The sequence below is a fragment of the Schistosoma haematobium genome, chromosome ZW, assembly GCF_000699445.3.
Source record: "Schistosoma haematobium chromosome ZW, whole genome shotgun sequence".
Classification (NCBI taxonomy): Eukaryota; Metazoa; Platyhelminthes; class Trematoda; order Strigeidida; family Schistosomatidae; genus Schistosoma; species Schistosoma haematobium.
In genome coordinates, this window is record NC_067195.1 from 83517066 (window position 1) to 83578013 (window position 60948).

Here is a 60948-nt window from a genome sequence, read left to right on the forward strand (position 1 = left end):
AGGTTTTTTATGATTTATTGCAAGATGCTTTTGTCTACATTAGCTGGGAAGGTGGCTTCATAGTTTTTCCTTGTATAGTGGCACAATCCGCCAGCAAAATTAATGGTAACTCCCTCCTCGAGTTCCGTGCTTTGAGGGTGAACCATTCCTTTATCGTCCGATTGTTTCTTTCTGTTAATCCGTTCGTGTGTGATACGTTGTAGTTCGTATCCTCTTGATACCAAACTGCACTAGAGGTGCTCGAACTTCGAAAGACCCTGTTCAGTTAACATAATCTTACTACTTCAGCTACCGTTATTATCCTCTGGTCTGCAATGGGCATCCAGTCAACGTGTAATATATCCTGCCATTACTGGCAGGCTCTGATTATCACTCGCCGTTTGTGGAAACTGTCCCATTACATGCACCGACCATAGATCACCAGCTACGGTTAATGAGACTAACTGCAATGGCGGTTGTTTGTGTCGATCACTTTTCATTAGTTGGAACATATTGAGCTTCATTGTCTCTCATAGCTGGCCAGTACGCACCTTGTCGTAATAAATCCGCCGTTCTTGCTATACCTGTATGCGCCACAGTACTCGTAAGCTACTAGTATTTCATCGTAGATGTTTTAGAAATATCCCTCGCATCTGTTGGGATCGCCAGGTATATAAAAGTGAGGTTAGATGCAGGTTATTAGGGAATGATGACAAATCGGTTGATGAGATTGTAAATCTTCATCGACTTAGATAGTTGGGCCACGTATTACGTATTCCCAACCACCGATTACCACGACGCGCAATGCTGATTAGTGTTGGGTATGGTTGGAAGAAAGTTAGGGGCGTCCAAACAGAAACGTGGCATCAATCCTTGAAGTCACTAACTTCTGGTCTGCACCATGTTGGTAGATGCAGACTACTTGGTTGGAGTCTATATGGCTATCGTATGCAATGGTTGGAGACTCTGGGTGACGTAGCTCAGAATCGGTCACAATGGTGTCGGTGTATACACTCTTTGTCTTCCTTTGAACCGTGAGATTAAATTCCCTTTATACCCTTCTTTCTACAAGCTAATTCTGTCTTCCTGTATTGTATCCTTATACACAACCTTCTATACATTACTACCATTGAAGTGACTACTATGAATTTGGTGTCGGTCTTGTTGTGTTAATGAGGTGTGGCAACTTGGACCGATGCATATATGTGCTCGGTCCTACGTCGTAGCTGTCTGACTGACTGAGTAGACAATTGTTTATAAATACTTGTACGTTTTGATGATGGTAGAAGTGGCTCTTCAAGTTTGAGCTCCGTACAGTAGAACAGTGTTGACGTTCGTATTGAAGGTTCTGATTTTGATATTGGTTGCAGAAGCAACACTGTCATCCTCTTGTCTATCACCCGTTTGTCGACCTCTACTCCTCGTTTTATCATCCTGATTACCTCTCGAATGTTTGGGTCAATCTTTTGCAGCCGGATAAGTTCTAGTTGATGTCCTTCCAGGCTATTCACTGCGTATGCTGTCAGTGGAAGTTCAGCTTCGGAATCCGGCTTTGACAGGTAATCCACCGCTACATTTTCCTTTCACTGAACATCCCTGATAATGAAATCGTGCCCCTGCAGACATAATATCCATCGCGTCAACTTCCCACAGGTTCTTTTGCTACATTCAACCACTGTAGAGGTTTATGATCAGTCTCGATGTGAAATCGTCTACTTAGTAGGTACTTTCTCCACTTGTCTGCCCCCCCCACAATCACTAAACACTTTTTTCGACAGTAGAATATTTTTGTTCAGTGAGAGTAAGGTAACAACTCGCATATTCCGCCACTCTGTCTAACTGACTGAGGACGGCACCCATGCCATGATCATATGCATCTGTGGCCATTGTAGATGGTTTCTAGTGTTCTGGCAGTCTCAGAGTCATCTGGCGATCGTCTAACAGGTCTTTGATTCGGTTAAAAGTTCGTTGTGAGGCTTCTGTTCACGTAAACTTAGTGTTGCTTAGCAACTTACAAAGGGGCGCTGCTACGTCGTTGTAGTTTCTGACGAATCGACTGTAGAATGCCGCCTTTCTCAGGAATCGTCTCAATATCCTTTTCGAAATGAGTACAGCAATACTACTTATGGTTGCAATCTTCTCCGACAGTGGTTTTATTGCTTCACTTCCCACTTTACACCTCAACAACATGATACTGCTTTTTGCTATCTGCGACGTGTCCTTAACAATTCGTAATCCAAATTCTTCAATTCGCTTTAGAACCGCCTCAACATGCTTTAAGTGATCTGTTGCTTCATGGTTATACACAACTACATCGTTATCATAAAAATCGACGTTCTCTAGATCCCTGAAAAGCAGCGTCATTAATCTTCTGAATGTAAACGGTACACCTGCCAACCCAAACGGCATTCGTCCAAACAGGTACTGCTAACCACGTACGGTAAATGCTGCTTCGTTTTTATTGCTCCATTTCGTCGGCAGTTGCGAATAACTTGACCATAAATCCAGAAGTTTAAATACCGTGGCATTCTATAGCTGATATAATACTTCCTCTATCATTGGGATTGCAAATGGTTTTAGTTCTGTTATGTTATTCAGTTCTATGAGATCGACACAGAATATATACTTCCATTTGGTTTCTTTACCAAGAGGACCAGTGAATTGCATTGGCTGTCCACTTCTTCAATTATATCTTCTTCCAACATCTCTTGAACCTGTCGGTTTACCTCAGCCTCCAAGTGCACGAAAACACGACGTGTTGTAAATGGTTACTTGATCGTCCTTTATCGGAATTTCATCCCCTACTTTGTCACAAAATCTCAGCTGCTTCACTACTTGAGAATGAACTGTACTTTATGACCACCTTCTTAATTCTTAAGTTGATCATCGCCCTTACTTCTCTTAGAAAATCTGGTCCCAATATTGGTCTCTGTAGGTTCGCGGTTACCATAAACAGGAAACGGCTCTCAGCTTTTACGATGCTTTTAGACACTCTAGAAGCCTGTAACATGTGGCCCCCTATGGTGTGGACAGCTAACATAGATGGCCTAAGTCATTTGCATTCCACTTTGCATATTATTGATACTGCTTCTACTATAACGATCAGACACACTAGTTCTCGTTCGCTTATGCTTACTCTCGCATAAATTGCCCCTCTATCTACTAATGCAACGACCCCCAGTTTCATTGGATAGAAAGAGTACGAATTATATCGTCTAAATTCCCTGCGTTTTCGTCTTGTTGGGCAGTTTCTCTTTCAATGGCCTGTTCCTCCAAAAGCGTAACATTTATTATTTTTGTTATTATTCACTCAGATTGCGGCTGTCTTATGTTGTAGGTCCTCCTTCTTCTTTTCGATACTCCTTATCACTTGACTTCCGCACTTAATCGGAGCTACCGTTTGGGTCACACTCTCAATAAACTGCGATGCAAGCAACTGTACTTTTGACTACTCTCTCGAAAACACAAGATGCAATAACCTTGTCAGCTTCATTCCCAACACCAGCCAGTTGCCATCCACCGACAACTTTGGCAGCCGGAACTTCTTCAGTGCATCCTGCCTGTCAAACGTGCAGTCAACCTCTGCGACCGCCCCTCATGCTGTCTTCCCACCGGCACCCTCCAGGCTACCATATACAACCTTGGGCGCTTCTCCTGCACCATCGACTTGGTCTTGGGCTCCTTCAGAACCACCAGCTCTGTAGCAGTCTCAAACCCCACTAGGATGTTCAGTACATCTACATATTCTAACTCTCACGGCCATGTTATCTTCACCCTGAGTAGAGGCAGCGACACCAAGTGGTTGAGGGTATTGACTTCAAGAATTCTAATCCCTGTGCCTCATACATATTAATTATATCTGTCTGCCCGACGGTAGCTGCTACCTTGACGCGGTGGTCGGGCTTGCCTATCGTGATGACCCAACCGAACTATATTGGCTGAAACATATGTTCATGTAGGTTCTTCCATGCCAGGCAGGTCGATTGGAGAACGGTAAGACTGAAAGCAGCAACTCAAGGTCTGAGAGCGAAGTCGTACTGCTGACTGTAGAGGGGTGTGACAGCAGTAAGGTGTTTCCCTCGGACAACCAGCATCTGTAGCGATGCTGCCTTCTCACAAAGAAGAAAGGGGTTTGAAAAAGTCGACTCTCAAAATGTCACACCTCACCTTACCTCACGGCTTTCCGTCTCCGGCGGTAAGGCCCTTTGAAGAACGGAGATAACACATTAAAAACCTTCCACGAAAAGCCAGTGCGCGACTGGCCTCAAGCAGTTGTCCCTTGGGCTCTGTGGTCACGCTCCTAGGTCGTTAAGACCAACACTAATCCAATTTCCTTTTCAGGTTCCTCAAGAAATACCCTTTCACGGTGTGGGCAGCCGGGAAGTGATATCAGCCCTCATACCTGTAATAGCACACGAGACCAAGTTGGTCACATTCAAATCCTTCCTACACCTCCTCATACCTCTCTTATCTCCACGACTAACCCTTCTCACGTCCCTTTATCACCTCTCATCGCTAGGGCAAACGGTTAGAGTACGCCGAACGTTATTCTTGGTCTCCTGAAACTACGCTCTATTTGGAAGCCCAGATGCTGCTTCTCGTGGACTCACTGGCGTAGGTATAGCACTAAGTTCTAGGGCAGAACTAGATCTCTTAGAGTGGATCCCAGTAGATAGTCGCTTGCGCGCTGTCCGACTAAACGGAACAGTAAGGATCCGAAAAGATAGGGACACTCGTCATTGCCTCTTCGTCGTCTCTGCCTACTCTCCCACTGACTGCAGCGCAGATGATGTAAAAGATGAGTTTTACAGAAAGCTGTCCGACCTTCTCCGAAAAGCTAGGCGCTCTGATGTAGTAATAGTGACTGGTGACTTTAATGCTCAAGTAGGTAAACTAAGCGAAAGGGAAAGACACCTAGGTGGATCTTATGGTGTCGCGGCTCAAAGAACAGATAATGGCGACCGTCTGTTGCAGCTATGCCCAGATAACCGCCTGTTCCTTGCAAATACTAACTTTAAGCATAAGGAAAAACATCTTTTAACATGGCGACCCCCTAATTCGTCCCAACGCTGGACCCAAATAGATCACATCGCTATCAGCCTTCGGTGGAGGCGCTCGATAGAAGACTGTAGCTCATTCTGGAGCACATGCTTAGATTCAGATCATGCTCTAGTACGAGCGCGTATTTGCCTGAGTCTTACTGGACGCAGGAAAGACGCTGCAAGGAAATCTCTTAGGGTCCTACTTAATGATAGTCAAGCTAAGAGTATATTTCAGGAACAATTAGGAAAACAGTTGGGCAGCCATGTAAGTTATGCTCACCCCGAGGAAGCGTGGAGTGACATCAGCTTAAGCACAAGCTGACAAGAAGCCTACGCAATGATCGTGAACAGTGGTGGGTAGCGAAAGCAAGAGAGATGGAAAAGGCAACGGCAATAGGTAATGGCAGACAATTGTTCAGACTCGTTAAGGAAACCGGTATTAGGAAACCGACTGTTATCGAAACAATCTCAGAGAAAGATGGACATATTATTCATTCTCAGTCCAGGAAATTAGATCGATGAGCAGAGCACTTTAGGGATCAGTTCAACTGACCTTCAGCCACACTTCGGTTTCCCACGATCTCTAGTCAACCTGAATGGCAAGTTAATGTAAGTCCTCCGACTCTTTATGAAGTTGAAAAAGCCATAGGAAATCTGAAACGAGGGAGAGCAGCACGCCCTGACAGGTTTACTCCTGAGATTTTCAAGGATGGTGGTTCAGTATTAGCAATGAGATTAACCGAGGTCTTAGGTAGAATTTGGGAACTGGACGTAATCCCATCTGACTGGTCTCAATCACTGATTGTGCCGGTCTATAAGAAAGGACAAAAGTCTTCTTGTGACAATCACGGAGGAATCAGTTTGACTAATATAGTGTCTAAAATATTAGCTTCAATAATACTTCGACGCCTAACTAAAGCTCATGAAGAGCAGACTAGAGAAAATCAGGCTGGTTTTCAACCTGGACGTGGTTGTATAGACCAGATATTCACACTACGTCAGGTTCTAGAACACAGACACACATTCAGACGCCCCACAATGGTAGTATTTCTCGACCTTAAGGCGGTATTCAACTCTGTTGGTCGTGAGGTTCTATGGCAGTGTTTGTCATTGAAAGGAGTACCAAAGAAGTATATTAACCTTGTAAAGGCTCCCTACTCGGACACAAGTGGTAGAGTGAGAGCTTATGGCAAACTGTCATCAAAATTGATTACCTCAAGTGGTGTTCGTCAGGGCTGTCCACTCTCTCCATTCTTCTTTAACTTTGTCATTGATGCACTTTTAGAAATAACACTTGTCTCATCTAAATTTCCAGGGGTTGAACTTCTACCAGGAGATTCACTTGTTGACTTGGAATATGCCGATGACATAGTTCTATTTGGTGAAGACGCTGACAGAATGCAGAGTCTTCTGACCACTCTAAGCAACAATGCAGGCATGTTCGGGATGCGATTCTCTCCCTCGAAATGTAAATTTTGCTTCGGGATTGGGTTGCATCGACACCCGAACCAATAATAGGGAGTGAAGTAGTTGAGCGTGTCGACCGCTTCACTTATCCGGGAAGTCTCATCAGCCCTTGTGGTCTGGTCTGTGACGAAATCTCAGCACGGATACAGAAGGCTCGATTAGCTTTTGCCAACTTGCGTCATTTATGGCGTAGGCGAGATATCCGTCTATCAACCAAAGGACGTGTTTACTGCGCAGCAGTTCGTTCCGTCCTACTTTATGGCAGTGAAACATGGCCGGTAAGAGTAGAAGATATCCGTAGGTTACTAGTATTCGATCATAGGTGTCTTCGAAACATTGCTCGTATATCATGGGTCCATCGAGTAAGTAACACAGTTGTTAGGAAACGGGTACTAGGTAAGGATGGCAAATCCATTGATGAAGTAGTGAAACTTCATCAGTTGAGATGGCTGAGACACGTGTTACGTATGCCCAACCACCGGCTGCCTCGACGTGAGATGTTCAGTGGTATAGGAGTAAGTTGGAAGTAAGCTAGGGGCGGCCAGACCAAAACATGGTACAAGTCCATGAAGTCACTGACAAGTAGACTGAGTCATGTTGGTAGGTGTAGACTACCTGGTTGGGGACCACGAGATGATAGCAACCGATGGTTAGAAACCGTGTATGACATGGCTCAAAATCGTTTACAATGGCGCAGGTGCATCCGCTCTTTTTTTCTCTTTCCAAATCTATTTCACTGGATTATACTCTTTAAATAACATCTCCAAACCCTTATCTTTCCGATCACTGCTTATACTTTTACTGTCTCTACCACTACGGGATTTGAGTCGACAACTGCATCTCTGTGCTAATGTGGTGTGGCAACTCGAACTGATGTACGAACGTACGAAGTTCTGTATAAATATTATTAGATAAGAAGAAGTGATTGATTCATTGCACATAACCAAAATAAAATTTACATATAGTCTAACAAATTAACTGAAATAGCCTGTAAAAAGAAGACTATTCTGTTAACTCGACAAAGTAATGAATGATGATATAGTAATTGAGACTAAACAACTAGTGGCAATCCATACATCGAACTGACAATTTTCAAAATTCTGTAAAATACTCTCCTTAGATTTAATTGATAATATCTGTTAAGTCATAATGGTATACATAGATTAGTCAGTCTAATAAATACTTACCAGAAATTCCAAATTTAATGAAAACTAGCAAGTTTTTCGACTTCAATCAAGTACAATGAGCATTATCACAGAATTTATGTTATCCGAAGTATCCGAACTCAATAAATGTAATATATTTGTGATATATGTGAAGTTATGTAAGATAACTAAGCCAATTTTTAATACAGAGGGTTCGTAAAAGTTTCTGAATTTTTGTAAGTTATATACTTGATTAAATAAGTGAGACAACAAGTGTAACCAGAAATAATTGAATAGCTATTTCGTCCTAGTATGGGATACATCCACAACCTCATTGGGAATTGAACCTAGGGATTTCGGTTTAATTTCTAATGCATAACCCATTGACAGCTAAGCTAAAATCCAACGGTATACATCCTTGACTTCAATCAATTCCCGATTTTGTTTAACCATCTTCAATTGCCTGAGGTCTCACGTCCGACCAGATCATGTGTTCTATCCAGGATGGGTGGTGAGTGCATAAAATTAAGATGTCTCATAGTGTGACGAAACAGTTATTCGGTGCTTCCTGGTTTTTCTTAGTTATGTGGAAAAAAACCAGTCTGCATTATAAACTATGAGAATTTTATTTTTACTGATCACTTATTTACTAAACGAAACATTTCAAAAGAAAACTGCAATAGCATGATCAATTGTTGACTCCATTTTAAAATTGTAATCACGTGAACTCTATGCCAAATCACGAATATGGTTAACAGAGTAATATAAATAAGCATTGATATCTCTCTGATAGAATTACACACTTTCATTAATCTGTATTCATAATGATTATCAAGGCGATTGTATTGTTGTGTTTGACACAGTATTTGATGTGTGTAGTGGTGATGATGTCGATACCAGCATCTTCAAACAATCAAACAGACAAAGCGAACCAAGTGGAAATTATTATGACAGATGATGTAGAGGATTCAACACCAGATGATAGCGATGAAGATTTCTTTGATAGATTTATTGTGACTGTCATCATGCTTTTGGAATACCTATTTCCGGTTGCGATGGGATCAGCTGGAAGTTTTAGTACAATTATGGACAGCTTCATTTCACTCATGGACTGATAAAGTGGTGTATTCTGTTTTAAATGCATTAATAAATCTTTCGTATAAATTAATTGAAGTACATTCTTATCAATAATATGTTTTGTACACGTACGTAACATAACGGTCACTGTTCTCGAGCTCCTTGAAACGCGGTGTCCAATTAGAAGGCATAAATAGTAAGCACATTAGTTTTTCATTGAACTTAATTTATTTATGACTGAAAGCTCATACATTCGCACACTTGAAATGTCTGGCCACATAGCAACATGAAAAAACTCTAATGTGTACAGAACTTAGTCATAAGTGGTACAAGACCAGAGTAATAGGGAAATAATTAATTAATGATAAGTTTGGAATATTAGGATGTATGATGATGATTTATGAACCAAAAGAAATTTCAGAAATAGTACAGTAAACTGTAAATAATAATTCTTCGAATGATAGTCTCAAAAGTAATACTTGCGCAATATTCGTTCCATTTTATCAGTTATATTCATCCGTTCAGGTGAAAAGAATACGTTTATTCAGTTTAGCGATTTATATTAATTAATTAGTAATTGTTCAACATTAAATCAACAGTTTGAAGAAGTCATAGATACACAGTGTTTCACTACTCCTCCCCTCCGACACATCCTACTCAACTATCCCAAAAAACAAACAAAACCGGGCTTTGAGAATAATGGGATGCGAACGTGTACTTGAATCTAAGGTTTATGTAGCGTAGTGGATAGAATATAAGCTAACTAGTTATCATAAGAGATGCAGAGCATGGCACACCGAAATTTGATTTGGTAAGGGTATTTCACTGAACTCCTTAAGCTAAGGGTGTGTTCAGTAAAATTAATAAGATTAGTTACCACTATCAGAGACCTACAGAGGTGTTTATTTTAAGAATTTATTCATTACAAATTTACAGGTGAGTACTAATCAGAATGAAGATAATGCCTTATGTATTTTGTGTGAAGTTCAATATACAATGATAGTTAATGTATATGTCATTATTAATCAAGTGAAAACTGTCAATCTTCGGTTCTTAACATGCTTAAAACCACAACAAAGTTATCTATTATGCAGCCAAATAGTGAATTTAAGATTATGCTTAAACAAAAATACATAATATATTCGCTCCTAAATCAGACTGTATATTAAAGTACTTGATTTGATTCACTGCCTAATTGAGAGTGTTTAGTAAGGCTAGATAATCATCTACCTATCTCATTCTCACTAAATCTCAACCCTAAGTTGCTCAAGTTTATAAAAAGGAAAGTGCCAAATCATTACAGTTCCTGTCGAAAATCCTAGCCTTTATTTGTAAACCTTACTGTGGTGTTTGTATAAACTAACGATTTCTTTGTACTTGTTGAATGCTTGATTTCGAATTCCGAATACGATACACTTGTTCGTACTTATCTAGTACTTCTTAATCCAATCGCGTTATTTCTGGGATTCCTAGTTTGCACTACAATTCAAATACTCCTAATTATCATATTGGCGTCGCGATAGAGCCTGCGATGGGACAGTTAGATATTCATTCAACTTCGGAAGCTTTTGAGGATTATTTGGAAAGGTTTCAAATCTGGATCATGACCAAAAAAGATGTTAAGGGTGATAAAGTTGTGGCACATTTCCTGACATTCATCGGAAGAGAAGCGTACAGCTTATTAAAAACTTTGGCATATCCAGAAAAACCTATCTCACTTCCTTATGCAACTCTTAAGGAACTATTATTAAACCATGTAAAGTGAGGCAGTTTTGAATGCCGTGAAAAGGGAAAATTTCATAAGATGATTCGTCAGAGTGACCAAAAGGTTAGAGAATTCATCCTTAAATTGCAGAAACAAGCTGCCAAATATAATTTCGGTGATCAATTTCATGTGCAACTGAGAGATCGATTAATTGCAGGAATTAACATACCGGGTTTGGAAAGAGAACTGTTAAGAATGCCGAACTGTTCCTTTCAAGATGCTAGAACTGCATGTATTAACCACCAGGCAGTGAATGAACTTAACATCCAGTCGATGAAAATTTCTAATACTTTGCTTAGTCGTCATAATAAAATACAATCTCAGGGTCGATCAAACTTGCGTTCATTTAATGGTGATTCCTATTCTCGTGTAAATATGAAAGGTGTTTCAACAAGGAATTACAAAGAAAATCACAAGGGTGAGATCAAGTTTGGTAAATGTTTATCGTGTGCCAAATTTCATCCTCGCAATTAATGTGCATTTCGTAATGCTAAATGTTTTAAATGCGGTAAGATAGGACACATTCAGTCGGGATGCAAAACTACTGTTCGTTTTGCTTCAAGTAGCACTAAATCTTGTAATTTATATCTCAATAATTCCTCTGTTCCTAATGATCATTTATCTTTGTCCACCATTTCGAAAGGTAATGCTCCTATTCAAAAGTAATTATATAAATCCGTTGGTTCGTTTCATGACTTTATTGTGGACACAGTCAGTATAGAGTTCATTATTCCACTAAAGAACTTGAAATATTTAGATCCTAACGTTGTGGTACGACCCACTGAAGTATCAATACTGGGGATTAGTGGACACAGACTGCCCATACGAGGATGTTGTGAATTGCTAATACGTACCTTGTGAATTTTCAGTTGGCGAAACAGGGCTGTTAATACTGGGTTTGAAAACTTTTAGAAGGCTTAAATTGGAGTTGTATTTACTAGTTTCTGAAGAAACTTCTGATGCTTTACTTAAAGATCTGATATTTGCGTGTGCTAAGTTCAGTGGAGGTATAAAAATTCAGCTTATAAACCTTCAAGTACAGGGTGATCTAGTCTTTCTTAAAAGATGGATAATTCCTTATGGTCTTCGAGAAGCGGTACATAAGGCATTGAACGATTTGTGGGCGAAAGGCATAGTTGAACCGATTCAGTCTTCAGCATGGGGTACTCCTATTCTTACGCCACTGAAGTCGGATGGCATGACCCCTAGAATATATGGTGACTATACAATAACACTGAAATCTCGTTTGTTGAAGCAAACGTGCACGACGGTAGAGGCTGAAGATATTCTAAATCGACTTCATGGTTCTAAAGTGTTCTCGAAAGTTGACCTAAAAGATGCTTATCTTCAAATCCCTTTAGATCAATCTTCATTTATTTTAACGACAATTAACACTCCTTTTGGTCTATTTAGATACAACTTCCTTCCATTTGGCCTAAGCTGTTCTCCAGCCATATTTCAGAAAGTTATGAATAAGGTAGTTAGTGATCTCGAAGGTGTTGAAGTTTATCAAGATGATCTCATTGTTCATGATACTGATAAAGTGGTTCATGACCAAAGACTTATTGCTTTATTGCGTCATTTAATTGAGAAGAATATTACAGTGAATCCAAATAAGTTTTCATTTTGTGTATCTAGTTTTTAATGTCTTGGATACCTAGTTGACGTTAATGATTTTAGACCAGATATGAAACGACTAGCTCCACTGACAAATGCACCGTCTTCAAAAAATTTTACAGAACTATGTTCACTAGTGGGTACTCTTCAATACTATTCCCGTTTTGTTCCTAATTTTTCTTGTCGTTCCAATTATTTATTCAATATTTTGACATCCAATTCATTCAAATGGGATGAGAAACAAGAGTTATGCTTACGAAGTCTACTAAAGTTTCTTAAAAGTGATGCTGTTCTTCGAACTTACTCCCCTATTGTATATTCTGTACTTATTGCTGATGCATAACCTGTGGGTATTGGCGTAGTTTTGAAGCAGGAAGGTAGATCGGTTATCTGTGTTTCACGCAAACCTACTGTTACTGAACAAGGTTATTCACAAACTCAGCAAGAGGCATTAGCTGTGTTTTGGGCTGTTAAAAGACTTCATAAATATTTATTCGGAAAGCAATTCACTACTGTTACTGATCATGGAGCTTTAAAGTTTATTTATCAGCCTGAAAAGTCCTTAGCATGTTCCTCAGCTGCTATGGTACAACGATGGAGTATTGCTTTGAGTATCTATGATTATACAGTTCAGCACAGGAGTACCAAACAAATTCAACACGTTGACTACATTTCTCGACAATTATAACAAGATAGACTTGTCAATACTTCAGATTGTTTGTTAGTGCAACCTTTACCAATGCGACGTCCAGATCTCATTGGAGAAACTCGTAGACACATTGGATGTATACTCAGTGCTATAAGGAAAGGTTGGAATGCTAATTTGAAACGTAGATTTCCTATCTATTTTTCAAAGCGAGATGAGCTATCTACTACTCCTGATGGTATTCTGTGTTTAAATGAGCGTGTTGTCATTCCTCTTTCATTGCGTAAATCTGTTCTTGAAGATCTTCATAGTGGTCATTTAGGTGTTGAGAAAATGAAGTCGTTGGGAAGACTCACATATTGGAGGCCAGAGATAAATGCAGATAAATGTCGTACAGCAAATAATTGTTAAAAATGTCGTAAGTTGAAAAATCAGCCTTCGAAGTAGACTACTGGCCAGTGTCGTCTGAGGCCTGGCAGAGAATTCATGAGGAATATCGTGGTTCTTTCTTGGCAAGTACTATGCATTTGTAGTCACTGATTCTTTTTCAAAGTGGCCTGAATTTTTTTCACAACTTCACCAAATTTCGACTTCATAATCGAAGCATTATGAAAGGTGTTTCGTCGAGAAGGGGCTCCTATGGTGTTAGTGACTGATAATGACTCTCATTTTGCTGCGGATGTAGTCAGCGCCTGGTTGAATGGTAAAGGGTGCAAGAGTCTGTTCACCGCTCCCGGACATCCTTGTTCTAATGGTTAGGCAGAAAATTTTTTCAGGACATTGAAAACTGCTATTGATTCTATTGCCGCTTCAACATTTAATGAGCTGGAGAAATGCTAAACATTCTGTGACGAAAGAGACCCCATAAAAGCTATTAAAAGGAAGAATCCTTTGTTCGAATATGAGAAGTTTGGAGTCTGCAGAAGTTACATATTATCGTGAAAATGATCTCCGACCAGTCACGGGGATTGTGCTGAAGTATACCGGGAAACCTATTATGCGAATTCTAGATGTCAATGATTTAAGTATACACAACTGACATGTTGATCAAATACAATTCCAAGAACCAAGTGAGTGTGTTCCAATTTCGGTTGTTAATTCTAATATTAATGAGTACATTCTACATAATACAGAGTCCTTATCCAATACACTGTCAGACAGGCACAGGATGAACTTAAGAAGAAGACGTACAATCGACAGGCAGCCAAAGAAAAATGGATGTGAACTGAGGCGATGAAAATTGCCAACTTGATAAATACCTTATGACTCAGTCTTTGTATAAAATGAGTAATTTGTAAACTACTGATAACCAATTAGGGTATATATGATAGATACACGTAATGCAAGCATGCATAATAGCCCATATGATGTAGTTTACAAGGTCCTTGATTACAAGGTACATAAGAACGTCATAAAATACATGATCATGTTGGGACGGCACACTTAACTGCCATGCAAAATGATATCTAGGGGTATCATAAGGTCTGCCATATCTTGTTGATGAACTATCTGTTTGAAATACTGAAGCGTTTTTAGAAGTACACGAGAGGTTTAAAATCTGCTATATAACCAAGAAGCTTTTAGCCAGTTTTGACATTCGTCGGCAAAGATGTCTACAGATAAATGAAAATTTTAGCTGATTTTGCATCCTTATGAGATTCTCAAACGCCATATCGACCAAACAAACTTATAAGACGGTAAAAGGACGAAATTTCACAAAACAGTTTATCAACTTTTAAACCCGTCTCTAACTTTAGCCCGATATCCATGTGTTTCATATATAATTTGATAATTAATCACTGGGATATCACGTTAATACAGTGCTGAATCAAAAAGCCGAAATATGAAAAATAATAAGGACATGTTTGTTTCATTCACTCAATAATAAGCAGACAATCAGTTTGTGGAGATAGTCATGATAAACTTATTTTGTAATCAGTTTTTGATAATATTCGTATTTCTTTCGTTAACCCTCATGATTCGTACATTCACTACGAGTGACTGTAAAAGTTGTTTAAAATTGCATAACCTTGAATTCTTCCTCTTCCGTTTTGAATTCCCCATAGCACGACACGCTAGTAACCGCTAATAAATACACTGCTACACAAATAAATCTCCCGTTTTCAATTGTCTGTTGTTATGATAACTGAACTTAAAAGTATTTATTATCTACATTTATACACCACAGCTATATTCACATTATATACTCCATATGCATATACGGCTCGAATTATAACAATCTTTATTAGAATTATTAATCACTTATAATTGTGGATTATTGTACAAAATGCAATTCCAACATGCCAAGTCCTGATAACTTAAGTAACGACCAGTAAATTTTTCTTGTGTTTATAAATTGTATTAAATGTATCAGTACATTAATTTTTAGACGTAAAAATTTTATTGTTTTTTTGTGTTAATATAATTTTGGTCTACCACAAGTTTACGGAAGGACAATCAAATGTAGCGTGAAGCTCGCTCTGGAACAAATTTATTCTAATTAAGGTGACTCACATATAAGAAAACTGTATAAAAATCATTGCTGAGAAATCAATTGAATGGAGATCGTCGCTATACCTCAATTTCTTTAAGTATGAGAAATCGTTCGACAGTGTGAATATGAAGACTTCCTATAGTTGAAGAACACATGCAACACAGAACAACTGTCTACCAATATCAAAGTCACAATCTTCAATACGAACGTCAAGACAATTCTACTGTACAGAGCTGAGACTGCTAGGACTACCACAACCATCATCATCAAATCTGTACAAGTATTTATAAACAATTACCTACACAAGATGCTGAATGTCTGTTGGCCGGATACCATCAGCAACAGTGTACTGTTGGAGAGGAAAAACTAGCTTCCAGCTGAGGAGGGAATTAGGAAAAGGCGATGAAAGTGGATAAGACACACATTTAGGAGATCATCAAACTGCATCACGAGGCAAGCGTTAACTTGGAATCGTGAAGGGAAACGGAAAATAGGAAGGTTACGGAACACACTAAGCCAATAATTGTAAGCAGACCCGAAAAGGATGAATAGCGAATGGAAAGTATTGTCCAAGACAGAGTTGAATGGGGAATGCCGGTGGTTGGTCGATGCTCCTTCACACAGCGTAGCAGGCGTAAGTAAATTGATTGTTTCAAAGTTTCATTTCGGATCTTCATTCAAGAAAGTGAGGATGTAAGTAATGTATGTTCAAGGTAAAAGCCTATATACTTTTCTGCTTTATATCACATCAGAACTTGGATCTAGTTTTCGTATTCTGCGCGTTAAATAATTACATCCGACATTTTTATTATTTTTGTCATCTTCAAGATCTTAGTGTAACGTTTAAAAGGCTAATAGCAAACAAACTCAGGGAGGAGTATCTTCATCGAGTGTACAACGAATCATGTGGAAAAATGCTCTTACGGAGTTAAAGACTTGGAAGCTAAATGGCTAAACAAACCCTGAAATTCGGGGTTTTCAGATAGTCATTTATTGGAAGCCACTGTTTCTGAGACCTGTATGAGTAGAACTAGTGATTCTCAAAACACCTTAAATGTGAGCTGCATGAACATTCGTGATCTTAGAAGTAAAACGTTCGAGCCAAATTTCATGGAAAGTGAAATAAGCCCCGACATAATTGTTGTCACGGAAAAGTGGCTCACCGTAGATATAGACTGTTCCCCCATCATTGTAGGCTACATCTGTATTAGAAGTGATAGAGTTATAAATCACAGGAAAAAATGCATAATATTATATGTTAGAGATCACTTTCGCGTACAATTGAGCACATCATAGCTATACGATAGTGGTATATGTGAGGTAGCTTGTTGTTCAGTTAAGTATAGATACGGGTTACTGACTATAAGAGAATTATACCGTATTATTATTATTATTATTCACAAACATCTTATGGGTACATAAGTGTTGTGACGAAACCGTTTCGGGCAATAATACACAAGTTTCAATAATGTTAGAATTATACTTGCCATTGTAGTGACTCACATTTATCACGAGAACACGACTGGTTTAATAAAAACAATTATTATTATAACCAACTGTACCAGTGTTTGTTTTAATGTGCTGTTGTTCAACTGTCCTAATTATAGCCATTTTGTGCTTCCATTACCTTCCATCATTGTTTCGCGGTTTTTGGTACTGTTCGCACGTACTCTTTTCTCTTGCTTCCACTTGTACCATTTCTTGGCACGATCTTGGTATTCGTTCAATACCACGAGATCGCCAACGAAATAAATCTGGTTACGTTCAACCTTCGCCTTCTGATTTACTTGTCACGTGTTTCTTGGTAGCGGTGTTCATAGTTATTCTCAACTCGACACCACGCTACACCATATTTGAAAAAAGAGTAATAATAACAGAATAATAATAATAAATCGGGTCTGTGTAATTGAGAAGAATATTGAATTGAGTTTAAAGCAGGAAAGGAAGAAAATAAGGGAATAGAAATAAAGAAGACGTGAAATACGCAAATAGTTTAATAGGCGTGTTTACGAACACAAAACAAGAATAAACGACTATGTATGTATCGTCAGATTAGTAACAAAAATAAAATAGAAAATAATTAAGAAAAAAACAACTTATTATTGCAGTAAGATATGACGCTAGAATAAATGTATGTGCAGTCGTAGTTTGGAGTGATGCTATGAAGGTCTCAATTAGGTGAAAAAGATAATGAAATATCAATATATATGAGTCATATATGCATAATGAAGATAAAACGAGTCTGAGAAGTTAATTTACGTGTAACACAAGTTATTGTCTTAATTACAAACATCGTAATCTTACGAATAATATTTATTTGGATGGAAAAAAAGAGAGAAAAGAAATGAGCACCTAGTGAAAGGGTTAAACCATGATGATAATAATAATAATTGTGTATTGAATATCGACCTCTGAAGTAAACCAACAATTTAAAAAATAAGGTAAAATAAGCCCTTTAGTGAACTCGGTTAAATACATGCAGATTTATGTAATAGTATACAGAGTGAAACTGGATATTAGTATAAACATTTGTGCAATAATAATTAAGAATGATGCTATGAAAGTCACAATTAATTGCGAAGGATAATCAAATATAAATTTCTATGTGTTATATATATGTGGTGATGATAAAATTAATCTGTGGAGTTATTTTATTTAAGTGAACCGTCAGATAATTTGTTTTTAGTCATATGTTGTCTTGCTGATGATCGAATGTTGTCTCATCGTTGGAGATTTCAGCGCACCGCGTATCAATTGGATAGAGCTCACAACTTCAGGTGGATGTTTCGATAGAAACCCACTATCAACCAGTATTTGGTGTACACTTGTACGATGTGTCGCAAAACCGACGCATTGAACTGGGGCATGAACCGCTATATCTGGACCTTGTCTTTACACACCACTGTGACGATCTCATCCACATTCAGCTTCTTAATAATAATAATAATAATTTATTCTCAAATAACAGTTTGTTACATGAGGCAACCAGTTTACAGGCAAGATCAAATCGTCACAAAATATACTATTCTCACTGTAGTAAATTACTCAACTGGGTTGATATTTTATAAGATATGAATGTAGATAGTTTTAGTAACAGTCGTATTGTCAGTATCACAGTTGACGCGCAATATGAAGGTGGCGTTGTGGCATACGAGTGACGGTCGAGAATAGATCTATGTGAAGTTGGAGGCTTCTGGAAACTGCAACCATATATCCCTCTGGAATATCTGAGGCTTTGATGATGATGCAGGACGAAGTCACCCGTTCCATATCTGTTTTCGGTAGTACATCTCTTCCTCCACTGGTGATCACAATGTACTCTGCTTTAGGTCACGGACATATGGTATGTATCTGTAGTGGCATTGGACAATAGCCACACAATCCACAAAGCTGTGAACACGAGACTACTCAGAAAATAGATATTCAATATTTAACTCGGGGAAATACCTAACAATGGAGAAGGCGCGGAGAATGAATTGAATGGCCTGGAGTTGATCGAGTGGCATGGCTCGGCCATGCAGGCGTGGTCTCTGCTGAATGTTACCTTATATCTTCTATTCATATTAAATATATTGTTCTTTCTCCAGCCTAACCTTGTTCTACATCATGTATTGGTAATTGATGCGATACAGTGAGTTGGTGTAGTCGATGGTGTGACTTCCACGTAAGATCTTATAGATTAGGCAGTTATATCACGACAAATCTATAAATTTAGGATTAGGTCTATTATTAGAGCAGTACTAATATCATAGTAGACCATAATTCTACATATCTGCTCCATCCCGTTCCAAAATCTGACGAGCTAACGTTCCGGCATTCAGAAACTGTTCTATCTCAACAGACTAGTTGTCGAAACGAACGGATCGATCGAGGACGAATGGGATAGGTTTAAAGCCGTATTCGAGTTCACAACATCACTGTTCATCCTATGGTTAACACTTGGGCTATCATATTTCCCTCCACGGATTGACAAGGAAACCCGAAAGCCGCCGAAGCGTAAGAAAAATTTATGGGAAATTTTCTTGCCGACAGACCACGAATCACTTAAGTTTGACTACCGAAAAATCCGAAATATATGTAAAGAGATCACAGCTAGATGCCATAGCATTCACGAAAGGTAGTCATTATATAATGGCCATACTTTACCAGAATGATAGTTTTCATACAGTAAACTAAAAATAATTCGTAATGATGGTATTTCATCGTTACTACTACAGGAAAATTCAGATATTCTGGCTGAATCAGATTTGTCCGAAGCTGAAACCTTATCAAACTATTTCGGCGAAGTATGTGGGTATTATTAACAATATTTGTCATAACCACACCACTGTGATACCAGCTGCAGTGCCTGCACATGTGACTGGGGAAACTGTTCTTCAATTGATCGGTTGCGTCAGGCATAGTAAGATACCGAGCCCTGACAGGTTACATTTGTAACAACTTAGGTTGATTAGTTAAGAGTTAGCCTCAAACAAATAAGTACATGTCAAAACAGTAGAGATCAAGTATTCATTCATCATATTCCCTATTATCTTGTATTGAATGTTGAAAAGCTTTATATGTTTGAACAGATAACCGCTCGCTCTACTATGATTTTCCCATTAGCTAAATAAAGATCTATTCTATACTAGTCCTGTTTCCGCTATCGTTCAAACGAGGGCTATCCTCAGTCACGAAACATCTACGATTATTGTCATCTCTCGCAGACATTATTTTAAGGTCACCCGTAATGATCTTCAACATGTTTTGTTCCCACACTCAATCCCCTAGGGGTTGGAAAGATGTTATAATTAGTCCTAACCTGTCGGTCTAATCAGCGCAATAGCCAAGTTACTTGGAAATATGACTCAGGTGAAGTTATTAAGTCACATAGAATCATACAAGCTGTTAACTCCTGAGCAACACGGGTTTTGAAACAAACCTTCATGCTTGACCAACCTGCTTATTGCGAAAGAAGACTCAACAGAAGCTCTAGATAAGGGTCCGCCTGTTTACTAATGTGATATTCGCTGACTATAGCAAATCAATTGATAAGGTTTCTCACATAAGTCATGTGAAGAAGCCCTCCACCTTCGGATTAACAGCTGATGTACAGGAATGGATAGGAAACTTCTTGCGTGGCCGAGTAAACAAAGAGTAAATGGAACACTATCTGAATAAAATACGGTCAAAAGTGGCGTGCCCCAGCACATCTTACGTCCCCTAACTTTCCTTCGCTACGTCAATGAGTTGCAGCGATTGCTTAAGTCGTTGACATTATTGTTACGACCAAGTTTTTGCTCGCTTCCGTTATTGAAGTACGGTATATCGATCTACTTGCTACTTACGAACCTAAACCAACAACAGAACCAAGCCTCAATTTAGGTACCTAAGTTTATTCGCAATTTACAAATAGTCGACCCAAGTGTCGTTCTTCAATTTTGTAGGTTCTCGGAGCAAACACTCTCGAATACCAAACCAAAGACAAATAGAAACCAAAATGTCCGTAGATAATGATATAAATAACCAAAGTCCAGACGTTGAGTAAAATAAATGCATTCAATAACACAGTTAAAGTAATAATATTCAATACAAAGCTTTTAGTTAGCCAAATGTTTTCAGTTCTCCAGTAACACTATTATTTGCCGATGATGCCAAAATTTGGAGAACGATAAGCAGTGAAACTGATCATTTTGATTTACAAACTGACTTAGACGAATTTGTTAGATGGTCCCAATGTTAGGGCTTAGAGATTTATTCTAGAAAGAGTGTGCTCATTCACATTGGACTAGATAGCGGTTGCCAGTATACTACCGATGGTGCATCTCTTGTATACGTGCGGAACTCAAAGATTTAGATGTGATAGTGAGTCACGGCTTGAAAACAACTATGTATCGCAACGCAGCAGCTGCCGAAGGTTTTCTTGCGTTATGGTCACCTCGCTAAGCATTGCAATAGTTTGATGAGAGGTTTTAGCGTGTGTGAACGGAATAAGTGAAGGGTCATTCTCACCTAACTTACGACGAGCGTGTGGTGGACCAAACAGTATATGAACTCATAATAGTAATAAAGTTATTGCGTACAAACAGTAATGTTATAATATATCGGTTATACGTTACAAACACAATAAAATATTTTGGACGTTACTTAAATCAGCTGGCTTGAGAGTGTTCAGATTGCGTTTGGTACCAGAATCCACAATTATAGATGTTTAATAATTCCAATAATATTGTTGTGCTTCCAGTAATTTAGCTAAACGTAGAATATAATGTAAATGTAGCTGCAGTCTATAAATGTAGACAGCAGATGACTTAAAGTTCAGATATCACAACCACAAGTAATAGAGAACTAGATATGTGTGTGTATAGTAGTGTATTTGCTGGCAGTTAACAGCGTGTGTCATGCTATGCGTGCAACACAACGGAAGAAAGTGAGTTCAAGGTCATGCACTCAAACAACATGCACAATCATCTTGTAGTAAATATACAAACTGTAAACTTTAACGGAATGAATACAGATAAAATCAAAAACTATTTACAAAATAAGTTTGTCATGCCTATCTCCACAAGCGCATAAAACACCTAAGCCTTCGCCCCTTATCGTATCTCAGAATGCAGGGTGACCATAAATTGTCATCCCCTATTCTTAATTACGATTTGGGTATTTAATTGGTCCTTTGTTTTTGCTCCATTCATCACTAATAAACATTGAGGCCATAACAAGAGGGTTCAAAAACCGCGATCTTATAAACTTAAGGTGAAGTTCCATCTTTCATACCGAGTGGTCATAACTGGAAAGCCATAAATTAAGAAATAGTATTAGCTCCATCGGTGAACATTTTTAGTAAGAAGCTTGGCTTTCACTGAGAAATAAACTGTAAGTGTTAACACATGTCCATCAACCTACTATCATTATCACTGAAGATTGACTGAAGGCTGAACATCATTGTTGAAAACTTTTGTAAAGAAACTGGTCCTTCGTGTAAATGATTGCTGCACGTTATAACAAAAGCCAAATGGTTAACAGCATTCCTCGCCGATGACAATCAATGGACACATTGAATACTTCCAAATGTGTGGCGGTTATGATTACTACTTCGCTACTGAAACAGGGATGTGAATATGTCCAACTTGGTTTATTAATGTATCATGGATTCCCAGTGGGAGGGTTTGTTAAATATTAATTTGAAGAAGTTTCTATAGCAGTTTTCAACCATTCAGGTTCAATTCCTGACCATCCTTATCTTCCTAGTGTTTCTAAATCTGTTTATATATTGGGCTGTAAGTATGACTCTTTAGATGGTAAGTGTGAATGTATTAAATGTCCTCCATCATTTGTGTTTGAAATCTTTGTTCTGGCTTTTGCTTACACTTCACTGTCGAGTTTAAAAACATTGGGCTGTACCCAAAGACCTAGATTATATTTAAGGCACACAAAAAAATAAGGGACTCAAATAAATGCAGATTCATAGTCAAATACTTTAAAGGTATCCCGAAGTAACTTCAATGTGAGCTCGATTCCTAACATTGCCATCCAGTCTTTAATTCTAATCAGAAGGCTCGTTTTGGAGTTGCTTTGATGTACCTTACAAGTATTTCTCTATGATTTTGCTTCTATGTGAGTTATTTATATGTCTTCTGCATGTAATTATTTTTAATTATCAATAAGTTAGTATTCATTCTATAAATTTCCAAAGGTAAGGGCGATTTATTAGTAAACGTTACTGTTTACAAAATAGTCCCATTCTTTGGTCGAAGACCTTAGACAATATAGCTATAAACAGTTGGTTCGGTTGCAAAACTGTGGCCATCGAGTTTCAAAGAATGCCTTAAATGATTATTTATTCCTTCGGATGCTGTCACCGAATTTCACTCGAAACTGTGGTTTATTATCGCTCAAAAGTCCTCCATAAATTAAAGTCTCACTAATATTTGGCCTTTCAAAATGTAAAACTTGAGTAATAACTGGATATAGCAAATCATTCGCAACACCACAATCAAGTGTCCTAAGTATTCAGAGATCTCGAGATTTGTTTTTCAGTCTGTTCTGAAACTATAAGTCGAGGCACTAAATGCTTATCTTCCCATAGTTTCAAATAAATTTTCTCAGTTTTGGGAATTGCACTAATGGGTTATTGTGCCAGGTTATTTGGTAAATAATACTTTCTTAGCTATGCTAGTTTATTCCCATAGTTGTTTTCAATTAGTATAACTGCTCAAGAGACTTTGTTGTTGACTTAAGCCTCCGAACGATTAGAAATCAAAGACCTTGATTGCATCCGGGCTGCAATCCGTCGGGGCATAGGCGGAGATGACGAAAAGACATCGTTTCTCATGCCGATCTCTTCTCACTTTGATGGAACTTTCTAGTAGCCCCCAAATGCCCTGGTATGGCCGAGAGTGGGATGAATTCTACCACCAGTTGACTGTTCTTCTCCAGAAAGTGCGTTCGACAGATATCGTAGTACTAGCCAGAGACTTGAATGCTCAGGTCGGGCGTCTAGGCACAGAAGAGAGTCGTTCAGGTGGCCGATGGGGACTTGTTGGTCGTAGGACAGATAACGGGGACCGTCTACTGCAACTGTGCACAGACCACAACCTGTTTCTGGCTAGCACTAACTTTCGGCACAGTCATCGCCGATGTGCCGCCTGGCGTCCTCCCTCTGCATCCCAAGCCTGGACTCAGATTGATCACATCGCAATCAGCTACCGCTGGCGTGGTTGTGTACAAGACTGCCGCTCCCTTTGGAGTACCTATCTGGACTCTGACCATGCCTTGGTCTGCGCCAATCTTACCTTACTTTTCAGTGGCCAACGAAGTGACTGCCATCAACGGATTGATATTAGCAAGCTGGTTGCAACTTCTGTTGCTCGTAAGTATCAAACCGAGCTACAAACACCTCAGGCAGAGTGAGGGCATACAAACACCTCTCTCCATTGTTCCATTCTAGCAGTGGGGTTAGGCAGCGTTGCCCAATCTCAGCATTCCTCTCCAACTTAGCCATCGATGACATTCTGGAAACAGCTCTGATGGATGTAAGTGATGGCGGTGTGGATCTGTTGCCCGGAGAAAGACTTCTTGACCTTGAATATGCGGATGATATTGTCTTACTGTGCGATAATGCCCAAGGCATGCAATCCGCACTTAATCAGTTGGCAATCAGTGTCCGTAGGTATGGTATGTGCTTTGCACCTTCGAAGTGCAAAGTACTTCTACTAGACTGGCAGGATTCTAATCCTGTACTCACCCTGGATGGTGAGCAGATAGAAGTAGTGGAGAAGTTCGTGTATCTAGGTAGCTGCATAAGTGCTGGTGGGGGTGTGAGTGATGACATCAATGCACGTATAGTGAAAGCCAGAGCGGCTGATGCCAATCTGGGCCATCTTTGGCGCCTTCGTGATGTCAGTCTGGCTGTAAAAGGTTGGATCTACAACGCGTCGGTGAGAGCAGTTTTGCTCTATGCTTTTGAAACTTGGCCTCTCCGAGTTGAGGACGTTAGACGACTCTCTGTGTTCGATCATCGGTGTTTCCGAAGGATTGCTGACATCCAGTGACAACACCATGTTATTAATGCAGAGGTTCGGTATCGTGTGTTCGGGCACAGAGACGATAATGCAATTGGTGTCACCATCTTGAAACACCGACTTCGGTGGCTTGGACATGTTCTCCCAATGTCGTCCCAGAGAATTCCACGTCATGCATTATTTGCCGACTCTGGGACTGGTTGGAAGAAGCGGAGAGGTGGTCAGTATATGACATGGTGTCGTGGTATGAAAGAAAGCTGCAAAGGGCTGGCTTCTGTGGGTCCTCCAAGACTCCCTGGCTGAGGTCCGAGATATGGTGCAACACAGTGGCTAGGGAAGTTATCAGATATGGCTTAGAATAGAAGCCAGTGGCGATCCTGCTGTAACCTTTTTTTACTTTCTTCATAAAAGTGGTTGTGTCTTCCTTAACTGAAAGAATTCTTCTGATTGTACCTTTCCGTTCCCTCTATTATTATTATTATTATTATTATTATTATTATTATTACACTACCTTACACCAATCTCTTCGTTATTGTTCTTTTATTTTTTAACGCTCCTTACCTTTTTTCTTTTTCCTTCTCTTTAAATTCTCATTGTTTTGTGTGGCGCATATATATTGGCGCTGTCTTGTACCAATATTTATGTGTTCAAATAAATAAATAAATCTTTTAACTACGAAGTATTTTTACAAAACTAGTGAGGGCTTGTCCCTGCACTCACTCTTTGTTATGAACCGATAGTAGCTAAGAAGTTTGTGTATGTAGTCAGTTGTCTGAGTGTTGGTGGTGTCGTGAGTGATGAGACCCACCTGCCTATAACAACAGCCATAGTGGCTTATGCCAATCTGAGCCAACGTAATGTTAGTGTGGGCGTAAAAGATCAGCTTTATAATTCGTCAGTGATGGTTGTTTCCCTATATCCTTGTGAAACCTGGCTTTTCCGAATTGAGGATATTAAGCAACTCTGTGTTCAATCACTGTTGTCTCTAAAACATTTCTGACATTCAGTGGCAACATTATGTTAGTAATAGTGAATTTCGGCAATGTGTTTGCTCAAAGTGATGACAACTCACTTGGTTTCACCACCTTGAAACATTGACTTCTATGTCTCGGACATGTGTTACAGTTACTATTCCAGTGGCTGTCGCACCATGCATTAATTGTTGACAGAGGTTAGTTGGAAAAGAAAGAAGTGGTTAGTCTGTGACAGGTTCCTGGGGTATGTAAAAAGCTGTATAAGACTGGTGTCTGTAAGTTCACGACTCCCTGGATGTGTTTGACTAACTGGTTGAACCTTGTTCAGGTCCGAGAGATGATGGCTTGAGATGCTATCAGAAATGGCTCCGAATAGAAGCTATTGACGGTCTTGTTGTAGCTTTCCTTTACATTCTTCATAAAAATGAGCGGAACTTCTCTAACCGGAAGAATTTTTCTTAGTCGTATTTTTTCAAACGAATTTATCTCTCACTATAATGTGCTCTTCTTCACTTATTTCTATTCGTTTATTTACTTGATTATACTCTCCTCCCTCTTTTCCTTCACGATTACATATTTGTGTGGTGCTTATTTGTTTTGGCTCCCATTTGTACGAATATTTATGTTTAGATAAATGTGATTCATAAGACTGATTCTTGGGAATCTTATTATGGGAAACATGTACGAAGCTAGTTAACTTCATATATTTTTTTACTACGCAGTTTTATCTTTCACCGTGAACTGCTTTTTCCCTGTGACTATATTACTGTTTGTTTTTGTTTACACTTTTCTTTTTGCTGTTCCAGATAGGGAGGAAATTGCACGTCACCTAAAGTCTCGACTATGGATGACTTACCGAAAGGGTTTCTCCCCAATTGGCAGTCGAAATGGTCCTAAATCAGATGCTGGATGGGGTTGTATGCATCGCTGCGGACAAATGATTCTTGCTGAAGCCATGTTAAGATTTCACCTCGGACGAAGTCTGTTTATATATATATATATATATATATATATATATATATATATCGAGCTTTTAAATTTACTGTTTATAACATCATTGTCATTTGAATGCTTAATAAGTTGCCTATAGATTGTTCTTACTTCATTAGGAATAAAATTTAAATTATAGGTTGCCGACTAATTAAATTCCAACAAATAACCTTATACAAAAGATAGAAGTGAATTGATTTCATTTCTTTCAAATATACAAGAATTCTAAAACTGTAATGTTAAACTTTATCACCAGGTTGGTTATTAAAATCTAAGTGATAATAATCTCTTTCTGTATATATTCAAATCTACTAATGTTAAGTCCTAATTTAATGGACTAAAAAATAAATTGATTTTGTCTACATAATAGTATATCATTTTGTGAATTATTTATCATAGTCTCAGTTAGTCAGTCTTGAGTGCTGTCAGAGGTATGAGGGTGGTCATCACTTCCCGATTGCTCACACCGTGGAAGGGTTCTTCTAGAGGTACCTGAAAGGGAAATTGGGTTAGAGGTGGTCTTAATGACCTGAAAGCGTGAACGCAGTGCGGTGCCCAAAAGATAACTGCTTGAGGTCGGTCACACACGACCTTTTTATGAGTAATTTTCGTGTTAACTCCTTACGTTTTGAGACCTTACCGCCGGAGATGGGTATACGTGGGATAAGGCGAGGTGTGCATTTTTAGGGTCGACCTTTTCTAACCCCACCTCTCCCTGTGGGAGGGCAGCATCGCGGTCATGCTGGTTGTCTGAGGGAAACACCTTACTGCTGTCACACCCCTGTACAGTCAGCAGTATGGCTTCGCCTTCGGACCTTGGGTTTGTTGCTTTTAGTCTTACCGCTCTTCAACCGACATGTCTGGCAATTTAGGGCCTTGGGGGAACGGTTGTTCCAGCCATTATAGCCCAGTTGCTTCTTCAAGATAGGCAAGCCCGACCACCACGTCAAGGTAATAACAACGGTCGAGTTATCATAGTCTTGCCATACTTGTATCTTTTCCAGTAATGATGTTTATTTCTTAGTAAATAATAATTTTTTTTCGAAAATATTCCAGAACACAGATGCGTTGAATAAATATCTACGTTTTTTTGCAAATATTTAGTATCTTACCAATTCTTTTTCTCATGATAACTTCATGTTTATCGTAAAGATTTCAGCTTTTTGTGGTGATTTTGACCGCGTGTTGAAGAAACATGCCAATCTTAGTTACTTGTGGTTCGGATGTTTCACAAAGTTCATTGAATAGCACTACGACTAATGACAATTAATGCTGATATATATATATATATATATTACTCCTTAGAAGATGAAACCATTTCCTGGCCAATAACATCTGTCAGTTAAGCGATTTTTGATTAACACGACGTGACCTCATTTGTGGATTTTGATCATATCACTATTACTGAGTTTAGTTGTTTTTGTGTTGTCAAATAAATCTCTACCTGCGTCAAAGAATGGTACTTCCATTATTATTTTCCTTATTGATTGAGCGCAATAGAAGTAGAGTAAAATCAAAACTTCTTTTACTGATCAATATTTACTATCACATCTAAAGTTTGTATATAATATGATTCCTTTATTTTAACAAAATAACCCGCTAATTATTTTATCACCATCTTTCAGCGTGGAAATGGAGTCCTGAACAAGAAAGCCCGGAATATTATCGTCTTCTACAAATGTTTCAAGATCGACGGTCTGCGCTTTATTCCATTCAAACTATTAGTAAATATAATACTTTTCCTTGTTTTATAAAATCGTGGTGTACTACTAACTTGTTTAAGGTATTTGTCGCCAGTATTTGTAAAACAACTAAAACTTTACCAACTGAATAATATAAATCACGTTACTTAAGTACATAAACTTTAAATAGGCTCTCTTTACGAACACCATCGGTTGAGTTATAGCTTATGGTGAATTATCATTCAAATCATTAACCTAAAGTGGTATTCGTTGGAGTTCCTCACTTTCCTCCTTTATACCTAATTTTGTCATGGATGTTCATTTATCAACTTAGGAATTTCACCAGCTTTGATGGAATAATCTTTTGACAAATTTTCTGCACGGATTCACAAAGCTCTCCTGGTTCTCGCAAAATTACATAATTTATGGCGTAAGCGAAATGCCAGTCTTCTAACCTAAGCGGGAGTATACCACCTATAAATCTACTCTTCGGCTGCAAAATATGGTCCATGAAGATATAAGACAGGTTACCGATAGAACTTTAAGCATCGATTTCTTCGAAGCAGCGATCTTTTTTCATGAAATGACTGGGTGAATAGTGTTGGAGTTAGGCAAGTATGGTAAATCGACTGAGATGATTAGAACATATTTTACGTATCTCCAATTACCCTGCGCGTCGATGGGTATTATTTGTTAGTGTAGAAGTCATTTGAAAAAGAACCAGAGACACCCAAATCAAGATGTAGCAACAGTCCATAAAGTTATTGTCTGTTGGTAGGTGGAGACTACGTGGTTAAAGTCGACGCGATAACTGCAATCAGTGGCTGAAGACGTTAAGTGATATGACTCAGAGTCAGCTACAATGGGGCAGATGCATCTACATTTTTCTCAACATTCTGAATTCCATTATTCCTTGATACATAATTTTTCATTATTATTATCGTTATTATTATTATTATTATTATTATTAAATAATAATAATAAGAAGAAGAACCTCATTCTCAATTATTAGTCTTTCTCAGTGTCGTCACTACGTTACTTCAACTCTGTTATTGCACTTGTTTTTTTATCTGGTCGTATTGATATGGTTTGGTAATGTGAAATAAAGCATGATTGTGTCAGGTTCTCCGTTGGTTATGACTGGGTAATCATATTTAGATTTATCTAGTATTCTGAAAGCTATTCTATCTAGTCTAAACCGACCATTAAAGTAACTAAAGTGGATTTGAACCTCTGATTATTTGATCCTCACTGCTTAATAGTTTCATAAAAATAATTATTATTGGTCACTCCTCAGGTACTATTTGATATGGTGTACAATCTAATAAAGTATGGGGTTGTCAAAATAAAGTTTATAAATTCGGTACTAAACACATGATTAATATATTCAAATTATTTCCTAAATCTCGTTTCATAGGATTCGTTCCATGAATAAACATTAACGTTTACCAGTCTGAACATGTAGATGTCTGTTTTATGCATACTAGTTACACAAACCTTTCTGGTGATACGAAACTACTTTTTTGGTTACTTCAAATTAATCCTTGTTATAGACTAATCAACAGCTATTTCAAAAATGATTGCAAGTATACTTCTGTTTAAGCTTTGTATACAATTAAGTATCTATAACCTAGTACATATATTGTGCTTTTAATTTGGGCTTTCAAGATAAATACAAATTCTTTAAAGTTCCATAACTCAGTGTAGACTTCTAGATATGAATCAACGTGATGATAATCTCTATCTGCCAATTATAGGCTCAAACCCTGTGAAGAATAGCTAGTATACTTCTGGTAGACTTTACAAACTGTCATTCTAAATATATCTTGCAACTAAATATATCCTATTAAAATGACTTTATTCAGCGCTTAAACAAAATGAATTGGACTTCACCCCATTGCACAAGTTAGTGGCTATCTAAACTCAGTAGCTAAATGGGTAATGCAATGACGTTTGAAGCAAATGGTACTGGGTTCGAGTCCCGGAGTATATATCAAATCTGGGATGCAGGTCCATCCTACTGACGAGTCCCAAATCGGACGAAACGCGTGTCCTGGATCCCTCTGCTAGCCAGCATCTATCTTTGCTTATAATGCTTGTGGATTAAGGTAATATCAAGCGAATACGCACAGTGTGCACATATGCCAATAAGTGACTGATCAATTGCAGTCTTAAACGTCAATGGGAAGATTCAAGTAACCACCATAAAAGTGAACTAGAGAAACTATGTTTTTTATCAATGAAATGTTCAACGTATACTTGCTGATTGTTTTGAAAAACAACCGTTTTTGTCTTGTTGAGACTCAATAAAACAGTGCTTCTTCGACCTCCACAAAATGTATGCCTTCATAGAACTTAAAATCCGTGCCAGTCACTGCCTCTTTTAGAAACCTTATTCCTAAAGTATTTGAAGTCGTGATCACCCTCTCTTGTAGTATACAACGATCATACTGCCAACTGTTGATTTTGTTTTATTAAATAACAATGGATTACTAAGTAAAAGAATGCAATTCGGAAATCTCGTGTTCTGTTGATAGCCAAACTTTACATGTGAGTGGTTATTACGTCCTTGATCTGTCTTCCCAACAATATACAGAAATGAACTTGTCCCGATTTAGGTTAAGGCCTTGACACTAGAGCTAACTGGTTCAACTTTGAGGTTATAAATGAGTGAGTCCGTACTGTGACTAACGGCCTTGGGCAGAGATAACAACTATTCTGTCACCTGATTAGTTGACAAGCGAGAGGAAAGACGAGTTAACTTGAACACTACTCAGTTTATCTCTAATTCAGATTCAAATTAATGCAAAAAGTTACGTCAATAAATAGATGACTAACATGATCACGACGTCCAAACGATTATAAAAATACAATTATGTCCAAACTGGACATTATGGAAGTAAAGTCGAGTACCGAAGATTACGTTTAAATTACAATAACTTTGCAACAAAAAAGGGTATGGCAGGAAGCTTATGGTTTATGGAATCACTAGGAACAAAACTAAGCGTTAGTATTTCACAAACTTTGATTTATGTGAAATAGTGTTCCTAAAAATGCCGTCCTTTGTTCGTCGTAGCTTCTTTGTTTCTCTATTCACGTCAGGGATTGTAATACTATATAATTGTTCGAGCCAAAATAAGCTAAGCGACATTTGAACCAGCAGCCTGCTGATTGAATATCGAGCCATTCAACTAATAAGCCACCAATTCATTTACTTTATAAATCCTGTTTAAAACTGAATTACTACTTTGTTACGATCCAAAACTATAGTCATTTTTAATAAAAATAACTTTTCTGAAGGTTAATACTGTCACTGAGTGAAACAAAGCATGCAGTTGCTTAGTAGTTGAGGTGTTCGGCTTTCATACATTACGTTGCGACTTGAACTCCACTCCATCTACTTCGGTCTGAGCAAGTGAGTATTATCACAAATAGGAATCTTGTTGCTTCTACATGATAGAAACTACACTTTAGACTGATGAGTAGAAATAAGGATCTTTGACGTTTCTCAACTTAATTTAAGTTGATTTTTCAGAGTAAATAAACAAATAACCGAAATTAAATTAAAGTTCCAAACTTGTGTTAGGATATTACAAATATATCCTTATTTTGTTATTATTCTACCCAGTCCCTAATTTATTTGGAATAATCAAGTCAATGTGTAAGAGACATGTTTATATGAAAATTAATAAAGGTCAAACAAATAAAAGTTCATTTGAAAATAATCAAGAGGAGAGAAAGAATAAGAAAAATTGTCGTGTTATCCTAGGCCATAGAATGACTTAAGGATTACAAGGTAAATTCAAGGTTATGACAAATTGTTTTGTTCACATAAGGACAAGGTATGTGTTAAGATAACAGAATGTGTTTATACGCAAGTGATGTGAGAAGAATTTCATTCAACTAAATATTGACTACGGTCTGTGTATATTAAGAAAAACAGATCATTTTTATATATGAAATGAATCAAAAATGCCAAAGACTGCATTAAACGTAGATAAATAAGATAAGTAAACAAAATAAAAGAGGAATGTATATGTAATTGAAGGTGTGTGTTATTTTAATGTTCCAATCAATTGTTTAACATATTCAGATAAGATAACGGATTTGAATCATTGAGCGTATTATCTATCAATTAGTTACTATGTCATAAATATATCAAATGGCAAAAAGGAGATCAGGTTTACTTATTAATTATTAGTTGCCATGGGACAGCTAGTTGTATTCCATCTCTCCTATTAATATTAATATTGCAACTGTGAGTCTGTTCCTTTTTGGGATTTTTATATATCATTACCTTATTTTTTTTATTTTTTTTAAACATTGTGATTTTTTTTTCGTGTTTTTTCTTGGATATATATATTTTCCCCTCGTTCATTATCGTACTTCATACTTCATCATGACTGAACAGACACCTAAAGTACTCAAGCTTAAGACTTTGTCCCCGCCTTCGTTTCAACTGATGCCTTTCTAGCCCGACAACATCGAAGCCTGGTTTCGCTACGCAGAAGCCGACTTCTCCGAGCACGGCGTGATCGACACACGTGCACAATTCCTCGCAGTAGTCAAGGCACTACCGCGCGAATTCAACAGGTACGTAACACCTAGTATGTTTACTAGTGATGTTTCCGATCCTTACGAAATCTTAAAACGCTCGATTCTTAAACGAGGAGACCTAACCGATCGACAAAGGTTAGATCAACTCTTCAATAACATCGACCTGCAACACGGTTCTGTGACGGACATGTTGCAACGGATGAGAGAGGTAATAGGCCCAAGAACTTTCGACGAAGGTCTATTCAAACAACTCTTCTTGTCAAAACTTCCCCAACAGGTGCAAGCAGTTCTGGTCTCGTTCCAGAACAACGCCTTAGACGAGCTAGCTGCATCTGCCGACCGCATTTTAGAAATTACGAAATCTACTACCGAGGTATTTTCAGTCAAAGAAAAACCTCAAACGACTCAGAATGATATAACCGAGTTATGTCATACACTCACGCGTTGTCTTAATCTTCGTACCGACTGTAAGAGACCGCGCACTCCACGTAGAAGCATTTCACGTAAGCGATTTGTCTCTAGACCACGAGAGACAGATAACCCCGACTAGTGCTGGTATCATAACCAGTATGGAAAGTTTTCCAGAAATTGCAGAAAACCCTGCAATTTTCCCAACACGAAACCGAGTGACTCGAAAAACAACTCGGGAAACTTCCAAGCCGGCACGCGTTAACGGCAACCGTAGCCGGCGAACAAAGCCGTCTGTTATTCGTCACAGATGTGACAACGAGAGCTCGCTACCTCGTCGACACTGGCGCAGAAGTTAGCGTTCTCCCAGCAAATCCTAACGACCGACTTCACGAATCGACCCTAAACTTACAGGCGGCAAACGGAAAACCGATCGCTACGTATGGCAAAAGGTACGTTTACCTTAACGTGGGTTTACGCAAACCCATTCACTGGATTTTCGTTGTTGCAGATGTTTCTATGCCAATCATTGGTATGGACCTTCTACAACATCACAATCTGATCATCGACACGCGCAAACGGAGGCTAGTAGACGGAAACACTAATTTATCCGTTTGCGTAACTTCTTTTACTGGTTGCAAATTATCCCCAGTCACAATTAAACATATGATAGACCCACTCTATCAGCCACTATTCGATAAGTACCCTGGGATACAACAAACTCAACCGAGATTACCGTGTGTAACCAGCAACGTTACACATCACATCACGACTACAGGACCACCTGTATTTTCTGAAGCACGACGACTAGCTCCCGAAAAGCTAAGGTTAGCGAAAAACGAGTTCGACCATATGATAGACTTAGGAATCATACGACCGTCAAACAGCCCATATGCATCTCCGTTGCACATGGTCCCTAAAAAGGACAGCAACGATTGGCGTCCAACTGATGACTATCGACGATTGAACGCGAAAACCATTCCCGATCGTTACCCGTTGCCTCACATTCACGATTTGACAGCTACCTTGAAAGGTACAACTGTCTTTTCGAAAATCGACTTGGTTAAAGCGTATAACCAAATCCCTATGGCTACTGACGACATACCGAAAACAGCTATCATAACTCCCTTCGGACTCTATGAATTTTTGCGAATGCCTTTCGGCCTAAGGAACGCTGCTCAAACATTCCAAAGATTCATAGACGACGTTTTTCGAGGTCTCAACTTCGTACATGCGTATGTTGATGACTGCCTAATCGCAAGTCCGGACAGAGAAACACATCTCAAGCATCTGGATCTTGTTTTCGAACGATTACAAAAACATGGCATTACTGTAAACGTTCAGAAATGCCAAATTGGAACCGACTCATTAGACTTTCTGGGACACACTATCGATGCTCAAGGTATCCGACCCCTTAGAACCAAAGTGGCGGCCATTCTGGATTACCCAGAACCGACCACCGTCAAGCAATTACGCACGTTTAACGGCCTCGTAAGTTTCTATAGACGTTTCATACCCAAATGCGCATTACCGATGAAACCTCTGTCCGACCAACTTCGTGGAAATGCGAAATCCATTAATTTGGACGACACCGCACGAAAAGCATTCTCCACAGTTAAGGAACTGATTGCTAAAGCAACAATGCTCGCACATCAGGACACCGACGCACCGATTAGTATCGCAGTAGACGCATCGGACTCGGCAATCGGAGGCGTCTTACAACAATGGGTTAACAACTCCTGGCAACCCTTGGCATTTTTCTCTAGAAGGTTGCTAGACACCGAATCGAGGTACAGCACATTCGGTAGGGAACTCCTAGCTATGTATTGTGCTGTACGGCATTTCCAACACTACATCGAAGGTCGTGAATTCACTCTTTTCACGGACCATAAACCGCTCACTTTCTCGTTAAGCTCTCCTTCTGACAAGTACTCTCCCCGTGAGTCTCGACAACTGGACTACATTTCGCAGTTTACTTCGGATATTCAACACATCTCTGGAGCAAACAATGTAGTTGCAGACGCCTTATCTCGCATAACTTCCTTGAACAGTTTCCAAGGAATCGACCTTCTTAAACTCGCCGAGCTTCAAAAAGAAGACAGTGATCTTCAGCACGAGTTATCGTCCACAACACTTAAACTATGCATCAAACAGATGGGAACAGGTAAGGAAACCTTACTTTGTGACACATCTACAGGAAGGGATCGCCCAATCGTGCCGAAACATTATCGACGCAATGTCTTCAATACATTGCACAAACTTTCTCATCCAGGCGTCCGTGCAACCATCAAGCCTATAGCAGAAAGGTCTTGCTGGCCTGGAATGAATAAAGACGTGAGGGAGTGGGCACGCTCCTGTGTAAGCTGCCAAAAATCTAAGGTTATCAGACACAATAAATGTCCCTTGGGCTCATTTAGAACTCCCGATGCTCGTTTCGACCATGTTCATCTGGATTTGGTAGGACCTTTACCAGATTCAAATGGATACTCTTATCTCTTAACCTGCGTAGACCGTTTCACTCGATGGCCAGAAGCAGTGCCTATCAAGGACATCACTGCTGAAACAGTGGCTCGCACCTTCGTCGAACGATGGGTAGCAAACTTCGGTTGCCCTTCAACCATCACTACAGATCGCGGACGTCAGTTTGAGTCTGAACTTTTCCGTCGTCTGACCACACTTCTAGGAATCACTCGCTTCCGAACGACCGCCTACCACCCACAAGCAAACGGGTTGGTAGAACGCTTTCACCGACAACTGAAAGCTCCACTATCAGCTGCAAACGTTTCACAGTGGACCGACGCTCTTCCACTTGTTTTACTAGGTATTCACAATGCAGTGAAAGCTGACATTGGATACACTGCGGCCCAACTCGTTTATGGAACGACACTTCGACTTCCAGGAGAATTCGTGGATCCTTCGTCCTCTTCAGTGAACATGGATCTAACCTCCTACACGAACAGGCTTACAAACGCAATGCGTTCAGTTAAACCTGCTTCCACTCGACCACAATCAACCGATGTTTTCGTTCAACCTGACTTACGATATAGTACACACGTTTTCGTTCGTCGAGACTCGCATCGACGACCATTCGAATCAGCATACGAAGGACCCTTCAAAGTTCTTCAACGTGAATCTAAGTACTATATAGTCGACAAGAACGGAACAAACGATAGCATCAGCATCGATCGCTTAAAAGCAGCATATTTAGAAGGAAATCCTATTCACGTCGACTTTCTTTCGGTACAATCGCACAACACGACTCCTACACATAATTCCTCATCCGACAACCAACACTAGCGATGATACTCCGAATGTATCTGAAAATAAACGTAAAACGACGCGTTCTGGAGGAAGAGTAAGATTTCCAGAACATTTAAACGACTACTGCACGTAAGGCACTACTCGACATTTTATATTATCTCGATTTTTCTTTTTACGATATATAATATTTTAAAAAAAAAACAATTTTAATATGCCTATATATTTTTATTTTTATTTTTAAAAAAAAACAAAAAATTATTTTTTTAACGCTATTACGTGTGCTTGAGTATATTTTCCATTTTTTCGCCGACATTGTGTTTTCACGCACATACGAGTGTATTTCGACATGCACTTACACTTTCTTTTTTCTTTTCCAGGACGACTGGAAAAGAACGATGTATTTTACGAGGAGTCGAAATTTTCGTTGTAACTTTCTTTTTTTACTATGTTGTACATCGGTCCCATGTAGTAAGGAAAGACGACCAGACGCTGCTACACTTAGTAAGTTATCAGAAGGGTGTTTACCAACGACAAACTCGTTGGGTTTAAACTTCTGGCTGGCCACGTCTTAGGGTCGTCACTGCCCCACTAGGGGGGGAGTGATCTGTAGCGGTAAATAAATCCCCAAAATAAATAGCTATAAGTCTTCGACATTGGATGCTGACCATATGTTTTATTGGACTCATCTAGCTGAAGGCGCTCGGTCATGCATCCGCACCAGATCACGTGTGGTAACGCCGTGCTCAACATCAACCGCAATCGCTAGCCAGATTAGATCAGAGAATTCCGATATATTGGTAATCGCCAAATACACTCTTCCGATCTCCTCGACTCTGTCTTTTGATTTCTCTTGGTGGGAACGAAATATATTAGAAGGTGTTACTGGTAAAAGCGTTGTCAAACACTGAATACCTGTGACATCATCATTAATATTAATAGGAAAGATGGAATACAACTAGCTGTCCCATGGCAACTAATAATTAATAAGTAAACCTGATCTCCTTTTTGCCATTTGATATATTTATGACATAGTAACTAATTGATAGATAATACGCTCAATGATTCAAATCCGTTATCTTATCTGAATATGTTAAACAATTGATTGGAACATTAAAATAACACACACCTTCAATTACATATACATTCCTCTTTTATTTTGTTTACTTATCTTATTTATCTACGTTTAATGCAGTCTTTGGCATTTTTGATTCATTTCATATATAAAAATGATCTGTTTTTCTTAATATACACAGACCGTAGTCAATATTTAGTTGAATGAAATTCTTCTCACATCACTTGCGTATAAACACATTCTGTTATCTTAACACATACCTTGTCCTTATGTGAACAAAACAATTTGTCATAACCTTGAATTTACCTTGTAATCCTTAAGTCATTCTATGGCCTAGGATAACACGACAATTTTTCTTATTCTTTCTCTCCTCTTGATTATTTTCAAATGAACTTTTATTTGTTTGACCTTTATTAATTTTCATATAAACATGTCTCTTACACATTAATACAACTACCCATTTAAAAAAATCCTTCAAGTTGGTTGGATGACTTATTCAGTATACAGTAAACCGAAGAACCATGTACCTATTTATATTCGATAATTTTGTTGTTTGATTATATTTTCCTTGAAAAAGCTTGGACCAGATTGCCAGGCGAAACGTTGGATTTACTTAAAATTCATTCGCTGAGATTTTACAAATATATTTTTCTTTTTAATGTCTCATATGAACTCGGCGCCCAAATATTGTGAAACTATTCGTTTAAATTTAGACGAAAGTGCTTATTAATTAATCAACTCAACCTTTGTTAATGATGCTTACTTATCGTTTAGACCATGTTTTCTTTAATTCCTAAGAGACAATTGCCGAAAACATAAGATAAACTGCTCTTCATAATAAATATGTGATATCAATGTCTATTTGTTTCTTGTTGTTTGCTTTGCTGTTAGCCCTCACAGGTGTATCACTTGGTAAATCTATTGGAAGTTGGTTTGGTCCAAATACTGTTGCACAAGTACTCAAGTTAGTAAATATCTTGTTTTTTAAACGTATAAATGTGATGAATTCATTAGATGTTCGTTGATCTTCGGATATCATCACATGTAAATAGTCCATGATTTATGTAGATTCAGAACCTGTTTTTTTTCTTCTAGAAAACTATCTGTCTATGACCGTTGGACAAATTTATTTATTCATATTTCTGTAGAGGATGGGATCATTATTGATGAAATCAGTAAGTTATATTTTAGTACCATTTTTCTTAAATCGTGTGTTATTATTATTATTAGTAGTAGTATTATATTTAAATAGAAAATTACAGAATTTTTTGGTAAGATATGAGAATTATACATTGAATATTTCATTTGTAAAATTCCGTCATATGTCCTTCACATTCTGTATGGTTTTCCCAAGTTTCAATTCCTTTCTATTTCCCTTTCTGCTTTTTTCAAGTTGACCTTCATATTCTTCTGCTGCCATGCATCCCTCTTCTGATTGGCGTTACATACTACTTATATCGACAAACATAAGTAGCATACACCACAGTAGTAGTGTTAGTGATTGAGATTCCCAGATGGTGACTGTTAAACAATAGGTGACGTAGTATCTAGCCACCAATATTAAGTTTGTTGTCTGATGATGATATGCTTAGTTTAAACTGTCTTACTGAATTCCTTTTTTCGTGGTGCTAGTACTTTGAAGTTGATTGGTCTAATTTTGAAGCTTTCATTGTAACATATGGATAACATCATTAATATAAACAGGTTATCAGTTCATGTATGTTCTCCTTTAGAATAACGAAGACTTCATGATTAAATCGATTAGCTTTAGGGAATGGATAAGCGTTGTTGAAATCATTCATCAGCTACAAATTTTCACTATCTCTGAATTGTATGTTGAATTCTTCTATACATATACTACCATTTCATGACTTTGAGAAATATTATTACCTCACTGGAACTTAATGACCTATTCACATGTTCATGTATAATGACACAATACATTTCTATCCCCTAATAAAGATTAAATGGCATCCATTATTCTCTGGTACAAACCGAAACTTATTTTCCTAATTTAACATAATTCATTTACCAGGTAGAAACTTACGTCTACATAGTTCTTGAGTTATACTTTTGAGTCTGTAGTCATTAGTGATAATGACCGACCAGTTCATCTTGTTCAAAACATACTTTAGTGAACTCAGACTTGCAGTGGAGAAAAACAATTTGCTGTTATATACAAAATTACACAGTAGCTTAGCAAAATATGAAAATCATTCATTAAATACATCATTTGCATATCTTCCTTCAGTTGTCTTTTACATACTTCATCACTCTTTATTATTTATTTATTTTATTTGAACACATATATTGGTACAGGAGTGCGCCAAATATATATGCGCCACACAATTTCAGTTCATTAATTGCGTGTGGGCTGCGTTACTGCCCGGGTGCCCAGACCGAAGCAGGTGGTTCTCTTAGGGGGCCACACCCCGAGGCTTTGACCTAAAGGTCTAACCCACAAGGCAGCGGAGCATCGTAAGGAGATGCAGTCCCATGGGAGCCGGTGACCAACGATTAGTTCATACGCCATTTGTTCCCGCAGGATACTGGTGCCCATGTACACCATTGGTTTGGAATCCGGTTAAAGCGCCGGACATTCGCTTTTCGTCCTCTCATTTTCGTAAACAACAGTAATGCCACGAGAAGGCAATGAGTAGGACTTCCCTGGCAGAGGCTGTATACGCGTGGCCGTGTGAGTATTTCGAGAGGAAGGGCGAACCCACCCCGCTCTCGGCCATACCAGGGCGTTTGGGGGCTTCATCACTCTTCCGATCATGTTGTTATTCCGGTTACTCTTCTTTTTCCTTCCTCTTCTCTTATTTCATTTTTCTTATGGTAATCATTCTGCTCCCAATTCCTGCTACATACTACTTATATCTGTCCACATAAGTAGTGCACACCACCATACAACTTATAGAATAACAGTTCAGTCATTTGGCCACTAAACGATTACGCTTTAATCACTTAGAATTATCTCTAGTATATAAATTCAATATTTACAAAATGAGAAACAAAGAAAGCTTACATATATTCAAAAGCATCTACAATAAACTTATCAGAATAGATGAATTGTGGCAAGCAGTGGAATCCATGATGCGCATTTCATTCTATCTGAGTGCTTGTCATTCAGATGTAACTGCGCTCCAGTGTTCATGTCTATATTCAAACGCCCAATACATTATCCACTTAGCTACTGAGTTCAGATAACCACTGAAAATGTTCTATTTAAATTAACGACAACTTATTCACTATCATCATTTCACTCCTCTCTCCTTCTAGTTTTCTCTTCTCCTCTTTTCATTGAAATAAAATTAAAGTAGAGTTTTACTCCCTTTCCCACTCCACAGACACACGTACACCCACCAACACCACTTTAATTATCAACCAAAACTTAATATTGTACTGTAATACTAATAACTTTTCAATAACAAGAACAAACAAAATACATTCAATCAACTAATCTTATATTTAAATTAAGTGGATAGGACACCCGGACGGCCTGCTTGAATATCTGGGCTACCTATTCCTGCCATCTAGATATTTCAACAATATGTCAATTAATGACATAACCTACTCAGGTGTGTTTGTGAAAGGTTTACGACCTTTCGCTGCAGAAGTTACAAAAATCTACAATCAGAGACATCGTGATGACTGGCAATGTACATTGAAAAGAATGAATATTATTCAGATGTCGACTTCTGAAATGCTAATATCCAACTGGCGACCACTCGATATTTATCGTCAATGTCGATCAAACAATAAGAAACGGAAGCTCGCTGAAATACTTTGTGCTGATAATTCTATGTTGTACCAAAAATATAATGTTGAATAAAGCTAATAATAATAATAAATCTAATGATTGAAAATTATTGAGGCTTTTTATACGCCATAGTATTGACTGTTGATCGGTTGATCAGATAATTTTAAAACAAATTATTATCGATCATTATTGAAAATTGAATAGAAATTAAATACTATATATATATAGTATTTCTTCGGTTGCACCACCTCTAAATTGTAAGCTAATAAACATGGATTTCTTGTTTTCTGTTTGTATTTTGCCTATTCTAACCTTTGGGGTTATATATTTGTTTATAGACTCCTCATGGTATCTCTTTTCCCCAATAGTATTACGCAGTGTTTAGCCCTTCTTCAACTATATCACTTGAACATATAGTGTGTATTCGATAACTAAGAGTTTTTATCAGGTTTCTTTTGTACTGTGGAGGTACGAAGATAAGGAAATGTGTATACTGCCCTATCCTGATATTTTTTCTGTTTAACTTCCCTATTGATCCCTCAGCTTTTTTGTTAATAAAACGTTCAAGAAGGCTAGTCCACCTCCACTTTCTTTAAACGTAAACTTATTGGCTGGGTATGCTTTATTGAATTGCCTAAGAACCTTCAGTAGTGATGTAATATCATTACATAGGATGTACGTGTCACCCATATATTGACAGTAAGTGCGAATTTTTGAATAAACTATCAAAGTCAGTTATTTCCTAGTTTAGCTAGGAATATGACAGTTAGTATAAACCTGATGAAATTGATTGTCGGTCTCGAGTTTCTTTAACGATCTGGTCAGATCATTCTCTATCTTATTTAGATCTGATGAACACCCAGCGTGGCTAAGCAAAGGTGTAGTCAAGACAGTAAACAGCTCAATACCATCCCATTTAGTTCAAACTGGTCATAGCACCAGTACAAGTCAATATTTCTCAATAATTTATTGGGTTAGTAACCTTTTACAAAAATCGATCCGACTCAAAGTACACCGATACACTAAAATCCATGGACGCAAGCAAAATTATAGAAGCTCTACAATACCTTATCTAGTAAATATGCTGTGCAATGAACAGGTTGTAAGAGCTGATCTTGTTAAAAACTTGTATTCTTGAACACTGCCAATCAGAAATTGTATAGATTCTTATATTTAAAAAGAACATTACAGTTTATTTACTTATTTCATGTGTGTATTTATGAAGTTATCGATTGCTTTGTTTTTGTGAGAGGGACCTGCTGAAATCTCGTTTGTTGGGAATTCCATATTGTATTAAACCTATGGTATCAAATAAAGCTATTAGGATCAAAATACTGGAAGTATGTGTACAAAGGAAATATATCCAACCCCTTATCTTACCTTGGTCAATCTCACGGTCAATAAATCAAAAGACTTTTCTCAGTTGAACTCACGAGTCAATCTAAGCTAGACCACCATTAAGAACCTGGAAGCACTGGACGGCCGTTACGTCCTATTATGGGACTCCTCAGCGGTGCGCATCGGCGATCTCGTGTGTGGGATTCGAAGGTGTATAGAAAAAAAGATAGAAGAAAATCACAAGATTAAAACCATGGTACAAAAAGAGGTTGTACCAGTTTCTTTGGGACACATAATTCTGGTTTTTTCGAGATGTATGGCTAATGCTAACGTAATATATGACGTAGCTATATTCATATTTTTTTCCAAATAATTAATTCTACTCCTTCCATAATATGAATAGTTTTAAAGAATTTGTATGATAAACGAATCCCGGTAGTATTTAGAAATGACTTTGTTATCTCACCTTAATATTCCATTTTACGTGAGGTTGTAGCCAGATGAATTTAGTTTAGTCAAAAGAATCATTTCCGCTGATTCCCAATTGTACATGAATATCTATCATTTGTTGAAAGGTTAAAGCTGTCATTTATTCGTAAAATATCTGACTGATTTGTCAGTGTTGACAAATGGATCAATGTTTATGACTGAAGTATGATTCAGACCTGATTGCTTAAACTTGCACTTAATCAGTAAGTCCTCAATCGTTCCTCCCTCGAAGGGAGGAAATGTCTAAGAATCGCCTCCTTGATACGATCGTAAACGTTAGGTATATTCAGGTTGAGGACAACCTCACGAACAGCAGCAACGTGATCCCCAGGTAGCGCTTCCAGTGCGTAAGCATACTTCTGCCGATGATTAGTTATGCGGCGGATCTCGAACTGAGATTCCAGTGCCGCGAAGCAAACTTCTGGATCATGGAGAATAAAGGAGACAGGTCGAAAATTGATGGTCTGTACATCTGAGTCTATTATATCAATGTCACTCTTATCGTTATCCACCATATCAAGTTGTTGCCCGGATACTATATATTGAAAAATATCAATACAAAAATGTGCAACAAAAATGGATAGATAGTCGACTCACCGTAGTGGTCTTCTTTAGGAGGTTTTCCAGAGGTTGAAACGTGTTCGCAGTTTTGTCTCACCAGATTTAGTATGGCGTCGAGTCGCGATTGACTATGATCACCACTACAGGAAGATTACGTGCCAGTTATTAGGTTGGGTCCCTCCGTAGGCCAAAAACCAGAAGGCAGTTGACGGTTGTAATAAGATGTATTTGATGGCAATCTCGTGGTATCGAAATAATACCGAGATCGTGCCAAAGTTTACAATCGGAACTACTAAACGTACGCGAGTCCGTGCAAGGTTATAGTCGACGCAAGAATGTGTGTTTTTAGTACACTTAAACAAACAGGTACAGTAAAACAATCTCTGGTACAATTGGTTATAATAATAATTGTTTCCATTATACCGATCGCGTTCTTTTCATAAAAGTGGGTTACTACATATGTTTGATGGAATACTGATATTAAAGGTCGAAGGGAAGTTTGAGGAATTTATCCATCTGGTCTCTATCACCCAAAGTCCCTACAAGTCTGTAAATAAGTTAATTACTAAGTTGCTATTTTAATTCATTAGTAACCTGGTTAATCTATTTTCATATTGATATAAAATTCCTTGGTTCAATGTTTGCTTCCTCTTTCCCTTCCTGTAATTGTTCTTTTCACGATATTTTTTTGTTTCTTAATCAATTCCCTCTTCATCCAAATTTTCACGTTGTTTTGTACTACTGACTATTAGTTCAAGCAATATATGTTAGCCTTATATACATCAGATATAGTGTACACTCAATATTAAAGAATACGACCAACATCATTCAGTAAAAGCTACATTTATAATGGGATCATTCACAAAAGTTTATTTTCGAAATTTCTCACCAATAATTTGTCATTTTTAAAAAGACTAACAATTATGTCAAACACTGCAAAAAATCTACCATTTAATCTAAACTGTAATGGTTTGAACTATCCTATTATTAACATTTTGACTGAACGTCTACTGGTCTTAATTGACATATGTGCATCGTGTACGGATTGTTTCAATTTAGCCATTCTGGCACAATTTTGTCTAGAATATATGGTATGTGGCTAGCATTGGAATCCAGAACTCACGCTTCATCCTGTTTGGAACTATAGGATGCAGGCACATCCGACTGACGAGTCCCGAATAGGACGAGACGCGGACTCCACAGCTGGCAACATTCCATATATATTGTTGAATATTACTAGAAACTTACCTTAATTTTAAGGGAAAGCGACCAGTATTCATTTATTTACATGTTCTAATAATCATTCATATAAGAACTATTATTTTAAAATAGGGTAGATTTTCTCTTCTGTGCATTTAGAAAAATTCACCGACATTGTTATTACCTACCTTTTTTATACTCTCCAATTTGAATCACTCAGTTGCAGAATCCATTAATAAGAGGAGTTCACTTTACATTCATATAACCGATCACCGTTTTAAACAATTACACAAATAAGCGTTAACAACCATCAAATATTTTAACGTCTACTAGTCCATACAGCTTCTATCCCTAATGACCAATCAGAATATAAACTCAACAAGCTAATTTACCTTCTATTGCTCTTGATATTTTAACCTAAAAATTCATAGGATAATATACACTAATTACAAAAGCACAATACACCGTATATAAAAAATTTCAATTTGTACATAACTAGGTCATTTATAATACAACATTGAATGATTATTGCATCATTGATTAGCGTTAATTCTCTTTTTCTGAATTGTAAAACATCTATTAATAATTAATGATTTAAATGAAAGTTTACAATCACAGGGCAATAAAAAAAAAGAACAACTATCAACTAAATGAATCAATAAATAAATCTAAATTAAAAGTAATAGCAAAACAAACGCTCTTGAAATAGTTTTCGACAATCTTACCTTCTTCAATTATTCTTTCATATCTAACAAAAACCAACAGCTCTTTTTTTCTACTATTCAATTGTGAACTCTACTATTCAATTGCAGTCCCATGGTAGCCAGTGACCAACAATAGGTTTATACGCCATTTTTCCCTCAGAATACTGAAGTCCATGTGCACCATTGGTTCGGAATCAGAGTTTTCCAACTCCCCTAGGTGGACCCTCCGTGTCCATCAGCCCGGTTAAAGCTCCGGACATTCGCTTTTCGTCCTCTCAATTTCGTAAACAACAGAGATGCCGCGAGAAGGCAGTGAGTAGCACTTCTCTGTTAGTGACTGTATACGAGTGGCCATGTGAGAGCATTTGGAGGAGAGTAGACTCTCCTCACCCGCGGCCGTACCAGGGCATTCGGGGGCCAAATTAGTGTTATTACATGTTAGTTTATTGTTAAAAGGATAATATCAATAAAATTTTCGTAATATTTTTCTCCAATGGTCTTTGCTGTCACCTGACTGGTTGCCGTCATTTTTGTTTTGCTAGTTTTGTTGCACCGCAACGTCATTAGGTGTCACTATATAAATCAAGTTATTTTATCTCGATTTTTGACTTCTCTTTGGAATATAAAGCAACTATCCCTCTTTTCTGTCTGTGTGCTGTCAACCTATGAGTTATTAGTACTAGAATGTTGTCGTGTGTCAGTTGCCTTTCTATTGAGTCCACCATAAAACCTATTTGTATTAGAATAATCTTGATTGTTCGTTTATAGTAATTACCGTGAATCTCTAACTGGAAGCCCAATTCTTAATCGTTTTACTAAATGTTAGCACATTTATTTTCACATGTTTTTTTTAAAATAATCTTGATAAAATTCAAACAAACAAAATTAAAACACGAAATCCAGAACAACATACTACTTCAGATATGTCGATGATACGTTCATTATCTGTGTTGATTTGGATTACATTTCTCAGCTGCTTAGTCACTTCAATAAACTATCATCCAAACATAATGTTAAAAATGGAATATGAAAGAGAAAAGTATGTATATGGAAGGAACATGGACGGGATTGTATTTAACCCATAATAACTTTTGTTCTATCAATTACGAGAGTTCTCTAGTCAAAATCCTCTTCAATAGAATTAGAATTTTATGCTCAAACAATGAATTTATTAAAGAATTGGCTACGCTAGAAAAGCGCTTAATTAAAAACATATATCCGAAAAAATTTATTGCAAAATATAGACAAAAAGATTCTAAAGATGATGAACAATCAAGGCAGCACTGAAAAGAAGCTTCCCTGCCGCTCAATTAACTTCACTGTACAAAACCAAGTGTTCGTTATATAATTCAAGGCAGATCAATACCCTCCTGACGTCATCTCCAATTACATCTATGACTACATATACCAGCGATAGCAAGTAAATTGAAAGGACAGAGAGAAAGGTCTCTAATAAGTTTTCTGAACATATACCTAGGAAACTATATCTAAAAGGGAGTAAAATGTTTGCAAGTGTCATTGCCTGAAACCTTTTGGATAGTAGATGTGAAGTGAATTTAAATAATCCATTCAAAATAATTAGCACATAAAATCGTCAGTCTTATTGCGTTTTGCATAGGCAATCTCCATGATATATTTCCTAGCCAACCTATATACACAGAAGGAGTGATAGTAATTAGATATTCATCAAATAACCTTCATTAATTTTTGTCAGCTCTTTTTTATATTTTGATAGTTGTCTCTTACATAATCTTATGAATGTCATCATATTTATCTTATCATTTTTAGCGATCATCCAATCACTTATTAATTTCACTACCTTTTGCATAACCTCTTTTATCCTGATTACAATTACTGGCAACCATAACACTTGTTCTACTCTATATTACTATATCAAATAGAATAATGAATTGGTTTAATTCTGCAAGCCCTTGTTTTTCCTGCTCAATTTATTTTTATTGTTCTCAATGTAATTCGGCTTGGGCACCCGGGCAGTATCCCAGCCCTCACACAAATCGAATGATTTATGTGGCGCATATCTATTTGGTGCTCCCTTGTACCAATGTTTATGTGTTTAAATAAATAAATCCGTAGTATGTTTCACGTGCATTCACATAATATTCTTTTGTAAAGTATTGTAGTGTCTAGTACCATATCAAGCCCACATGGGTTATTCTAGCTTCCGGACGGACCAATTTATCCATTCTTCTTGAGTTACATTTTGACGTTTTCAATTATTCGCTTGTTAACGTTGACTGTTTTTATATGAGTACATTTTTGTGCATTGCTTATCCTACCTATCAAACGTCCGCAGCTTATTTTTGTCTGATTATAAATACCGAGTCACCCGGTCAAATCGAGTTGACCTTCTCCGCTTCTTATTCTGAATGCCTGCCTGGATAAACGAGTGCCTGAAATGAATTCATCCAACGCAACCCGGATTTGGTTTCTTATTATCGCCGTCACACAAACGAGGTTAGTCTAGGTAATATACGGAGTTAAGTGGAAGATTTATGTTCATAAGATCTTCGTACTATCAAAGCGCAGTCAGATACCAGGTTACAAAAGTATATTTCTCTTTTTTTTTCCTGATAATTAGAATCTTTATGCTGCCAAAATCGACCTTATTTCAATTTCTCAAATAATGCTAGTGAAAATGATAATCAATCTGAATCGATGAAACCTTGTGCTGATGAAAGTAAAGATGATCCCGCAGAAGAATCGGACTCATCAACATCTTCATACAGTTGTCCATTTGCTCAATCTGTTATCGATGCAAATCAAAGTTGTGATTGGAACAATGAAGCCCTTAGTATGCGTAATTATGATTCCGAAATCATTGAGTAGGTTTCATGTTTGCTAGTAAACTGCAAAGTTCAATTTGTTTATTATGTTTGTGACCGATTTTTTTTATGAACCTACTAGATTACAACAGGTGAATAATTTGTATACTTTTTCTGCAAGTTAATGTTACTTTTAGTTTATTAGAATAGCACTGTGGTTCAGACTAGTCTTTCTTTTAGGCATTTGTTTTAAATGAATCAGCGGAAACTTCACAAAGACAAACTATGCAACTATCTTCACAGATTACACTAGACATCTTGATCTCAGCTAAATAACTGGAAACTAGGAAACAATGGAGATCTGTTTCGTCTTAGCATGTATGGGGCTTGTCAAAAATGCATATCCATGACCCGACTGAGGGTCGAACTCTAGACCTTCGGTTTCGCTGAGAGCTCTTGAAGGTTTAAATTATCTGAAAATAGTATTGACATATTAGGTAGGGTTTCTTTGACTTTGTTATTTTCCTTTACCATTGTGGTTGATGAGTTTGTAGAAACAATCGTTTTTGTGAGAGTGGTTAGTCAGAACCTGAACAGTTGATTACTTGCGTGTATCACTTTGACGCCTAATAATACAGATTTTATTCTCTGACGTTATATTAAATTCCAAAACATCTCAAGTACTGACTGATATGACGAACAATATCTGATCCTGTTAGTTAAGCTTTAGTGTAACAGGTTTACAAATTACTTTCAAAACTCATATCTAACATTCATTAACATTTTAAACGAGCCTATTGGTGTTTATCTTGTGTAAAACATGCTGTATATAAGTGTGTGATTCTGTCACATAAAATGTCATTTCTACCGATAAATTATTCTGCCTTCTAATATTGGTTCATCGGAGCACTGAGCTAATAATTCAGGTTTGTGGTCAGTTATTACTCGATCACTGGCATTTCAGGAGACCAGTCTCTCAATCGACACAAGTTATGCAAATTCTCCTTCGTGTTATAACACGTACAATTCGCGTAGAAGTGGCAATGAATACGAAACCTTGGTTCTGTTCTCTTTTTCAATAAATTATAACCGTACAGCCTCCCTATAGAAAATATGGTGTATATTCTTCCTACTTTACGAAAAACTTTCTGTTTTCCTGCAGAGTGTATATTATTCAATAAGTCACTCATAATCAGCGTATTCTGGTTAGTGTTTTTTTAGCAAGTTTGTTTTCTACAAGATGGAGTTGTTGACCCCAACCCTCTCCCTTTACCCGGGTTAAGACCAGCAGTAACCCTAGAAGAGCTATAGGAGGGGTTATAATTAACGTATGACTTGGTACAAATGTGCGGCACAACAACTTATACGATGCGTAAAACCTGGTACGTATTTTCATCGGTCTAAGTTACTTCATCCCATCAGCATAGTGCGATGAAACCATGAAGACAATTCCCATATTAGTAAAAATAATAATTTCGAAACTCAAAATCCAAACTAAGATCAATAGTGAATGCACCTACACCATTGCAACGATTTTAATTCATATCATCCAGTATCTCCAACTATTGATTACGACAATCTCTCAGACCCTAATCATCAAGTGATCTGAACCGATCAGCGATACATCAACACAGTAAGAGAAAATGAACGAGATAAATAAAAGGGTAGTATGTGATGAAATATCAATAATGGTTGATTGCATAACTTGAAAATGAATTCACCCTATAAATCCTGGCCAAATGTAAATCATTCCTTAAATAAGCTTCTTGCATCCAACTAAAGTGAGAGAAAGAAAAAAAGTCAACTACATACTAACACTGTTACCCGGTTGACGTAATAAGTTAACAGTAATTAATGTTGTTATCTTACAGCACATATTTCCATGACTTGTGCAACATTCCCTATATAAAAGTAATCACTATGTTGACTAATTTATGATTAAATTTATACACCATCTATCTCTGATATAAAAATCACAGCTAAAATAATTAATTATAAATTGCCCTCAGATGCCCTGGTATGGCCGTGGGTGGGGTGGGCGCGCCCTCCCTCTCGAAATACTCTCACACGGCCACACGTATAAAGCCTCTTCCAGAGAAGTCCTACTCACTGCCTTCTCGTGGCATTACTGTTGTTTACGAAATTGAGAGGACGAAAAGCGAATGCCCGGCGCTTTAACCGGATTCCAAACCAATGGTGTACATGGGCTCCAGTATCCTGCAGGAACAAATGGCGTATGAACCAATCGTTGGTCACCGGCTCCCATGGGACTGCATCTCCTCACAATGCTCCATTGCCTTGTGGGTTAGACCTTTAGGTCCAAGGCTTGGGGTGTGGCCCCCTGAGAAAACCGTCTGTTTCGGTCTGGGCACCCGGGCAGTATCCTAGCCCTCACACAAATCGAATGATTTATGTGGCGCATATCTATTTGGTGCTCCCTTGTACCAATGTTTATGTGTTTAAATAAATAATATAAAAATTATAAATTATTTAGTTTTTATGGGATTTATTTACAAGATTGAAATATTACTAATATGTTCGAATATCTAGATATTTCAAGTTTATTAGTAAAAAGTAAATAATCTAGTCATTTCTGGCTCATAATGATATCTATCACGAAGGCATAGTCATATTCCCTTCAAGATTCAAATATATCTCATTCATTTCCACGTCTAGAAATATTACCACTAAACAAATGGTTTTATTTGGAATTGAATAATTTTAATGAATTCATCACTGGTAAAAATGAGCTTACTAAACATTCTAAATATAGTATGATAATATTTAACGGTTCGAAACCCTAGACCTTTCTGTTGCGTGACTTCGAATATTTCATACTGATAAAATATTCGTCATCATGTATGTATCGAGAATCCAGCTACGTCGTCTATACAGCATTTCAGAAAATTAATTCTGGCATTCGCCATAGCAAGCTTGACAGAAAAAAAACTGAGAAACCTGCTGAGTTCTTTTAGTGTCACTGGATCCGTGCAACTTTTTTTATTCAACGACACAATGGGTTATTTTAATTAACTGAAAAGTTGCAAGGATATTGTGACAGTGAAGGAACTCAGTGGGTTTCTCAGTTTTTTTCTGTCAAGCTTTCTATAGCGAACGCCAGAATCAATTTTCTGAAATGTTGAATTCTCTTTATTTTTATTCAGTGACACAATGGTTTATTCTAATTATCATGAAATAATATTCTAACTGATTCTTGTTTGTTTGTTTTTTGTTTCGTGTATTATTTACGTAACATCGTATTTTGTAAAATTTTAGTTTACGATCTCAACTTCAATTACCTGTTACCAGAGAAGTGGATGATAGTTGTATAGAAATAGTTTTACCTCCAACTTTCACTAGTTCAATACTTACTAATACTCAATCAAATGAGTCAAATGTATTATTTACATCCAATGTAATTAATTCACATCATTCTTCATCAGTTTTTGACGATAACAAGATTTCCATTCCTGTTGATAATGATACTCATAAAGATTGTCAAGGAAATCAACTTCCTATGGATCAAACGAATCAATACAATGATAATCAAACTAACAGCACTACTATTGCCTCTCCCGTCGTTGCTTCTGTACATGTTAAATCCTCATCCTCCTCAACAAATTCACCTTCATCAAATTGGAGACCATTATTGCTATTTGTTCCTCTTCGACTTGGATTACATAATCCTAATCCGTGTTATTTCAATGCAATCAAAGTACGAAAAGTAGTATCTTTTTGTATTTTCACTAATTCAATATTATATACTCTTTAACATCTTTTGTCGAAACAATTGGCATAATTGTTTTGATTTACTAATAAATGGAGTTTAACACAATCAATATCTTTGTGAACGACACTATGAGTTCAACACACAAATACAGTTTTGAGGATCAATAGTACTTTTTATTCTAGACAAACTGAGATGGGTGATGTCATATTCCAATTGAGATTAAGTATCACTTGTCAAAAGATAACTGTCCATCTTCAATTGGGTTCAGTTTTGATCATCCGGGCTCATAAAAAAGTCGCACATAAATAACCACAGATAGTAATCAAATTGACTACGTAGTCACTAAAATCATGTAGTCCATGGTCATTTAAACCCGAACTGGAACTGTGTTATACCCAAGAAAACTAAACATGATTGTCAGTTCACCGCTGCAAACATACCTATGCATAGATAAAATATTCATAATTAGCACAAGCGTATTCTGTCACATTTTCTAGATTATTATGCGAATTTACAACTTTATCATCCCATATATTTCTTTTTATAATCTAATATTCTTCAAATTATCTTCCTCACTATTCATTCCCTCTCTTGTGTATGTGCAGGCTTGAGCATGAGAAGATCGCGTAACGGTACCAGCTCTCGGACACTGCACGTCATAACATATTATACTTTTATTCATAATGTTTGAAAGTTTACCTGACATAAAGAAGAGCCGATAATATCAGCTATTAGTTGTGTGATTTTTAACACTTTCTTTGTATGGAATGTACACAGGGTTAATGTTATGACTGTGAATGCAGATAAGATGACAGCGAATTATCGACTGGACCAAAGACGCGTAAACACGTAAGAACGGCCTAGAGTTCTGATTGTTCCCGCTTCCCTGTCTAGCCCAGCCAGTTGAGTCCAGAACGCAAGTCTCAGCCTCTGAGATATGAATCACTATACTTCAAGCATACTGAGTTTATATACCAATCAAACCGACCACAACTTACCAATAAAATATGAAACCACATCTGTACAAGAATTAGCCAGATGTGGCTGTGAATGAGGAAGGTAGCGATTAACAGACAGGGAATATGTTCATGAATGGTAAATCGTATGATAATAGTTCATAGGTCAAAATAAAGCTCACAATAAGAGGGACATGAATATGAACAGTTTAGTTACATAACAATTATACGATAAAAATATACTCATAATATTGATCCATAAATGGATCCCAAAAATTACCATTCATTATTTTTATCGGGATACAACAGTTAAGTTTACAAATAGGTGTTTATCTTATGTATAAAAATATGATTTTCCTATTGTTTATTGACATTTATCATCTGTCGTTTATATATTGAAATTAGACAGTCTTACATTGGCTGTTTGTTCATTCATGCATATCAAGTGTTATCATCTTTACTCTTGACTAACAATTTTCTTTTAAAAATAACTTTTTTATAGGCTGTGTTTCGTTTGCCAAATTGTGTCGGAATATTAGGCGGTTCACCATGCCATGCTGTCTGGATTGTAGGTGTTACTGATGATGATGTAATCTGTTTAGATCCGCATACTACTCAACCCGCTGGTCGCGGTAATTTAAAACCAGATTATGATCAAACATATCATTGTGATAATCCTATACGTATCCCGCTTAAACGATTAGATCCAAGCATGGTATTAGGTTTTTTATGCTCAACTGAAAAAGAATTTGATGATTTATGTCATAATTTAAAAGAAGAAGTTCTACATCCCTCAGTGGCTAATTCATGGCCTCTAGTAGAAATTCATACAACAAGACCGTCTAACCTACCACCACTTCCTTCATCCAATATTCCAAATGATCTATTAATTTCTGTATATCCTTCAGATCAGGATAATCTTGGTTGTGGTGTTGATGAGAATGCAGATAATTCAATTCACAATGCTAATAGTAAAGATGATGAACATGAAGGTAAACTAAGTGAAGCAATGGGTGCAGTCAAAGCTCTATGGTCTAAATGTAATCAAGTAGCTGGCGATACTGTTCGTAGTTTAGCAAATGTACCACAACGATTTGTAAAAAGTATGTTGCTTTTATAACTACTTCCTATTATTGAAAACAAAAATATTAAACATCTAAAGGTTTATTCAATTCATCAGTCTTGTTACATTTATATGTTGAAGCTGTCACCATATTTATAGATTAGTGGATGGTACACATTAGTGACGAATTGCCTTGTATTTCTAATCATTAACTTTTCACTCAAATTATCGTGTTTTGTTTTATCAGTCTTAGTCTTTCTATCCTACTCATTGTGGGCAATAGCTAATTAGACATTACATCAAGGTATAGCAGCTTAGTTCTCCTAAATACTTATTATACTACTTAGAAATAATATATACATGGTCTATGTTCTTAATAACGTTCCCTCAGTTCGGTACTAATAATTATCATATGGTCCATGTATCAATCATCACTACGTTTCTCTGAAGTCTGTTTGTTAACAGTTGCACGTGGCCTGTAAATTTTTCATTATACAATACTACATTTCATTTGGAATATATATTATTATTAACTCGTACAAGCGCATATAATAACAATTTTAAAATATTGAGAAAAATATATAACGTTTATGTTGACAATATGAGACTTGTGTCTAACCGGTGTCGTTATTGTTGTCATTGTTTTGTATTGTTGTTTATTAGGTGAATATGTTTTGACTGGTATTTTGTTGAATACAGCACATAAGATAAAAAGTGTGAAATGATATTACACTCAAAATTTAGAGTAAGATAAGTAGTATCAGCTAGAAGCGGCCAAACAATCATATAACATCAGTTCATGAAATTACTGACTGTTGATCTAAGCCATATTGGTAGATGCAAACTACCTTGTTGTCATCCACTAAATAACTACAATCTTACTGACTTTACTTACACCTGTTACCCCCCGTGGAGGAATATAGGTAGCCCACCAGCATTTTTCATTCAACTTTGTCCTGAACAATCCTTTTCATGTCTGCTTCCAATTCTCGGCGTAGTGTGTTCTATAACCTTCCTATTTTCCGCTTCCCTTCACGATTCCAAGTTAGCGCTTGCCTCGTGATGCAGTTTGATGATCTCAACGTGTGTCCTATCCACTTCCAACGTCTTTTCCTAATTTCCTCCTCAGCTGGAAGCTAGTTTTTCCTCTCCAACAGTACACTGTTGCTGATGGTATCCGGCCAACAGACATTCAGCATCTTGTGTAGGCAATTATTTATAAATACTTGTACAGATTTGATGATGGCTGCGGTAGCTTTGGGAGTTCCAGCTCTGCACAGTAGGATTGTCTCGACGTTCGTATTGAAGATTGTGACTTTGATATTGGTTGACAATTGTTTTGAGTTGCATATGTTGTTCAACTGTAGGAATGCTGTCCTTGATTTGCCAATCTTTATCTTTACGTCTGCATCATCGATGATGCCACACAAGTACGTGAAAGATTCCACCTCTTCCAGAGTTTTTTTTTATCAAGTGTGATTGAGTTGGTGTTCTCTGTGTTGTATTTGAGGATGTTGCTTATTTTCTTGTGTATGTTGAGACATACTGATGCAGATGACTCCGCTACACTGTTTGTCTTGACCTGCATTTGTTGATGTGTATGAGATAGAAGGGTCAGGTCATTTGGAAGTTCAAATCGTCTGGTTGCATCCAACTTGTCCATTGTATTCCGTTCTCCCCCTCAGCTGTAAAAGTCTTCAGAATCTAGTCAACCATCAGAAGAAATGCGAGAGTAAGCAACTTTGTCTGACACCGGTCCCTACTTGGAGTTCATATGTCAGTTATCATCCATGCACGACTTTGCACTGTAGTTTGTCGTATGAATTCCGTTTGATGTTGACGATCTTCTCGGATATACCATAGTATCGAAGAAGGTTCCATAAGGTCCTATGCGCATAAATAACTACAATCAGTGGTTGATAATTTGAGGTGATATGGGTCACAGTTGATGACACAGGTCCTGGTACATTCATTCTTTGTCTTCTTCTTCATCTTAAGTTCCAGTATTCCTTCATATATTTTTTTCATTGTCTTCTTGAACCATACTCTAAATGTCTAGTTTTTCTCAGTATTGTTGCTACCACATTGCTTCAAGTGTTTTCCTATTCCTGTTTTTTTTTCATCTGATCGTGATGATGTGATATAGCAACTTGAACTTAAATTTTTGACATGCTCTACTTTGATAGCAGATACTCCCTGATGGATTCCTGTCGACTTCTTCCAACTGCCACCTTACATCTTGACATAGTTCACTTAATTTCAAGTCACTTAACCTAGTAGTCATATCGCAACTTGACCGATAGAATTCGACCAACACTAAGAAGGTCTTGACATGCATCACATTGATCACTACTCAGTAACAAATTCATTTTAAACAGGATCCTTTCACTTCTAGTTGACACTGGATTCCAAGCTGATCAATAATTGTTGGGATATGTAAATCGTGCGCGGATTACCTCGATATAACCATTTTATCACAAGTTTTATAGAATAGATGAGTTTTTACTATCACTAGAATCGTGGGCGCTCGTTTTGTTATATTTGGGACTCGTCAGCCGGACATATGCTTGCATCCAGTTGTTAATGTTTATACTGGGACTTGAACTCAGTACTCTTCACTTCAAATACCAACATATTATCCGGACGTTTTGTTACATATGTGTTAGCGGGACATAGACTAGATTAAAGCATGCTCAATGCATGATTGCTTTGGTGCATGCTGATTGGCTAATTCTTATCCAATCAGCACTAGTCGATAGTTGGAGAATACTCTAGAATCTTCTCATGTAAAGACTATAAATATACTGACGTTTTCTCCATTGTGCTTCTGACTTACTTCTTACTTCCATCTAACCTTGTTATTTGGAATATAATCTCTTTCCTATTCAACCGTGTTTTGATTTGGGGACTTGTCGAGTGAATCGGTGTCCGAGAATACTAAGCAATAGGAATAGCTGGGTCATAACCGTAAGAAGAAAGAGATTATAACAATATGTTTCTAGATTAATTTTTTATTTGAAATCGTACATCACATAACTGAACTGTATTTTATTTTCTCTTTCTCTTTATTGACAGGTCCTGAATATGAAGTTAGTTAGTTAAAATGGTCAATCTCAGTGTGTCGTTATGTATTATGAACAATTAATTATTATCCAATGTAGTTCTACTGGTTATTTGTTTGTTTTAAATGTCAAGTACACACAGTCAGAATTGATTAACAATATAGGGAAGAAGAAAACAATTATTAAAAATTTATCTGTTTTATGAAATGTTTTCCTTTTGCACACGTACACATACACAGATACAGAGAGATTGAATGATGGCAGTTAATGTCTATACCAGAAACTACAATTATAATTACTAGTAGTATTACTATTGTTTTTTGTTGTTGTTCTGTCGGATTCCAAATTTCACTTTATATCTTTTGATAATTATTGACATAGTTTATATTTTTAAAAGAAAATTTAACATTTATTAACTGTGATTGTGTGGTGTTGATAGTCCGTTAGTCGACTGTAATGTCTACTTGTCTTGGTAATAACAACAATTATCACTATTATTGTTATTATTACTGATTGCTACCGTTGGTATGATTAACAGCAGTACTAGTGAGATACAACAACAATGATATTCTATGAATTCAACTGTAAATATCTTTCTTTTCCTTTCTATGAAGATTCTTCCCCATAAAACTAATGTCATTTAGGTGTGTGTGTGTGTGCATGTATGTTTGTCTTTATTTATCGGGATGAATAGATTCTGTGTTTGAATGATTGAAATTGCTTTTCACAACAAAAATAATAAATATTACTGCCTCTTCTATTAAAAAGAAACACATACAATTTGATGTAGTCAACCAATCAGTCCATTCACACACGTGCACACAGATACACACGAACGAAGTACGTGTACGTACTCCTTGTGACAACAAATATCCCCACTACTAATCAGTGTGATAAGATTTATATAACTATTATTATTATTATTATTATTATTATTATTATTATTATTATTATTATTCGTTGTACTAATGATAATTATCATAATTATAATTGTTCTACTTCTATAGAGGTGACAAATTTCACTTAAATCAGGTATTATTGTCCATTGCCAAATTTCTCCGTTTCTCTGTCATATCTCTTTATTTATTTGAACTATTAAATGATTATCAATGAACTATTTTATCTTATTGTTTCAATAATAATAAAATGGTATATTGCAAATAAGAGAACTTTTGTACAATTATTCACAATCGATAAGATTTCGTTGACATCATGAACCGATCTAATTTAAACTACCGTTGGAGGCCTAGAATCTCTAGACAACATTTGAGCGCGAGACGGAATATTGTGGGTTTGATTAATGAGTGTGGGATCATGGATGCGACATTGCTGAGAAGTCGTATACTATGATGTAATGGCCGTCCAATACTTGAATATTTTCAATAGTTGTTCCACTTAGATCGGTTCCTGATTTCGATGAAATTCAAAATCCTCTATAACCCCTTACTAATAATCTATAAGATGTGTAACCTTTATATTTTTTAATGCATTAGTTTATAGGAAGTGGTCAGCATATATACTGTCCAATGATAAAGATCACAAAGAAATATAACAGAATAGGAACTCGACAAATAGGAAAACTTCTACTTATGTTGAATAACCAAGCTTTGAGTAGATTGGCGCCTTAGTATTTACTGTAGGGTTATGACTCTCAGCATTTGTAAAGTTTATGTGGCTCATGTCAAAGGTCACTCTACTTTTACAGTAGTATGTCATATGTTTAGCTAATGTTTAACACCTGCTAGTCAACTGTATGATATGTGTATAGTTTCATCCTGCAACTATTTCTAATCTAGACTTTCCTCAATCGATAGTTCTGTTGCAGACTGGTAGTCGTTTCAAGATACTTGTTACTCCAGAATGTTTTGTTCTCATTTTCAACACCTGTTTTAAGTATACCAATTGTAGGCCAGCACATAGTGCTATAGGTGATATAGATTGTTGGATACTGAATAAGTCTTCGCTACTCTTGTTATGATTCTATCGGTGATCATTAAGAATTCACACAACTACTGCCTCTAAGCTGCTTTTGCTCTACATTTTACCTGTAGACAGTTTAAAATAAACTTATAAACATCAATCGCTTATTATGTTAACACCGGGAACAAGCAGTATTTAGCGACTTTCGATTTCAGATTGCTAACTCGCTTGATCATTATTTCAACAGTAAACCAACTACTTTACTGGACTAAGCTAGAAAAAGAGTTGGTTAGTGCTTCAGTAATTCTCCTGTCTATTTTTGACTGGAAAACTAATTTTCTCTTTTAATTATCAACCATTCAAATTTTCCATCTGTTTACGCGCACACTTACAAGAACATAAAAAAGGATTTCTGTCCATTGTTAGGTTGATTTCAATTACCAACGAATCTGACAATATTTTATGAATTAATGTAGTGTTGGCTTGAAGCAAATGATTACATAACTAGACGCAAAAAAGGATCACGCACGTTTTCATAGAGTTTCGAAGGTAGACTCATAATTAGATTAACCTACTTACGTGATTTGTCGGAGGCAAGATTGATACCTATTTGTTAGGCATATTCTTGACTTTGTTTAAACCTCGGGTAGTAAGTTTGTAACTGAGAACTACGAATATTGTCGTATTTGACTGTTCTTTTGAATCTCGTGTTATACCTATAGAGTATGAGATTCGCAGTAGATAACTACGTTTAAAACTTATAAACACATCCGAGAAGCACAGTATCTTAGGATATCAGTTGTATAGCCCCGTTTGATTTGAAATACCCTTCAAAAGTTGAAGCTCTAACATGAGGTTAACAGTGATTTTACCGTACTAGGGATGGTATTTTGTAGGTTCAAGTTACAGGTTGTGAGAACTGTGATCGACTTCATGAAAATAGAGGACAGATGAAGGGGAATTTTGATGTGCATGAGAAATATGCTTCATTTGGTATGAGTAAATTGATGTTGCTTTCCAACACCTCACTACACAGAAGTACCTGAATTAGATATATTAATATTGTGTGACCTCATAGCTAAAAATTGACCTACTTAAGAGATGCTTTACGCCGGTCTTTGATGTTAAAAATGTATGGGGAAACTAATTCTCCCGAAAATTCCTTATCGTCTGTGATAGAAAGCTTATGACAAAATGGAATACATGGTTTTCCTTCCAATGGAATAACATCTAACATTTTTATAAACACGTTCTTATGGTAGACCCTGTTAAGTATCTTCCTAACTAACGATCGTATATCTGTTCATGTTCATATGTTAACAAGACTGAATGGTTTCAAGGTATGCTGGTACGAAGGTGAGATAATCTTATTTCTTAGTTTCAAGTTAAGCATTCCATCATTTCTTATCCTTTACTTTGTCACTCTATTTTCTTTAACAACTAATCTATTTATGTTTTTTTCTTCCATGTTTACTAATGAATATACGGGATATGGTTAACTACACAATACTAAATTTCATTCCTATAAAATATCCAACATCCAATTTTCAACCCTTTTAATATGCATTTTAAAAAAATAATCAAGTCTAATTTCATAATACTTAATACTTCATTCTTAGATAATAGAATGAGAAGATAAAGTTTGGCATTACTATATGATAGATACATTAGCATAGTTCATTTCGAACAATCCCGACTCA

The 60948-nt window shown here is 37.1% G+C and overlaps 1 protein-coding gene across 4 annotated transcripts; it reads left to right on the plus strand.

Annotated features, from left to right (window-relative positions):
- The first annotated feature begins 22288 nt into the window (after positions 1-22288).
- On the plus strand, positions 22289-58732 carry ATG4B_1 (Cysteine protease atg4b). 4 transcript variants are annotated; one of them, XM_051212497.1, is made up of 10 exons: positions 22289-22378; positions 22414-22512; positions 26516-26689; positions 28325-28423; positions 38571-38643; positions 38775-38854; positions 48334-48577; positions 51794-52232; positions 53706-54306; positions 57342-58732. In XM_051212497.1, the coding sequence occupies exons 1-10, from the start codon at positions 22360-22362 to the stop codon at positions 57362-57364; spliced, it is 1851 nt and encodes a 616-aa protein (XP_051072683.1). In that variant the 5' UTR covers positions 22289-22359; the 3' UTR covers positions 57365-58732. The 4 variants fall into 4 exon arrangements, with proteins under 4 accessions (XP_051072683.1, XP_051072685.1, XP_051072684.1 ...); XM_051212500.1 differs by having other exon boundaries at positions 22417-22512; XM_051212499.1 differs by having other exon boundaries at positions 22432-22512.
- The last annotated feature ends 2216 nt before the right edge of the window (positions 58733-60948 follow it).

Excerpts from the sequence above, each read along its gene's own strand:
- ATG4B_1 (XM_051212498.1), top strand. The coding sequence starts at position 33,866 with ATGCCAATCATTGGTATGGACCTTCTACAACATCACAATCTGATCATC.